A 72089-nucleotide genomic window follows, 5' to 3' on the forward strand; every position below is an offset into this window, starting at 1 on the left:
TAAACATGGACAAGAATATGGTGACTGAAAGCTGTCTTGTCTGGTGCCATGATCCATGATATCACAAGTGCCCTAAAGGCCTTTAAAACATGCAAATGTAATGATAACCTAGAGGCTGCCTATGTGGGGGAAAATTACCTGAGGCACTGCACCTAGAGGGATATACAGTGAGTAATGATGGAACTTGTATGTGTTAGAAGCAGGAAAGACACTAGCCTTGAGTAGTAGCTTGCCTTCACCTAGACCAATGCCTAGATAATAAGACAAGAAACAACAGATTATACAATTGGCTAAGTAGTTGGAGTCATTCCAAAGGGATCCTGTATTTATTGGCCTGGAATGAGATGGTAGATAAGATTTCTTTTTTTTTTTTCTTTTTTTTTTTTTTTTGTTGCTACTGATGACTTATACCTCTCATACCAAGACCTAGATCATGGTCAAATGGGGTCCTAGGCAGAGGAATAGGGTCTATATCATATGTTCGAAGCTTTATAACTTAAAAACGAATTTAAATGTTGTAGGCAAGGGGGCAAGCACCCCTGCACCCCCCACCGTTCGCTCTTTAAATATACCAACTCTTAGACCACACTACAGTGCAGGAAGGGAAATCTTCCCTTTGCCGTGTTGCAAAGTGTGTCCTTCAAGAAAAAAAATGTAAATTATTTTTGTTGTTAATTGATTAATTAAAAACTACATGATGTGGCAGCCCCCCGTGCCCCCCCCCCCACCAAGCTAGCAGTCCCTAGACAACTGCCTTGGCCACCTTGTGTTGGATCCCACTCTACTCATGCAAGGTCTTTCTCCTATTGGCTAAAGCCTTTGCTGGCTCCACAGTGCTTTGGGCATTCCTACTTAGTAAACTTAGATTACAGTATGGACAATAGCATGGTGGCACTACTCAGTACTAGGATTCTAAATAGGAAGATGCCTAAACTTGAGGCTCTCTTGCAGCTTGAACACATTCATAATTGTGTAGTTACTGAGGCATGGCTTCATTGCAGTGACAGCAGTCCCTCTACAGCAGGGTTTAGTACCTATTACTCCTTTAGACCCTTCAGCATCTGTGAGAAATTATGTGTAGTTGTCAGAAATACCATCACCTCAAATCAAATTGCCATTAACAAATCCAGCTATTAGTTACTGATCCCTATCAATATCCCCCAAAGATCATGGCAATTACCTTAACACCATTGAGGAGATAAATATCAAACTAAAAACCTTTTTACTAGGATATTTTAATTCCTGAACAATTCATTGGTATATCTACACCTTTAAAAGTGAATATGATCAGCATTTTCTAGACTTCATTAATACTAATTAACTGGAGAGAATTTTTAAACTGTCCTCTAGTAGCATAACAAATCCTTGACCTGGTCCTTAGCAACCTAGCCCCTGGCTGCACTCTACTCCACATCTCCCGATCTCTAGTTAAATCTGACCATAAGTAAGGCTTCTTCTCTGTCAGGCTTCATAGTACCACCCTATCTCCAAATAAGACTGTCTTTAGGCACTTCACCAGGGCAAACTTACTTCAGCTTACAGAAAACCTAAGCAAAATTCCAAACAATCCCCTGCAAATGGAACTAGCTGAAAGCTCTGCCACATTCACCTCTGACTTTTATCATAAGCTCATATGTTCATAGGTGTTTATTAGGCTAATGACCACAAGGGCTTTTTAAGCCTAGCCATGCATCCCAAATCTCTGACAAGTTCTGATACCCTTGATAAGTGTAAGCATGGGCCTGGAAGATGAACCATTTACAGGTTACCTGTGTCCATTAGAGACACAGGTGCCAAACAAGGGATGCATTTCTGGTTTCTCATCCAATTGTCCAAGCTGCACTTGAATTGGGTTAGGGAGGAACTTTGGTTCACATGGATGGGGAGCCTGTTCCATAAAAGCAGTAGTCTCTGGGATACATACCTTTCTCTCCAGCAGGTCCTATTTATATCACAGGCAAGGTTTAAGTCTTTAGAATGGGTAATTTTGGTGCTGTTTGTTTTGTGGATATGCAGGAGGACCATCAGAGTGGGGTCTGACAACGCCCTATATGCCAGGCATAGATCTCCCCTCAAAAGCCTGTAGGAGACAAAATACAGTGATAGGGCCTTGATGTGGTTTGCATAGGACATTTTACTTATGCCCTGTATTCTCTTAGTGTGAAATCTCCGTGGATGTTCCAATTGATGGATATGTCTGGTTGGGTACATACCAAAGGGGGCATTGTACTCAATGATAGGTTTGATGAATCCGAATACAGTGGAACAAAGACTTCCTTGGACTTAAATGCCATACCTTTGTTTATAAGTTGTGCAACCTAGAATGATTTCCTCGCCACTTAGATGCATGATGGTCAAAGGTTAGATTACTATTTATGTGTGTCCCTATGTCCCTGACTACTGGGTCAACTCTAAGGGGTATGTTGTCAATATGATAATTACTAGGGATGAATGACTTCCCAAAGGATACTATTTTGCATTTCTTGGTATTTAGTATTAGTCCATAGCTCTGACACCAGTCATTTGTGTCAGTGTGAGATTCAATGACACCTCCTAATTTGCAATCATCTGCAAATTTAGTCAACCAGAGACCACTGACATTGGCCTTGACTTCTGAGAAGTAAATGTCAAAAGGAGCGGTCCAAGGATTGATCCCTGAGGGACTCCACTTGTGACTGGCCTCTTTGTAGAGGTGGACACCCCAATTCTAACTTCCTGGATCCTGTCTGTGAGCGCCAATTGGCTATCCACTGGGTGACATATGGGTTTGTACCTAACCTCTTGAGTTTGTCAGCAATGCCCGAGTGGGGTATTGTGTCAAATGCCTTGGCCAGGTCAAGGTAGGCAGTGTGAACGATTTTGCCCTCATAAATCGCTTTGGTGACTTTCTGAATATCTAAACAGCTGCATAATGAAGCCAGTACCTCTCTGCCTTAAATTTAATGATAAATTCAGGAATAAACCTGTCTAGTAGGACTCCTGTATTAATAAACTGCATAACAAAAGATGGAAAATTATTAAAAGTTGTATAAATTCCCCATCTCCTTCATAACTGCATTGAAACATGCCAGCAAGGAACTAAAGAGTACTATTAGAAAATATAAAGCAGCGCACAAGTTTAAGGCCACTACAGATAAAAGGAAACTATTAATCTTTCTTCAGTTATGTCAGAAAATTAGGGAGTAAGGTCCAATAATACATTGAGCTCTTCTATAATGGTATCACATATTCCAATCCCAGGATATAGCTAATATATTAGCAAATAAATTTAGTACTAACTTTACCCCCAACCCATATTTGTCTCCCCAGTTTCCTTAAAACTTTATATGTTCAAAATGAGTCACTGTTGCAGTAGCCTAAGCTATGTGGGTTTACTCCGCCTGCACTGACCAGCTTCCAAAATCTTTGAGCAGCTTCCCAGCACTCCATGTGCCAGGAGTGTAAGAAGTACTTCTATAAAAGGCAGGAGGAGCATCAAAAACATTAGAAGTTTTTGCTGTCAATGCGAGTGCTTCCTTGGCAATCCACCTGTGATTCAGCTACCATCTTCAAGATAAGGGCAGGTAAGCCCCCATTGGGCAAAACCTTCCATATAATTGTATTAATTTTGTGTAAATCTTGAGCTAAATTAACAAAATAGTGTGTGTATGTGTGTGTGTGTTCTTTTGGAAACAAAGTGAAACATCAAACTTGTTTATTTGAATGGAAATGTTCTCAGTGCTTGGGTTAACTTTTTTGAGTAAAAGTTTTATTTTATCACTAAAACCCTTTTTTAAATGACTATTTATAGTGTTAGGGGAAGGGTATTCTGCTTATGGGAAACTGCTAATGTAGTACTTAACTTTGAACTGTTTGTTACCTTCACTTGCATACTTACGGTAACCTCTAGGCTACACTATCTGATGTCACTTCCTCCTTCTTGGCTTACCAGTGGAGCAGAAAATGGTATCTATATTATTTTCCCCAGTGCACAGAAAAATAACTTTCTAAGGAGTCTTGCAGGGTAATTATGACTTTGTTGCATCAGCCATTGGTGGGTGTCACTGCTGTGGCCAGTCATTGTTCCTCAGATCACCCATTTTTCCACTGTCCTCTTAGTGTAGCAAGTATAGCCACCAAAGACCAGGTGGCAGCCACATCCTCTGCAATTATAGCAAAGCCCAGTGTAGAACCACATGTGATGCTGACTAGGAAAGGGACAGGTGAAGGGTATTTGTTTGGCTGAGGGAAAATGTGGAAACTGTGACCCGTGTACCTAAGTGGTCTGCTGGGCTGGTAAACACTGTGCTAAGTGAGGAAAAAAAACTGTCAACCTGTTTTGGTCTGCTGGACTGGGGAACAGTGTGCTTTATAAGAAAAAAAAATGTCACCCTGTTTCTATCACTATAGGCAGAGCAGGTTTATTGTTTTTTTTGCTAAGGAACTTCTCTCAGCTAGTCAGTCCTCAAGCAGGAAAAGAAAAATATGTCCTTCTCAAACTGACAGGATTTTCCAGTCAGAAAGTGAAGCCATACAGAGGTAAAGTATGCTTCTGTGGATTGCACTCTTTCTGAACTTTTAGATTGTAAAGAAAGTAATACCTCAGAAATCCCTAATGAAGAAATCTTTTTAGAAATGTTATCCGAGTGTGATTTTTCAATAGGAACAGAATGAAATCTCTTAGATTCAGAAAATGTATTATGATTTAATGTAATTACAGATGCCTAAAGCTACTCCCATCCGTTCTGTGTTGTTTGCTTTAGAGGATGTTTTTCTTACTGACGCCAGTTTGCCAGACAGTCAAATTTAGGTTACCAAAAAGTGTGGCAGATTATATAGGTACCGAGTCTCCTAAGTGCCTGTTTTCTAATTCCAAGGCAGACCCAGCGGTCATATCTCTTTTTAAATTTGCTGCTATCAAACAAGTTACTATGTCCACCCCCACCCCTGATGTGGATAATAAAGCAACGGATAAGTTAGGGGAATTATACATGCTTCTAGTACTTTATCTTTTAGGACTTAAATTGTTAAGCCCATAAGCTAAAGTTTTTGCAGGTGTCTTTTGAAAATATACAGAAGTGATTAGCTAACCTTCCTTCTTCTGAAGTTTAAAATTCAATAAATGCTTCCATGACAGCTGTTTCTCAGGTGACTGAGTATATTCTGAAGTGCATTTGTGATACATCTGACTATTCTTTCAGAGTGTCTGCCATCTGTTTCACTTCTAAAAAGACTTGCTTGACTTTTGTCTCAAACCCTTCCTGTGTAAGTAAAATCTGAGATACTGAGCTCTCCTTTGAATAAAGATTTTCTTTTTGGCCTGTCTACATCAAGAAGTGTAATAAAAGGGGAAAGTGACACAAGGAGTAACACAATTTTTTCAACCCTTCTTTTTAAAACCGAGTAACATTTTAACCCAGACTAAGCCCTTCAGGAAATCAAAGCTAGCTCTCCAGTCAGCATGAATATCCACCGGTTCTTGTCCCCTCTCCCAACAAACTCTCTGTTTCCCTCAGATATCAGCTGCACCTTTGGCTTCAGATAATTCCAGACAGATGGTTCTGGGGATGATTCATTGAGGTTACTTCTAGCAATGACAATACTCCACTTCTATATGGAAGAATTTCCCCTTGCCCAAGGAATAAGATTTCTCTTTTTTTCTCATTTTGCCTAACATGTTGTCCCAGGGAGGAATACAACCAGTGCCAGTCAGTCATTAAGGTATATGCTATTATTCAAGGATTTTCCCAGTTCCCATTTCAAAAGGATTCTGGAGGCCAGCACTGGATCTTTCCTCTTTAAGACTCCCTGTCAAGATCCACAAGTACAAGATTTTATCACTCCAGAATCTTGTACCTTTGATTCCAATTCTAGCTTCTTTCATAGTAAAACTAGACCTAAAGGATGCTTATAACCATATTTGGATCCAGCACTAGGTGACATAGGCAGTTGTCTAGGGCCCACTGGCTGGCTGTTGGCTTGGAGGGCACACTAGCTGGGGATACCACAACATTTGATTTTAATTAAAACAATTACATTTACATTTTTTCTTTAACTCATTAATCCTATGTGGTGTGGAATGTCACTTGTAGAAGCCTAAATACATCCTTGCATTCCAGAACATTTTCCAAAAAAGCAACTTAAAATGCATAAGATAAACACATATAAATAGTTTCTGAACCAAAAAGCTATTAAAACTATAAAAATAGCAATGTTATCAGCAAGAAGTATTATTTAGTGATAATAATCAGAATATTCTTTGTCTTCCATGAATACAATAATATATTAATAATTCCCACAGACCCAGAATTATATTTTTTGCTAAACATTCAACAATAAATTGTCATATCTTGGAAACTGTACAACCTAGACATATATTAGGTTCATACTAGGCTAATTGCCCTAAAGGGACATTTTAGGTCTAGCCAAGAACCTGAGGTCAGAATCATACCTTTCACCCCTTATCTATGAGGTGACAACCTTAACCATTAACATGGGATAGCTGTTTGCTTGCAATCCAGGTATTCCATTCTCCCCTCCATTCCCACACCAGTCAGTCACTACAGACACTTCGGACCACACCAGCCAGTCAGCACCGACACTTCAGATCTGGTGTGGGGAGCAGTTTCTGTGGGACCCTGTAGACAGACAAAAGCACATAAATGTCAGCGAGATGTTACCCATTGTCAATGCTTTGAAGACCTTAAATCATCTCAGGTCCCCAGGACCTCTGCAAATTTACACAGACAACACAACAGTAATGTGGTACATAAACAGTCAAGAAGGTACCGGATCATACCCTCTGTGTACGCTGGCTATGATGGCTTCGGAGAGAGCAATTCAGCTCAGTCTGACTCTTGAGGTTTCTTACGTTCCATCAGAGAAAAACCTTACTGCAGACAAGCTCAGCAGAACAGGCCAAACCCCTACAAATGAAAATGTCATCCTGGGGTCTTCCAATAATTGATCCACCAGAACAGTCAACATAGGAAATTCTGTTCCAGAACTCCTTGCAGACATATGCCTTTTCATTCTCAAGGACAGGAATGCTCATGTATGCTTTTCTATCATTTCCACTGATTACTAAAATTATTCTAAAAATCCAGAAGGACTTCTCATAAATTTCCAAAGAGCTCAGCAAAGCTTGGCATCCTAGCCTGAAATCCAGAAGTGTTTTACTTGCATCCAGCAGCATCCAGGCGAAGCTAAGTACTTTTGTTTGTTATACTGTGCTTGGTTCACTTAAATTAAGCAATCATTGCTATATTCTAGCCTTATCTGTGCTTCTTGTTGAATTTTAAACAAAAAGTGTTGTTCCTCTTCTTTTCTGTTGCTGTTAGACTAGTTGGACTAGAAACTGCCTGCTGTGAGGGACGTCTAGCCAGCTGTTTATGTTATTTGTGATAACACCGCACCTGTGGATTCTATTAGCTGTATTTTTATATTAATAGGGCTGGGACTGCTCATCTTGTGGCAGGAGGTTTTGTCCTGGTCTGTCTGAGCTGGGAAACACTCTAAAGGGCTCATAGTGTAGTTGATTTATTGGCCAGAGGGTTATGTAGTCAGTTTGCTCCTTTTTCATTGCTGGTATAAATTTGGCATATTTGTGTGTCTCTGTGCTCATTTTCACAAAGTTCAGCAAAGCTTGGCATCCTAGCCTGTGTTCCAGAAGTGTTTTAATTGCATGCAGTGTCATCCAGGCAAAGATAAGTACTTTTGTTTGATAAATCATACTTGTTTATCTACCTCCATTGTGCTTTTTTTAGACAATGTCAAACTGACAAACCTACAGGCAAAGCAAAATCAACACAAATGAACCTCAAGGTATTACTGTTCAATGTCAGGAGCCTCAAAAAACATCACACTCCCCCAAGCCCTGCTAATCCTCAAGAACATAGATATATGTGTGGTTACTGAGATATCATTTAAAACTGCAGAGAGTGCCCTGCATTGCAATCTTTAAGTGTCTTTCACAGTTCTAGACCAATAGCTGCACAGACATGGGCTAAAGGTGGAGATGTCTCAATATACATCATTAACAAGCTTACCTCTAGGTTGGTTAAAAAGGATGACATGCTGGAATTTCTCCACATGCAGATAACCACAAACAAAATCCCGTACCACATCCTTACTACCTGTAGTTCACCTTACATGTCCCAAGAAACTCACCACACATACTTGGACCTGCTGGAAACCCTTACCATCCAAACAAATTAGCCTTCTGTAGACTAGTAATTTTACACAGCCTTAAATTTGCAAGCATAGAGATTCCTGGACTTCATAAATATAAACACCCTTAACCAATTAGTGTATATGCTCACCAGAGGCTCCAACATACTGGACCTTGTACTCACAAATATGGGGGAACACTGACAGAACACTGACCTCCCCCAATGTCATATCCTGTCTGGTAAGGTCTGACCATAAAGCTGTCTCCTTTGAAATCAAAATCAACTTAGTAGCCTTAGTAAACCCAGTAACAGTTAGGAGCTATTGCAAGGCAAACTGCCTTTTATTGAGTGATAGCTTGTCAAAATTCAATGCTCCCCGAACCCAGAGAATATAGCAGCCTACGCAGAATTGTTCACAGAAACTCTGTATAGCCATGTCAATGATTGCATAGAGACTGTTGTACCTACTATATGGAAGCCCATAATTAACTCCAAAAACAAATTGCCTGGGTGGCATTCCAAATTAAACAGGATACACAACAGAATTAAAAATATCATGGCAAAATTCAGAAAGTGTAACTTTCATAAAGATAAGAACTCGCTCATCAAATGAACCAGGCAACTAACAGAGCTAATTAGGTCAAATAAAGCCAGATTCAAGGTTAAGACCATAAGGCCTTCTTCGGCTATGTCAGAAACCTCAAGGGCAGTGCACAGCAGTGTGCTAAATTAATGGTTAATGGTGTCACATTAACTGTGCTTGGTGATATAGCAAACTTTTTGACTGATAAATTCAGTTCCAACTTTACCTCCCACTCACCCCCAGTCATCCTACAAGAAATACCCTTAAACATAACCCCTCCAGCTATATCAAGTGAGCATGTCCTAGCTGCATGTGCTAAAGCCATGAACACAGCCTCAATGGACCCAGATTACATCTTGCAATGCCTCATGAATAGTCTAAAATACAAGTTATTCAGGCCACTGGAGTAATTTTTAACTATAGCTTCAAAACTTTCCTTGCGCAATGAGAATAGAGTACTGCAACAGACTTTTACCTTCATAAGGGAGGACCATCAACAGACACATGAAACTACACACCATTAGTCTGACTAGTCTTATTTGCAAAGCCATGGGAATAATTATCATGGAATTGTTCCACAGACATACATATGAGACTTCTAGACACTGGACCAATTCCAGTTGGGCTTTGTCAAAGGAAGGTCATGCCTACTTAACCTGGTGGACTTGTTTGAAAAGCTCACCAAGGCAATGGATGAGGGCAAAGTAGTGCATACTGCCTACCTTGATCTGGCAATACTCTATGAAGGCATTGTTAACAATCTTATTGAAATAGGCATAAATGTCTCTATAATGTGCTGGATAGCTCACTCATCATGGATAGGACCAAGAAAGTTAAGACAGGTGAAGTCCCCGCCACAAAGAGGTTGGCTACCTGTGGAGTCCCTTAGGGTTCTGTGCTGGGCCCATTCCTCTTTGGCATCTGCTTCTTAGAGGTCAAAGACAATGTCAATGGCCTGTGACAGACCAAGTTCACAGAAGATTGCAAGCTGGAAGCAGTCATAGAATCCCACCAAAATGAAACACCCTAGAAAAGGGCCTGACACAGGCAGATGACTGATGCCAAAGTCACAGCTTAAAACTCAAGGACAAGACATGTGTTGTAGTACCTTTTGGGAAGACTGCTACCATGGGAAACTATGCCATCAATAAAACATCCCTAAGAGTTGACTCACTAGTTAGGGACCTAGGAACTCATGTAAATAGTAACCTAGCCTTCAATCAACATGTGTCCTAGGAAGGAAGAAAATTCTTCTATGTTGCTCAAGTTATAAGTAAGGGCATGGCATTCTAGGTCCAGGGAAGTCATCATACTTTGCCCTCATCAGGCCCATCATAGAGTATAATACCCTCTACAGCATGTACCTTACCAGACACATGCAGCAACCTGAACGTTAGCAAAGGTTTCTTACAAAAAAGAATACAGGGAGTAAACACAATGTCCTGTGCAGATCACCTCAAAGCCCTAGCTTTATACTCAGTCTCATACAAACTACTGACAGGTGACCTTTGCCAGGCATACAAGGCACCTTTGGACCCAGCTCTGATGACCCTTTTGCACATCCATAAAACAAACTACATCAGAACTACTAGATTCAAAGATATACTCTGGGATTCATTCAACTTCATGCAGGAATAGTGCTATTCCTGCAAGGAGCGGATCATGGCAGTGCAGCACAGCAGCGCTCCTTGCATATTCATGAAGGCGCGCTGCTGTATAACCTGCATGGGCACGACCGGTGACTGAGTGCAGGGGGTGTGTCCGAGCATTGCTCGCACAGTACACATGGCCCCTGCACTCTAGAATTGTAGTACAGCAATTCTAAAGCAACTAACAGAGTCCTCGGCACTGTTATCACAACATAACAGTGTCCGCAGACAAAATACATTAGAATACATACAGAAGCACATCCCCCACAATGGTCCAGCACAGATAATGTCCACAATGGTATGTCAGTGTACATGCTGGCATACTAAATATGTAAGCATGTTCCTGAGAGGAACATGTAAAATAATACCCCCTGTATGATGTAGTTGTCCAGATGTCCTGCTGTAAGAGGCAGAAAGCAATGTGCATACCCCTAAAGTAAATAAAAATAAAACACGTATATATTTTTTCCATTCCCCAATAAAGTTTAAGCATAGGTGAGCAGGTGTGTGCATTGCACAGCTGTATATAGCATAACTTAAACATACGAAGGAGCTAAATAGAAATATACAGTCAAAATATTCAAAGTGAAATAGCACTGTATAGTCAATCCAAAGTGTCGCCACAGTAGTCACCAGGCTACTAAGTACCAGTTCCAATATAAAGCAACAGTCAAGGTATAGCAATGCTGCAACAGTAAAATGAAATCCTCTAGTACAAACCACGAATAAATAGTCCAGAAAAGTATTTTATTCGTTAGCGCTTTCACCTTTCGGCTTCTTCAGACGATACAAACACCACAAGTCATTCTTATTTAAATAATACCTATTCAAAGCTAACTGGTTAAGAACATGACGCTTTCATTTCATCATTTCCTTCTGTCAATCATGTTTAAAAACTAATGCACCTTCTAATCTACACCTATCTTTTCTTAGAAAAATAACTGAGTAAAGGGAAAGCTATTCAACATTGTCAAATGTATAACACACAACAATAAAAGACTTAAAAAACATATAAAACACTTAAACATTATTAAAAACTGTACTGTCATCGTGGTGCTTAGAATGCAGTCATTCACAGTTTGAACCCCAATGCAGTCCATTCATTTGTATATGTGAAAACAGCACTAAAGGTATCTTTTTTATAAATAGGTAGTGAATAATATATATTTGTTAACCAGAGTAGTGTAGCAGGTCCAAATGTGAGGTGTCAGTGTAGTACAGATTTGAAACCCCCATATAAACACAAGTGTCCCATACAGTATAGCCAAAAAAGAATATAATGCAATGAAAGCACATATGGGGATGTTATGGAAGGGAAACATACATATCATAAGATGTCATTAAGAAGGCTCAACCCCACAATCCTGATAGTCCATAAAATGAAAGCTGAACAATGCTAAATTGGGCTCAGCTATGCTTAGCCGGAGTAAGCATTGCTTAAATTTGTATGCTTAGCAATAATCAGTGTAGCTAAGCAGATTTGCACACTGGTAAGCAGTGCTTAGCATCTACCCCTTTAAGCAATGCTTATCTGTGCTAAGCGGGTTTACCCGGTGATTGGCTTAGCTCAGCACATTCAAAACCATCCAATCATGGCAAAGGGCAGGAAATCAGCCCTATTTAAACCTTGCAGGCAGGAATACAGCCCATAACCAGTTGTAGCTCATCCCTGCAAGCACTATGGCTGGCGTTGGTGAGGGGGATGCACTTTTGGGGACAGCGCTGGGGCATTTAGGAGTCCAGGGTTATGGTTGGACTCCTAGTAAAAAACCATGAAGGAATACTGCTGCATGATCAGTACCAAGGCTCCCAATATAAAGCGGAGGCCTGGGACCATCTTGCACATGATCTCACCAGTGCCACTGGCATTGCTCGGACTGGTGAGCAGGTCTGGCAACACTTTGCTGACTTGAAACATAAGAAGATGGCACTTTTGGACCAGTGGGTCCAAGATGCATGGGCAAGGAATGTCCCAGATGTGTGTAAGTATCAGTATCAATAAGTGTTTTCCAAAGTCCAGCCTGTGTATGTGATGGATATGTATGCATAAATGTTTTTCTATCTCCTGTATAGTTGCAGATGAGAAGGCTGCAAACTTGGAAACCCACACAAGCAGGCTGCTAAGGCTGTGTCACGAGGCTGGTGAGTACAAATCATGCTTGTGGTATTCAGGGCAAATAAAGAGAAAGGAGTAGAATATCACCAGTCAGTATTTAAAAATGGGTATGGTTTGTACTGAATAAATGAAAGATTGGCAGATTAATAGTGACGTACAGGGTATATATCAATAAAAGTGTCAGCACCTGTCAATAAAAGTCAAAACCCTGGACTGGTTGTGCTTACTTTGGTATGTGGTGGTATGAATCAAAATGTGTACAGTTTCTGCACAGCAACTATAGCTCTGAAAGCATTAAATAATCAAGGCTCATCTGACAAAGATTGTGGAGTTGTAAAACAGGAGATTTACTGTATGAAATGTTTCATACACCAAAATCTGATGCCTGAATAGTAATGTATTAACCAGTGTTTTCCAGACTGTGCTATGTCAAAGTATGAATACACAGTATAAGAACTATCTGCCATGCATGGATGTCAGAATTCCAAGGTCAGATTGTACAACCAATAGAGTATTAGGCAGAAAACAGTCAAACAAGACACAACAGTTTCTCAATAGCTCATTCTTATGAAACACAAACTTGTTTTAATTTTTGCACAAACAGGCAGGGTTTGAATCCTGGGAGCGGTAGTAAGCTGTATGCATAATATCACCCAGAAATAAGAGAATATGTGTAGAAACAGTCAGGTAGTGTTAACAGAAATTTCCTCCACAGGTCTGCCAGGTAAGAAAAGGTAAATCTTAGCTGTAAGAAGGCTGTACTTATACACTGTGTAGAACACCCCCTGTCCAACCCCAAGGCTGCAAATGACAGCAAGATAAGTATATACAAGTAGTCTCCTCCAAGAAATGTCCCTCAAGTGTCACGCTGTCACAGCTAGTGGTCACCGTCACTGCTGCCAACACCCAGGGTGACTGATAGAAATCAAGGCAGAATATGGCAGTAGCACACACACACACACACACACACACACACACACACACACACACACACACACACACACACACACACACACACACACACACACACACACACACACAGTATGAGTGCACATATGTGAATATGGGTAGAAACAGTCAGGTAGTGTTAACAGAAACTTCTTCCATAGGTCTACCAAGTAAGAAAAGGTATAAATTAGCTGTAAGAAGGCTGTAATTATACACTATGTACAAACATACCACTGTCCAACCCAAGGCCATAGGTCAATGTAAAGTGAGGTAACACCTGGAGAGTTATGAGTAGAGCAATGATCATTAAAGTTGTGAGCAATTGAAGCCTATACAGTTGTTAATTGACATCCCTCTCTCTCTCTCCCCCACCCTGTCTGCACCAATAATCTAAACACATAAATCAATGGGTATGTTTTTCACCAAACCTACTGTTGGGAAATGTGTCCTATTGTTCTACAAATATTTAAACATTTGACTATTAATGTTCCCTGTTCAAATACCGTCATTGGTGGCCTGTTGCTATCAATGTAAACTGCATGCTGTTATAATGCCCACTGTCACTCTATATATACATGTGTTCTGTTTGCTATGCAACCGTTCCAAATCTGTTGTTTTAGGTTAATGGGAATACCCATGCATGCTGTTATAACTAATCCTGGAATGTGTTTTTTATGACTAACCAACATATGTTATAAAACTGCAGCACCTTAGCATGTCTGGGAAAGCCGATCCCAGCAGATCTGCCTGTCCCGCCTCAACTGGCCATGGCACCAGGCCCCAGTACATCTGCGACCCAACCCAGGACCTCCTCATCTGCTGGTCCTGCACCACCTTCGGGTGGAGCCGCCTCAGGGGATCCCCCCCTGGGAGCAGGCGCAGACAGGACACCGTCACCCGAAGTCAGGTCTGGGGATTGGTGTGTAGCGAGCTTTGAAAAGAGTTCAGAGATCTGCTACACCAGCTTGAGGGCCATGTGGCACTTCTTGAGGGTCAGCCTGCCCCTCCTGCTCAGCCCCCAGTGCAGCCACCTTTGGGGCTGTGAAGGTGCAGTGGTGACTGCTCATGGGTGGGGACCTCAGTCTACTACTTTCCATTCTGCACTGTATGCGGATCTCCATTCAGTCTGTTCGAACTTTTAAACGTTCGATGTTATAATCTTGGCCATATCAGCTTTGAACACTTAAAAGTTTGAGCTACTGAAGGGATCCATACATATATATATATATATATATATATATATATATATATATATATATATTCCTTTTTTGATATCTATACATATGTTTATATAGCAATATATATGTATATATTCAATATGTATTTGTTTTATATGTATAGCTCCATATATCTGATGTATATACTTTTTAATATTTATCTATCACCATACACATCTATATGTGTATATTTATATACACTAAACATGACTGATTCCACAGTGTTTGTTCCCTACTAATCTATACCTGTACTGAATGATGTATTTGAAAAAACAGTATTAATTATTACATATCAGATGGTGTAGTAATAAATTGCTCTGACTATGGTGTTCAGGGTCCTGGGTTCAAGACTTGGCAGCAGTGATTATTTTGTTGCTGGGCAGAACAGTGGTTGATGAAGACAGGGGTGATTAAGGCAGTTTTAAGCAGTTGTAAGTGGGGTTGCATGGGTTTGCAATGGTAAATGATGCCAACACACAGTTAAATGGGAAACTGCTTAATCTGTGTAGGCATTGCTTAGCTTCACACAAACTTGCTTACTGCCACTTACTGCTGCTTACTGCAGCATACTCCCACTTATCCCTGCGCTAATTTCTTTAAAAGAAAAGAAAAAAGAGGTGATAGGAAAGTGGTGAAAAAGTGGGCACACAGTCGTAAAAACAATATGAAAGATAGCTAGGTATATGCAGGATGGGTTTAGGGAAGGTCCATAGCTATCCAGTTCTGATACAGCAACAGCTGTGCATTTGTACAGAATTTGGAGGTGGATTTGGACACTTAAACCCCTTAGAGAGAGGGGTGAGGACAATAGTAATATGTTGTTAAGATAATTAGACCAGATTACATGTGTCCAGTGGACGCGTGCGAAATGGACAGCTATGTATGGGGTGACGTAGATAAGGTGACAAAGTTGATGCAGTAACACCCTCTTGTCTGTTGTACCATATATTGACTGGAATAGCCTAAGTCCAAAACCAAATTACTCCCCCTACTCACTGACATAAATATTCACATCATCCCACTGATGAGTCAGACATACACAACACATATGAGGGCCAGGCAACAGTACATCTGATAAATATCAGGACATAACTTCACAGTAGGGAAACTACACTGAGCTGCTAGGCATGTCACTAAGTACTGTCTAAACTACAGGCAGACTGACACAACACAAACTCAATTTTGCTATGGGGGAATACACATGTAATTGCAAATATAACAGGCAATACAGGGGTGTAACAGCACTGACCAACAGACACTAGCATGGAAGTGCGTACCCAGAACCAATCTCACCACATTCAAAGTGACATACTGGTAAGGCACAGGAACAGTAGAGTATATGGACTTTGTGAACAAAATCATCAGCATGTTTGCCACTCACACACTACACCTATATATACACTGGCCCAATTCACAGTGTAGTCTGATGCCTGAATGTATTATGGGACATGTCTCAGTCTGCCCCTACAAACATACAGCTGATAGAGCACCAGAAGCTGGAGCAGCATGCAAAGTCAGATAGAAAAGGACTCTCAACACTTACATCTACCCCCTCCTTACATAGGCCAAATAACACATTCACAATACATTGCTACATAATCCTGATAGTATGTCAACAATTGCCAGAAATACACAGTCCTCTCAACTGTATAGAGTCCCACAGAATGTCCAGGCTTTGTCCTCATATATAAGCCCTTCTACACTTAACATGTCTGGCAGTCTGATACATCACTAGGATGATATCGGGAATGAAGTCACTATATAATGATATACTATACATATACACCTCTTACAGCATGACATCTGGACAAAGCCTAACATATTTGGGGGCAGTGGCCCAAACACAGGGGCATTATTGACATACTGCTGTTATAAACTCAGAATGTTGCTGGTGTAACAGGGTTGTTGTAACATATCTGTTCTGTGGGATATGATGTCAGAAACACACATGGATGTTACCATTTACTGACTGCAATCCTCAGAGTATGCTATTGAATTTCCAAGGCCAGAAAATGTGTGAGTAACACACCAAATAAAAGAGTCCAAATTCTGGCCAATCTGTGGATAGCCCTACAGTTGGAAGTTATGTCAACCACATAACACTATCAGACTTAAATTCATGCAGAGCAGCCATATCCACACAAACCCTGTCAAACTAGCATTAGTTCAACTGTATAACAGCAATACTTACATTCTGTCCCTATGTCTGGAACATTCTCTCCCAGTTTGTTGGGCTGTCTCCACAGTGTTTGTTGTAAGAGATTTTCCTAACTACACTCTGTGATGCTGTTCATCACACACCTCCATGAAGTACTCCTCCCAGGCAAGGAAAAGGGGCAATGCCCACATGAAGTACTCAGTTACACAAGTGTGTTTCCATGCTATTGGGCATGGGAATTATATCATAGCTGTTCCACATGCAATTAGCAAGTGAGGGACTCCAACTGGTGCACAGGCCATAAGCTGCTCATGAGCATTACCTATTAAAGGCAAGATGCTGCCTATACAAAACAGATGGATATCCTAAATCTGTCTCAGAGAGAGAGACACACACGCACACACAAACACACACAAATAAACAGATAGACAGACACACACACACACACACACACATACACACACACACACACACACACACACGCACACACACACACACACACACACACACACACACACACACACACACACACACACACACACACACACACACACACACACACACACACAATGAGACTGATGGAGTATACCAACTGAACTGAAAACAATAAAACACAGCTATGTCAAACAATTAAGCCTGTAATGGAATGTAGTAGGGGGCATGTAAATGTGGAAAATAGGAAATCCAAACAACATTATTTCTCAACAACACATGCTGTACTGATATATTGCTGAGCAGAACCTATGGCCATAGAAACTGTGTCTGTCTGCAGTGACATAGAACACAGCCCAGGGCCCTGAGTCACCCCAGGAAAAGATGGCTTACATATGACCACTACTGGAGTGTGTGTTGCACAATACTGACTGTGACACTGCTAGGCCATACCCAGTGCAAATCATATCATCAGTAACTCTGGTACATCTAGCTCTGACTTGTGCCTCTTTTTTTAATGCCAGTGTCTTCAACCCATATAACAAGGCTGGTCTCACTTCCCTCTTGTAGACCTTCCCTAGCATTCTTAATGATACTTGTCAGTCACAAATCACACATGACACTCTTCCCCACCACTCTCATCCTGCCCACACTCACGTCTTCACTTCTCCCCCACACTCGCCATTACTCTGAACTGTTGTTCCCAAGTATTTACAGCTATCCATCTTTGAAAACTGTACTTCCTGCATCCTCACTATTCCTTCATCCTCCTTCCCATTCACACACATATAGTCAATCTTAGTCCTGCTGACGATCATTCCTCCCCTCTCTAGGCCATACCTCCATCTCTCCGGGGTCTCCTCAACCTGTTCCCTACGCTCACTACAGACCACAATGTCAACTGCAAACAGCACAGTCTAGCGGGACTCCTGATTGATCATGTCTGTCAACCTGTGCATCACCACTGCAAATAAGAAAGTGCTCATAGCTGACCCCTGATGTACTCCCACCTCCACCTTAAACATACCTGTCACTGCCAATGCAGAACTCACTGGTATCACACTAGCCTTGTACATATCTTGTAGCATACTTACGGATTCCTCCACCACTCCTCACCACCTCATACAATACCTTATATTATTATATAATTAAGCATATATTTTCGTATTTCTGTAAATATCTAAAAAAACTGGACATGGAGGGGAATTTCTTACTGTCATGTGAAAGCATATGTCTGATTAACAGGGGTGCATGGCAATGAGAGTGGTGGCAAAAGCTGAGGATGGGGCATCTGAAGGGTTGTATGTAAGGTTGGACACCAAGGATGGAGAATAGAACCTGTACAAACTGGCTTGACAGAGGCATGTAGCTAGGAAGGATGTGCAGCAGACAAGGCTGAGAAAGGATAATGGTGGAAGTGAACTCACTGGATTGTTTACTGTAATCTAGGAAAGTGAGAGGATGCATGAAGAGTGGATAAAATGTGTTTGGGTACAGTTCCCCTTCAGAAGACTGAAACATCATAAGCTCGAAATTCATAAGCCTGAAATCAAAAGCCTGAAAATTCAAAGATTCTGAGATTGCACTTCACTACACTAAGTGCAATCTTGGAGTTGATATATTTAAGTAGCAGGGGGTGTGGTGACAACTGCTATGCTTTGCTTTGTATGTGTTTCTGTGTGTCTTTGCACTGACATATTAGCATATTGCCACCACTCTCATTGCCATGCACCCCTGTTAATCAGACATATGTTTTCACATGACAGTAAGAAATTCCCCTCCAAGTCCAGTTTTTTTAGATATTTACAGAAATATGAAAATATATGCTTAATTATATAATAATATTAAATATCAGTGAATATCTCTCAAGATGTCCTACTTACAATATAAATGTCAAAGACAGTTTTCTTCAACTGCATCTAAGGTTTTACCTGATGCCATGCAATAGTTTATAACTCACTTGATTTTTTGAAGTATTAAGTACATATGGAAATAATGCTTATTATCATAATTACTAACAAACAACTGTCAATATCTCCAGTAGAGGGAGATATAAATGGACATTAACAATTAATTTTCCTATCTTCCACCATGGTATTTCACACCCTACCCCATTAGCATTTAGACCTTTCACTTATAAAAGTATGAACATAAATAAGAAATTATGAAAAATAAGTAGCAAATGGTGATTAATCTCTCCACTGCAGGACATCCTGGAAATGGTCTTAGTGTCAATTTGTTAATAAACCCTTGCCCTTTCTAATACTGCCCATCATTAGTTGGTAAGTCATTTAGGTAAAGAAGCCAGTCCTTCAAAATAGATTTGGATGGCCTGATGAGCTATGGATGTTAACTGGAAGCATATAAAAAGGTACTGTAGGTTAAGTTAAGGACACAATCTGTATACATGTTTAATATCGCACACAACTGTGGCCACACTTTGCATTTTTTTTCCTCAAATTTTTTTTTATTTTTCAAATACATTTGAATTAATTCCATAGTATTTATATATAACATCTTAAATAACTATGCACACTATTTACATTAGCCTGTCACTATCACTGATCTTAATGTATATAGTTACTTTAGATGTCCAATCCATTATCAGAGTGTCTGATCAATTATTGTATAGTGTCAATCAATGATAAGACTTTTCCCCAAGGGTTATTAATAAATGGCTTTGGATAAATTCTTAGTTCTTTAATTTTAATTTCCAATAATGCTGTGGTCTTCATTAGGCTGTAGAAGTCTTCCAAAGTTGGTATTGTGTCCATCTTCTTGCTATACACTTCCTTGAAATTGCAAGTATAGTCCATACTAGAATTATGTTTGACCTATTCAAATGAGGACCTTCATTCACATTTAATAATACAAGAGCTTTAGTTAATTAAAATGATTCATTAAATAAAGCTTGTAGAAAGTTATTAATACCATTCCAAAATGGCTTAATTTTAACACAATCAAAGAAAATGTGGTCCCAATCTGCATTGTGTACTTGCTCACATCTCCAACATATTCCTTTCATGGAAGAACTAATTTTACTGATTTTGACTGGGGTTAAGAATGCTCTTTGCAAGCATTTCCAATTAAACTTTCCAGTATTGTGTAAAGGATGTATATTTTATTGATAATAAGATACTTGTTTTAATATCCTCAGTTAACTGTATTGAGTGTCCTTTTATTATATATTTCCAGTATGAGGTTTTGAGTGTTGTTTTATAGTTTATCAATATTTTGTAAACTTTTAAAATACTGTTTCCCCACTCAAAGTCATTATATATGATTTCATATATGCATTTCGTAAATTTAGGTATTTAAATGAAGAATTGTTAATTATTCTACTTAAATCTTATGAATATGACAGAATACTCTGTAAAGTTAGCCAGTCATGTTGTGGAATTTTGTATGTTGTTTCTATTTCTTGCATATCTAAAATGTTTAGTTCTTTGATACACTGGACCCAACAAACAAATCCTTTTTGTTCCCAGGAATTAATAATTTCTCTATATATTTTATGTGGAAAGTTTTTTGTGATTATAAATGGTGTTAAAAGATCAAACCAGATTTTTAAATCTATATTTACATTAATAATTTTCCTAAATGAGTCAATGTAATAATCATATGAGTTTTAGTGGGTTTAGTTATGTTATATTGCATACTAATACATATGTGCCATGGCAAATTGTTTTTATCTGTTATTTGAAATTTGTTTTGTAAATCAAATTAATTTATTGATATTACAGTTAGTAATTCGTGGTGCTGCGGTAGTGTTGTCGCCTCACAGTAAGACGCTGACCGGTTCGACTCTCAGCTAGAGAGTCTTCTGCGTGGAGACATGCGTGAATGGGGGTACCTTCGTTGAAGGTTGTGCATTAGGGTTGGCAACTCAGCACTTAAAAATCAACTGCCAATCATTAGCGGATCAGAGTTCCGCTGTGGCGACCCCTATACGGGAAAAGCCGAAAGGCACAACAACAGTTAGTAATTCTTTCCAATTTTCAGAGTAATTTGGACTTATCCAATCTGAGATTCTTTTAGATATTGATGATTTTATATATGTTTCTATATAAAAAAAGTTTAATCCCCCCTGTTTCCATGGTCTGATATGATATATTACAGCTATTCTGTTTCTTTTGCGGAACCATAAAAATGTTATTAGGCATGAATTTATTTCTTTAAGTATATTCCTTTCTGGTAACAGTTGTATTGCCAAGGCTATATATAGGATCTTGGGCAGTAAAAGCATTTTTATTAACTGTAGTCTATCTTCAAATGTTAATATTATTTTGTTCCATTTTTCCACAGAGATTTTAATTGCATTGATGATATTATTGCAGTTTTTTAGACTAATTCATTATTATCCTTGCATAAATCAGTTCCTAGATATTTTAAAGTACATTCTTGTTTCCCTATGATGTGATCCCCCTTAGTCTACAGTTCTTTTTTTATTTAAAAATAAAAATTTTGATTTTGATTTTGATTTATTGAAATGGAGTCCTGAAGTGATGTGAAATTTGTCAATTAATATATGTAATTCTTCTAATGTCTCTTTTGTATTAGATAATGTTAGTAATATGTTATCCGCAAATTGCATTACTTTAGAATTGTATTGTTCATAAACATCTATTCCTTTGATTTTTATATTGTTATGAACTGAATCTGCCAGTAACTGAATTTATATATCATAGACAATTGGTGTAATTAAGTAATATCTCCAAGAGGGTGGTATTAAAGCTTGTGACTGAAGTTTTATGGAAGAGGGATAGTATCTTTGAAGGAAAAAGTTTATATATTTCCATAATTATGCCATCTATACTTGGAGCTTTATTATTTTTACCCTCTTTTATTGTATCTGTAATAGCCAGAGCAAACAGAATTGGTGACATGGGACATCCTTGTTAAGTGCCTTTTGTTATATGTATAGATTCAGAAGTAAAAAAGGTTCTAACTTGACATACGTTAAATTATTTGTACATATATATATATATATATATATATATATATATATATATATATATATATATTTTTTTTTTTTTTATATATATATTCTTTAGGAGATTAACAAAGGATGCAGGAAATTCAAATAGCATTAGGATTTTGAATAAATAGTCCCAATTTAGGGAATCAAAGGCTTTATCTATATCTAAGCCAATTATGAGTCTTTATTTTCTTTATTAACATAATCAATAAGATAAATTATCCTTTTAATATTGTTTGTGTGTCTATGATATATAAATTCAGTTTGATCATTATTTATTGTTTTGGATAGTGGTATTTTCATTCTGTTAGTTAATATTGTCATAAATATCTTATAGTCATTATTTAATAATGATATAGGTCTATATGAGCTACAGAGGTTTGGGGATTTGTTTTCCTTTACGATTGGTGTAATTAAGTAATATCTCCAAGAGGGTGGTATTAAAACTTGTGACTGAAGTTTTATGGAAGAGGGATAGTATCTTTGAAGGAAAAAGTTTATATATTTCCATAATTATGCCATCTATACTTGGAGCTTTATTATTTTTACCCTCTTTTATTGTATCTGTAATTTCTTTGTAGGATATGGGTGCTTGCAGATCTAGTTTTAATTTTTCTGTTTTTTTTTTATTAGAACATTTTTCATCTAGATTTAATTGATTGATATGTATATTTTCTTTTTGGAAATGTTCCAGATAGTGATTTCTATAGGCACCAAGAATGTCACCTATATCCAAGACATTTTCTCCTTTCTTTTCATGGAAGATACTTTTAATGTTATTAGCTTTTGATTGTATTTTGATTCTTGTGGATAAATTATGTAGATATTTGGGAGAAGTGGCCAAGGTATTCATTTTTAGTTTGTCTAAAGCTAAACTAGTTTTATCTGTTAGAATTTCATTATTGTTTAATACTTCTACTTTCTTTTTCATCTCCAAATGATTTTGATTTTTTCAGCTTTTACTGACAAAAGTTTGGATTGTAGCTCTAATAATTCAGAATCCCATTCTCTAATTTTTTTATACCAAGTTAGGGTTTTACTATATATGTAAGCTTTTAATGAGTCCCATATCATTATTTTATTTATCTCTTTGGTGTAATTAATATCTAAGAAGAACTGTAATTCAGATAATAACCAGGGTTTGAACTCTTTAATTTTAGCTATATATGCTGGAATTCTGGAGTTAAAGATTAATGGTTTGTACCCATTTTGAAGTTTTAGTATCAATGAATTGTGGTCTGAAAAGGGGCAGGGAGTGATTGAGAAATGAATGATTTTAGAGTATAAGGCAGCAAATATTTTATCTATTCTAGTCTCAGTACCAAATCTGGGATCTTGATGGGAAAACAAAGATGTATCTTCTTTAAATTTGAAAGTATCTACAAGATGAAATGATTCTACCCACTTGTTTAAAGCTTTTGATACAACAGACGTACACAGCGGTCTTTTATTTGTAGTTTCAGATATATCAAATATACAGTTAAAACCTTCTCCTAATATTAAGTTGCCTTTATAATTATTGGAAATGAAATCCAAGTGTTTTTTAACAGTTCCTGTTCCAATACCTGGGAACCAGTATAGATTAGCTAGGGTCCATATTCTGTTATTATATTTAACTATTACTAATGCCATAAGGCCTTCTTTATCTTCATACTTATAAATTATTTCTGGGTTAATCACATTTGTTTCCCATAAAATTGTTACCCCCTTTTGTCTTTGTCTTATAAGTGGATTGTGCCAATATCATATATTCCTTAGGGTTCCATTTGTAATTGTCATTTGTTTTGAAATGAGTTTCTTAAAGGAAGACAATTTCTGCTTTGTTCAGTTTTAAATATTTCAGTAGATTTGATCTCTTGCTAGGATTGTTTAAGCCTCAGTATTTAAAGATAATAAAGTTAAATCCATCTTAGGTTATTTAGGCTATGTATTTTTTGTTTTATTGTGACTATTAAATATTTCCTCTGATAACTATAAAGTATATGTTTGAGCTTTTAAAGGAAATTATCAGTTTTATACTTTGAGTGTTTACCAATAAAGTAATGTTTTAGTCAGGTATACTAAACATGTTTTTGTGAAATAAATTTAAATTAATAAATGTTAACAAAACTAAGATCTGCACTAGTGATGGAATGAAAATCATTCCTAATCTGATGGATAAACCTAAGTCCAGCAGATTATCACTCATACCTTGACAATCCAGAACATCTGAGCTCCATAAATTGAATTATCATATGGAGAATATTTGTAATAGGAATAAGCAATATTTATATTATTTTGAACAGATATAGTACTATTGCAGTTTAGACAGTATTCTAATACAATATAAATGTCTACTTATTGTATAAGCAATTAATAGTTACATAAAAGATAGATGACAAGCAATTCAATCATAGTAAAGTAGGATGTATCATATATAAAACCTCAATAAAAGATTATAGCACACAGTTATTTAACATATTGACCCTTATTGATGAAGTCTTTCAAAACGTATTACTTAATGTAAATAGATGGTAATAATATTTATACCTAATGTTTATAATACAATGTATTTTACTGGATATATCAGAAGTTTTATTTCGTTGTTTACCAGCATTTAAGTAATCACTTTGTTGCTAACTTTCTTAAAGCATCAAGTTTGTTTTTTGTGAAAAATGATGAGTGTTAGTGCATTTTAATTATCTGTGCATCCCCCCATTTCCTACACATAAGGATTTTCATACCTGCCATTTCTTATTATAAAATTAGTGAAATTATAGGTTAAAAACAACAAATTCACTTATTTTAATTAATGATTACAAGTTCTCTTTCCATATTCATAAAATGCCATTTTATGGCACATACTGAACATTTTTAGATTTAAATGGCAACATTCTATTTTGTATAATCAGCAATGGTTAAACTGAGTGATTATTGTCAATTTAATACTATTTGTTCAGAATGTGATTGTTACATTCTGTGACATTCCTAGTTCAGACTTCTATTGTTTCCCTTGAACAACTTTATCAGTTTGATGTCATGCATAAAACATTAGTTACCTTGGTAACAGCTTAAGTATTATGTATGGTCAAGATGGGTTACAAAACCACAATTTGAGTTAAAGCAATTATATGACTTGTTATGCACATTTACTTATATGAGAAAAATCATCATGCTTCCCCTTGATGTTCAATACAGTGTATGTCATTTATGACAAGTTAAAACAATAGTGTTATTATACACAAGCACATGCTATTAAACTGAGTGTCTAATGTGAATTTAATACTATTTGTTCAGAATATGATTGTTTCACTCTGTGACATTTCAAGTTCAGGCTTCTATTGTTTCTCTTGAACAACTTTGTCAAGTTGATGTCATGTATAAAACATTAGTTACCTTGCTAACCACTTAAGTATTTTATATGGTCAAGATGGGTTGCAAAAATTACAATTCAAGTTAAAGCAATTACAAACTTGTTATGCATATTTACTTATATAAGAAAATCATCATGCTTCCCCTTGATGTTCAATGTAGTGTATGTCATTATGACAAGTTAAGACAGTAGTGTTATTATACACAAGCCCATGTTATTAAATCCTGTCTTTAATATCTAAATTCAGCAGACTGCTTCATCTTTTATGACAATTATATATTTTATGTCTAGATTTACTAAAATCATACATTACATAAGTATAGTGTGCTCTTTTTTTTTTTTTGCTGTTGCTTAGTTATTTGAGAGACCACAAGCTGTAATGCTTATTCGTATTATTAGCTCCTTCCAAGCATGTTTATACAGTCCATAGACTTTATATTATGAAACCCTTCTAGTTTCTTATTTGTTATAAGTATATTTCCTTCCTTACATACACACGTATCAGTACTTAAAGCATGGGCAACAATGCCCATTGAGTTTTGCCAGAATACCATTCACTAGTTCATGTGGTGTGTTTCCAGGCTGTCCTTAAAATATCCAAACCAATATTTGTCCTGTTCCATTTTACCAGTTTGTTCCATCCAGTGGCCAATCTGCCAGTGAACCACTCAACACACCTTCTATTCCCTCAGATATTTCCATGAAGGAAATCTGATGACTCTCTAGCACTTCCTGGCAACCCTAAACACCCCTAGATTCAGCTATCCCCATATGCCCAACATGTCTAAGCAAGCTCACCTCCCAGACAACTGCAAAGGGTACTCCACAAGACCAAGTGCTCTTAGTCTTTCACAATAACTCAGACTTCCACTCTTATGTAAGTCTTTAAAGTGTTTGGACCAAAATACATTTTAAATATAATATTGCTCTTATTATATATATGTATATATATATATATATATATATATATATATATATATATATATTATTTTTTTATTAAGAATCAGCTTAATGAGCTAAACAAAGTGTTGGGAGACCATCAATATATGTACATGTGGTTTAAAACAGCCCCTTTATTATATATGTGTATATATATATATATATATATATATATATATATATATATATATATATATTTTTTTTTTTAAACCAAAAACTTCATTGCCGAGAATCATCTTGGAGGCTCCTCAGAGCCATTAAGCATTATCGTCACTCTGTCTCCATTGCCATAGCAACCTTGGAGCATATGTTTCTGTTAGTGTGTCTGTGTACTGCATACCAGAGGCTCGCGGTGCATCTGAAGCAAAGCTTCACTTCACTGCAACTTCAAGCCTATATTCCCTCCCTTTCAGTGAGGCAGCAGCCAGTAAAAGAACAGAGAGCAAACAGATAAAAAAAAAAACCTCCCAACAAGCTGCCACAACAAGAGATAACACATTCTTCTAGCCTTCCCACCTCTCACTCAGCAGATGAATAAACAAAATATTCTCTGCCAAAATATCCCAAATCACAGTTTTATCCACCCCTTCCCCTGGACCCAGGCTAAAACACCAAATGTCTCTTCCTAATACACAAGCATTAGTAAACCTCGATCACAAGCCACAACCCACAGCTTCCCAGAGATGAAAATGGCAACATACAACAGCTGCCAGACACAGCTGCATCCACACACACCATGTCAGGCTTAATCAAACAGCACTCGAAGCTATGATACCAGACATAATTGATATTAACTATGATTAGACAGAATAATAATGACATTTGTACTAGCTGCCAGACATGGATGCATCCACGCACACCATATCAGGATTGATCAAACAGCACTCGAAGCTATGATACCTGCCATAATTGATATTAACTATGTTCAGACAGAATAATAATGACATTTGTACTAGCTGCCAGACACAGCGGCATCCATGCACACCATATCAGGATTGATCAAACAGCACTTGTAGCTATAATACCTGCCATAATTGATATTAGCTATATTTAGACAGAATAATGATGACATTTGTACTAACAGCTTGCTATTATATTTAACGAGGATATACATGACATTTCTAAATCATACTTTTACTGAAGAAGGCATTAGTCTTCATGACAACATTTTTTTCAAAACACTGCACTGTTACTGCTATTATATATGATGTTAATTTGTTACATTTGAGTCTGAACTCTGATGAATGGTACCTTGTTGAATTAGTTAATTACGTAAATTATTATAAGTAAAATCAATGAAAAATGAAAAAGATAAGTATTCATTGAGTTCAAGCCGGGGAATAGAAAATTTTATGTTTGTATTATATGTTGTTTTGTTTGACTTACATATAATGTAAATAGTAACCCATCTTGACCTACCTTTGTTTCTGAAGAATTATTGGACTCTTTGAACATTCTGAATAAATCATTACTTTTTCTCAGTTGTTTAAGAAACCCTCATTTTTTTTTAAATAAAAACAGATGACAAGTGATGTATTATATCAGCTGATACTTTGAGAGATGTAGTTGTAAGAGTTATTTTTGGGGGACATCTATCTTGGAATCAGGTTTTTGTTTCTTCTTTCTAGCATCAGTCCAAGGATTTATTTATTTTATTATTTTAAGAGTAGGGGCCATCCATTCCATTTCTTCTGGGATAGACACTATATTGTTGTTTTTGATGAATATAGTAGCCTCTTCTATGTCATTAAAGGTTCTCATCTCATTAGCAAAAAATATTTTTATCTTGGCTGAAAGGCCAGCTGTGCTTTAATGTTGTTTTGTTTCAACAGTTTTATTATTAGCCAGACTTTTTTCCTTTGTTCTAGTATTCTGGAAGAATAATCATTGTCAAACCTTATCAGGCTTTGATTGTATTTTAATGGTGATTTTCTCCAAGCAGATTTTAATATTAGTTCCTTGTCCAGAAATGAAAGAAATTTTATAACTAAGGATCTAGGTGGAGTATTTGTTAAGTTAGAAGCAGGTTTCCTCAGTGCTCTATGCGCCCTTTCAATGACAAATGAAAGTTCCTCTTTCAAGTCTAAAAAATTCAGGAATTCAGGCTAAGAATGAAATAATGTCTTCTCCTTCAGTATTTTCAGGCAGACCAAAGATCCTTATGTTGTTTCTCCTTTCCCTGTTTTCTAAATCATCTATTTTGTTAAGCAGTCATGTATTCTCTTTGAACAGAAATTCTTTTTGGAATTCTTCTTCTTTGAGTCTCCCTTCAATGTCATTTAGAGAAGTCTCTATAGTTGTTATTTTTGTATGGTGTTGCTGTAATAGTTCCTTAAGAGTATCAGTCTGTTTTTGAGAATGTAATTTGAGGTTTCTAAGTCATTTTTAAAGCCATCCATCTTCAATGATAGTTTCTGTAAGGTAGATGTCATCAATTGCAATTCTTTTTTCAAAGCAGCATCTGGATGAGAATTCCTTGAGTTGTTCATATTCAGTGACTCAATATATCTCCCAAGTTATTTGACAGGAACATTTTTGTATATCACCACCAAAATTGATATTTATGTAGTTTAGTAGTTTATCTATAGATTTCTGACATTTTAAACTTGAAAATAATAAAATGTTCCTATATTATTATACTAGTTTATGGAGTTCTCAAAATTCACTACTCTCAGTTGGCCATCTAGGCTCTGCCCCCATACTTTGCATTCTTGATGCATGCCCAGCTAACATTCCCTTCCCTTCTGGTGCTTTTTGATGGAATTTAAATGTGGACAACTACAACAACTCCGCAAGAGAGATAAGAGCTATTCCTTCGGTAAGTATGTAGAAGGTGTGTGTGTGTGTGTGTGTGTGTGTGTGTGTGTGTGTGTGTGTGTGTGTATGTGTGTGTGTGTGTGTGTGTGTGTGTGTGTGTGTGCGTGTGTGTGTGTATATGTGTGTGTCTAATGCTCTTGTTAGAATGACATTTCAGTTTAATTGTGTTTTCAAGGAATAGATTTTCAGTGCATTTTCTTTTGCGCTTCAGTGCATTTTCAAGCAATTGATTTTTATTGCATTTTCAAGGAATTGTGAGTTTCAAGGGAAGAGAAGTTTAATATTGCTCATGCTAAGTTTGTCTTCAATAGGCAACAGTTTTGTTTAGCAAATGGCTGTCTATTCCCACACCATATAGATGGATTGCTGATACGGTGATGCTCTTTTAGGGAGGATTGGGGTGCTGCACTCCTGAGTGTGTCCTCCTTTAGATGAGATGCCTAGTAACTATGAAACTGTTCTTGGTTTGCCAGCCATTCCCTATTGCAGTATTACCAGCTTACCATTTTTTAATGTAACATAGGTAATTTATTCTTCAGGGGCAATAGGCACTGAATTTGTAGATGAAACAATGAAATATAAAGTTGTTTGCTAGCTGCAATCTCTTCATTAGTTACAGATCTCCTTTTTGTGAAATTATTCAGCTGACTTTTACTTCTGCAGAAAATGTTCATATTCACTGATATTTGTGGATTGTAATGACAGAAGCTTGAAGGGCCTTTTGGGTTGAAATGCTCTAAAACAGGTAGTTTTTCATTATTAACTCACACATTCTGTTTCATTGTTTCCTTGAAAAATGTTCAAACTACAAATTTAAAACATACTCTAACAAGTGGTGCTGTATTATACAAAGAATATATTTTAATACAATCAAGAAGATGAATCAAAGAAGGCATGCATGCATGCATGGACCTAAAACTGTGTACAAGGGGTCTAATGGTTTGAAAACAGCCCAAAGATAAACTTAATCCACCACTGGCTAGATGCATTTTCTTTAAATGTGGGTTTGAATGCCATTTCAATGAATGAGAGTTTCAAGGGCAGAGAAGTCTACTCTTCCATGCTAAGTCTGTTTTCATTGTGAGGTTGTATTGTTTTGTTTAGCAAATGGCTACCAGTGCTTGTGCCATAAAATGTGAAATAAACATTTTAAATTAAATCTAAATATCTGTAATCATTGTAGAAGTAAAGAAGGAAATAATATGCACACAGATAGACATGAACAATATTCATGGTAACTGGGAAGAAATAGTCAAATAACTGAACACTAGAATGGCTGCCGGGGGGGTTGCATCTGTGGAAGGGGTCCAACCCATTACCTTGACTAGGGTCCCATTTGACCATAATCTGGCTGTACCTATAGCCACATTCCTATTGTCAAGCATTTTATGCATTTTTAAGATTTGGTGTATATGTCTTACATTATCAGTTGTCTCTCTTTTACCCTTTGGAATATCCACTGTACCAAGGCTGTTTACAAAATGCCTGGGTCCAGTCATGGCTCATTGCAGACTTCACAACATGCATATGTTCCCATATTTAGATGATTGTCTCATCTTCACAGATTGTTTTTCCAGCTGTCAAGAGGGTCTAAAAGCTGTCCAGGGATTTGTACTCAATCTAAGATTCCAAGTCAACTGGAAAAAATTATTTTCTCACCCCTTCACACAAGATGGTATTACTGAGACTGGACTCAATGCAGAAAAAGGATTTTACTCCTCCAGACAAAGTAGTAATGTTTCAACAGTTTTTCTTGAGTTTCTTCATTTTAAACCAAGCATATGCAAGGGAGTTTCTCAAAATTATGGGGTACATTGTATCAATGATCATGCTACCCCTGGCCAAACTACACATGAAGAAAATACAATGGTACCTCATATCATACTGAACTCAGCATCTACAGTGACTGATTTTTAATATTACAGTTTTGGGATTCCTTGCAATCCAGGTATTCCATTCTCCTCTCCATCCCCACACCAGTCAATCACTACAGACACTTCAGACCACACCAGCTAATCAGCACCGACACTTCAGATCTGGTGTGGGGAGCAGTTTCTGTGGGACCCTGTAGACAGACAAAAGCACATAAATGTCAGGGAGATGTTACCCATTGTCAATGCTTTGAAGACCTTAAATCATCTCAGGTCCCCAGGACCTCTGCAAATTTACACAGACAACACAACAGTAATGTGGTACATAAACAATCAAGGGGGTACCGGATCATACCCTCTGTGTACGTTGGCTATGATGGCTTCAGAGAGAGCAATTCAGCATAGTCTGACTCGAGGTTTCTTATGTTCCATCAGAGAAAAATCTTACTGCAGACAAGCTCATCAGAACAGGCCAAACTCCTACAAATGAAAATTTCATCCTGGGGTCTTCCAATAATTGATCCACCAGAATAGTCAACATAAGAAATTCTGTTCCACAACTCCTTGCAGACAGATGCCTTTTCATTCCCAAGGACAGGAATGCTCCTGTATGTTTTTCTATCATTTCCACTGATTACCAGAATTGTTCTAAAAATCCAGAAGGACTTCTCAAAAATTTTCAAAGAGCTCAGCAAAGCTTGGCATCCTAGCCTGTGTTCCAGAAGTGTTTTAATTGCATGCAGTGTCATCCAGGCAAAGTTAAGTACTTTTGTTTGATAAATCATACTTGTTTATCTACCTCCATTGTGCCTTTTTTAGACAATGTCAAACTGACAAACCTACAGGCATAGCAAAATCAACACAAATGAACCTCAAGGTGTTACTGCTCAATGTCAGGAGCCTCAAAAAAACACCACACTCCCCCAAGCCCTGCTAATCCTCAAGAACATAGATATATGTGCGGTTACTGAGACATCATTTAAAACTGCAGAGAGTGCTCCTGCAGTACAATATTTAAGTGTCTTTCACAGTTCTAGACTAATAGCTGCACAGACATGGGCTAAAGGTGGAGGTGTCTCAATATACATCATTAACAAGCTTACCTCTAGGTTGGTTAAAAAGGATGACATGCTGGAGTTTCTCCACATGCAGATAACCACAAACAAAATCCCGTACCACATCCTTACTACCTATAGTTCACCTTACATGTCCCAAGAAACTCACCATACATACTTGGACCTACTGGAAACCCTAACCATACAAACAAATTAGCCTTCTGTAGACTAGTAATTTTACACATCCTTAAATTTGTAGGCATAGAGATTCCTTGACTTCATAAATATAAACACCCTTGACCAATTAGTGCATATGCTCACCAGAGGCTCCAACATACTGGACCTCGTACTCATAAATATGGGGGAACACTGACCCCAATGTAATATCTTCCCTGGTAAGGTCTGACCATAAAGATGTCTCCTTTGAAATCAAAATCAACTTAGTAACCCCAGTAAATCCAGTAACAGTTAGGAGCTATTGCAAGGCAAACTGCCTTTTATTAAGTGATAGCTTGTCAAAATTCAATGCCCCCCTGAACCCAGAGAATATAACAGCCTATGCAGAACTGTTCACAGAAACTCTGTACAGCCGTGTCAATGACTGCATAGAGACTGCTGTATCTACCATATGGAAGCCCATAACTAACTCCAAAAACAAACTGCCTCGGTGGCATCCCAAATTAAACAGGACACACAACAGAATAAAAAAAATCATGGCAAAATTCAGAAAGTGTAACTTCCATAAAGATAAGAACTCGCTCATCAAACTAACCAGGCAAATAACAGAGCAAATTAGGTCAAATAAAGCCAAACTCGAGGTTAAGACCATTAAGCCTTCTTCAGCTATGTCAGAAACCTCAAGGGCAGTGCACAGCAGTGTGCTAAATTGATGGTTAATGGTGCCACATTCACTGCACTTAGTGATATAGCAAACTTTTTGACTGATAAATTCAGTTCCAACTTTACCTCCCACTCACCCTCAGCCATCTTACAAGAAATACCCTTAAACATAACCCCACCAGCTATATCAAAAGAGCATGTCCTAGCTGTATGCGTTAAAGCCAAGAACACAGTCTCAATGGGCCCAGATGAAATCTTGCAATGCCTCACGAATAGTCTAAAATACAACTTATTCAGGCCACTGGAGTAATTTTTAACTATAGCTTCAAAACTTTCTTTGCGCTATGAGAATAGAGTACTGCGACAGACTTTTCCCTTCATAACGGAGGACCACCAACAGACACAGGGCACTGCACACCATTAGTCTGACTAGTCTTATTTGCAAAGCCATGGAAAGAATTATCATGGAATTGTTCCACAAAGACATACATATGAGACTTCTAGACACTGGACCAATTCCAGCTGGGCTTTGTCAAAGGAAGGTCATGCCTACTTAACCTGGTGGACTTGTTTGAAAAGCTAACCAAGGCAATGGATGAGGGCAAAGTAGTGCATACTGCCTACCTTGATCTGGCAATACTATATGAAGGCATTGTTAACCAACTTATAGAAATAGACATAAATGTCTCTATAATGTGCTGGATAGCTCACTCATCATGGATATGACCAAGAAAGTTAAGGCAGGTGAAGCCCCCTCCACAAAGAGGTTGGTTACCTGTGGAGTCCCACAGGGTTCTGTGCTGGGCTCATTCCTCTTTGGCATCTGCTTATTAGAGGTCAAAGACAATGTCAATGGCCTGTGGCTGACCAAGTTTGCAGAAGATTGCAAGCTGGAAGCAGTCATAGAATCCCACCAAGATGAAACACCCTACAAAAAGGTCTGACACAGGCAGATGACTGATGCCAAAGTCACAGCTTAAAACTCAATGACAAGAAATGCATTATAGTACCTTTTGGGAAGACTGCCGCCATGGGAAACTATGCCATCAATAAAATATCCCTAAGAATTGACTCACTAGTTAGGGACCTGGGAACTCATGTAGATACTAACCTAGCCTTCAATCAACATGTGTCCGAGGAAGGAAGAAAATCCTTCTATGTTGCTCAACTTATAAGTAAGGGCATGGCATTCTAGGTCCAGGGAAGTCATCATACCACTGTACTTTTCCCTCATCAGGCCCATCATAGAGTATAATACCCCCTTCAGCATGTACCTTACCAGACACATGCAGCAACCTGAACGTCAGCAAAAGTTTCTTACAAAAAAGAATACAGGGAGTAAACACAATGTCCTGTGCAGATCACCTGAAACCCTTATCTTTATACTCAGTCTCATACAGACTACTGACAGGTGACCTTTGCCTGGCATACAAGGCACCTTTGGACCCCAACTCTGATGACCCTTTTGCACATCCACAAAAAAAACTACATCAGAACTACTAGATTCAAAGACATACCCTGAGATTCATTAGTGATATTCCTGCATGGAGTGGATTATGCCAGTGCAGCACAGCAGCGTGCCTTGCATATTCATGAAGGCACGCTGCTGTATAACTTGCATGGGCACGATCCATGAAAGAGTGCAGGGAATGTCCCAGATGTGTGTAAGTATCAGTATCAATAAGTGTTTTCCAAAGTCCAGCCTGTGTATATGATGGATAGGTATACATATATGTGTCTCTATCTCCTGTACAGTTGCAGATGAGAGGGCTGCAAACTTGGACACCCATGCCAGCAGGCTGCTAAGGCTGCATCATGAGGCTGGTGAGTACAAATCTAGCTTGTAGTATTCAGGGCAAATAAATAGAAAGGAGTAGAATGTCACCTGTCAGTATTTAAAAATGGGTATGGTTTGCACTGAATAAATGAGGCATTAGCAGAGTAATAGTGACGTACAGGGTATATATATCAATAAAAGTGTCAGTACCTGTCAATAAAAGTCAAAACCCCGGACAGGTTGTGTTTACTTTGATATGTGCTGGTATGAATCGAAATGTGTACAGCTTCTGCACAGCAACTATAGCTCTTAAAGCATTAATTAATCAAGGCTCATCTGACAAAGATTGTGGAGTTGTAAAACAGGAGATTAACTATATGAAATGTTCCATGCACCAAGATCTGATACCTGAATAGTAATGTTGTGTTAACCAGTGTTTTCCAGACTGTGCTATGTCAAAGTATGAATACGCAGTATAAGAACTATCTGCTATGCATGAAAGTCAGAATTACAAGGTCAGAGTGTACAACCAAGAGAGTATTAGGCAGAAAATAGTCAAACAAGAGACAGCAGTTTCTCAATAGCTCATTCTGATGAAACATAAACTTGCATTTTTTGCACAAACAGGCACGGTTCGAATCCTGGGGTGGTAGTAAACTGAATGCATAATATCACCCAGGAATAAGTGAATGTGTGTAGAAACAGTCAGGTAGTGTTAACAGAAATTTCCTCCATAGGTCTGCCAGGTAAGAAAAGGTATATCTTAGCTGTAAGAAGGCTGTACTTATACACTGTGTAGAACACCCACTGTCCAACCCCAAGGCTGCAAATGACAGCAAGATAAGTATATACATCAAGTAGTCTCCTCCAAGAAATGTACCTCAAGTGTCACGCTGTCACAGCTAGTGGTCACTGCTGCCAATACCCAGGGAGACCAATAGAAATCAAGGCAGAGTATGGCAGTAGCACACACACACACACACACACACACACACACACACACACACACACACACACACACACACTCACACACAATCACCCTGATGCACACACACACACACACACACACACACACACACACACACACACACACACACACACACACACACACACACGCACACAGTATGAGTGCACATATGTAACCCTGACTATGTGAATATGGGTAGAAACAGTCAGGTAATGTTAACAGAAACTTCTTCCACAGGTCTGCCAGGTAAGAAAAGGTATAAATTAGCTGTAGGAAGGCTGTAATTATACACTGTGTACAAACATACCACTGCCCAACCCAAGGCCATAGGTCAATGTAAAGTGAGGTAATACCTAAACAGTAATGATTAGAGCAATCATCATTAAAGTTGTGAGCAATTGAAGCCTATACAGTTGTTAATTGACATCTATCTCTCTCCCCCACCCTATATGCACCAATAATCTAAACACATAAATCAATGGGTATGTTTTTCACCAAACCTGCTGTTGGGACATGTGTCCTCCTGTTCTACAAATATTTACACATTTGACTATTAATGTTCCCTGTTCAAATACTATCATTGGTGGCCTGTTGCAATCAATGTAACCTGCATCCCGTTATAATGCCCACTGTGGTTCCACATGATATATGCACGTGTTCTGTTTGCTATGCAACTGTTCCAAATCTATTGTTCTGGGTTAATGGAAATACCCATCCATGCTGTTATAACTAATCCTGGAATGTGTTTTTCATGACTAGCCAATGTATGGTATAAAACTGCAACACAATAACACATCTGGGAAGGCCAATCTCAGCGGATCTGCCTGTCCCGCCTCAACTAGCCATGGCACCAGGCCCCAGCAAATCTGGGACCAACCTGAGACCTCCTCATCTGCTGGTCTGCACCACCTTCAGGTGGAACCACCTCAGGGGATGGGCCCCCCCCCCAGGAGTGGACACAGATGGGATACCATCACCCGAAGTCAGGTCTGGGGATTAGTGTGTAGCAAGCTTCAAAAGGAGTTCAGAGATCTGCTACACCAGCTTGAAAGCCGCATGGGGCATCTTGAGGGTCAGCCTGCCCCTCCTACTCAGCCCTCCGCATAGCCACCTTTGGGGCCGTGAAGGTGCAGTGGTCACTGCCCATGGGTTGGGACCTCAGTCCCACTGTATCCATTTGGGGGCTCGTGGGCATCCGATTCACAACCAACCTCCCCGTCCAAGGTGTTTACCCCCCACGTGTGCCATATACCACCCTTGTCTGCTGTCTTGTTTATCTTGTCTGTCTTCCTACCCAACCTACCTCCCCAAATATACCTACTATCCTTCCCCAACATCCCACTCTCATCTTACAAAAAAAAAAAAAGGCAATCAGTTCCCACAAAAAAATGTTGCCCCATACATAGCTGTCCATTTCGTACACGTGTCCACTGGACACATGTAATCTGGTCTAACCGGCTTAACAACACATTACTATTGTCCTCACCCCTCTTTCTAAGGAGATTGAGTGTCCAAATTCACCTCCAAATTCTGTACAAATGCACAGTTGTTGCTGTATCAGAAGTGGACAGCTATGAACCTTCCCTACACCCGTCCTGCACATCCCTAGCTATCTTTAATATTGTTTTTCCCTCTGCATGCCACCTTTTTCACCACTTTCCTATCACCTCTTTTTTCTTTTCTTTTAAAGAAATTAGCATGGGGTAAGCAGGAGTAAGCTACAGTAAGCAGCAGTAAGTGACAGTAAGCGAGTTTGCTTGATGCTAAGTGATGCCTACACAGATTAAGCAGTTTCCCATTTACCTGTGTGTTGCCATTGCTTACCATCGCAAACCCACTTACAACTGCTTAAAACTGCCTTAATCACCCTGTCTGCATCAGCCACTGTTCTGCCCAACAACAAAATAATCAATCCTGCCAAGTTTTGAACCCAGGACCCTGTACACCATAGTCAGAGCAATTTACCACTACACCATCTAAAATGTAACAATGAATGCTTTTTCAAATATATCATTCAGTACAGGTATAGAATAGTAGGGAAAATACACTGTGGAATCAGTCATATTTAGTACATATAAATATATACATATAGATGTGTATGGTGATAGATAAATATTAAAAAAGTATATACATCAGATATATGGAGCTATACATATAAAATAAATACATATAGAATATATGCATATATATTGTTATATAAACATATGTATAGATATTAAAAAAGAATATATATATATATATATATATATATATACATATATATATACATATATATATCTAAAAGATATAAATATATATATATATATATATATATATATATATATATATATATATATATATACACACCCATAACATGTAGTGGAGTCATAACCAGCACCATACCTCTACACCTTTTATTGCAATAATTCTTGATAAAGGCTGAAATGGGGGGACAATGGTCCAAGAACAGGGATATAATGTACGTACTGCAGTTATAAATACAGAATGTTCCTATAGTAACAGGGTTTGTGTCAACATACATGTTCAGAAGGATGTGAGTTCTGAAACTGAAATGTATGTCATTTACTGTCAGAAATCCTCACATCATCACAATGATTTACCACAAAAATGAAAATAATGATTCTGTGGAACAGAACATACATATCAGTAATAATCCTGGGCAGTGTGAAACAATCTGTCCAGTTGAGAGGTATACTCAGAACCCCTTAGTGCAACAAATCTGGACCAAGCCTGACCGGGGGGGGGGGGTGTAAAGCCATGAAACTGGGAACATATCCCAAATACGGGAGTAGATAAGGTGACACAGTTGATGCAGTAACACCCTCTTGTCTGTTGTACCATATATTGACTGGAATAGCCCAAGTCCAACACCAACTTACTCCCCACTACTCACTGACATAAATTTTCACATCATCCCACTGATGTGTTAGACATACGCAACACATATGAGGGGCAGGGAACAGTACATCTGATAAATATCAGGACAGAACATCACAGTAGGAAAACTTCACTGATCTGCTAGGCATGTCACTAAGTACTGTCTAAACTATAGGCAGACTGACACAAGACAAACCCAATTTTGCTATGGGGGAATACACATGTAATTGCAAATATATCAGGCACTACAGGGATGTAACAGCACTGACCAACAGACACCAACATGAAAGTGCATACCCAGAACCAATCTCACCACATTCAAAGTGACATACTGGTAAGCCACAGGAACAGTACAGTATATGGACTGTGTGAACAAAATCATCAGCATGTTTGCCTTTCACACACTACCCCTGTATATATACTGGCCCAATTCACAGTGTAGTCTGATGCCTGACTGTGGTATGGGACATTTCTCTGTCTGCCCCTACAAACATATACAGCTGATAGAGCACCAGAAGCTGGAGCAGCATGCAAAGTCAGATAGAAAAGGGCAAAGGCACATAATGAACGTAATACCAGACATATACGCAGGGTCATGGATGAGCACGTCCCTGTTGTCCATGGCAATATGGACTCACTTCAGCCATCTGTGAGCTTACTGAGATCATGGATAGATGGTGGGGGGAGACCTTGGCACTCCTCAACCATAGAATATCTGTACTTGAGTGTTTGGTGGATGTGGGCCAGCAGCCATATGGCTGTAGGGCAGCACCACAATAAGCTGAGGGTCTACGTGGCCATGCACCATTAAATCCCCATGCTGCCAGTACCACCAACACTACTGAAGGGGGTGTGCTGTCCATGCCACGATGCAGCATGCCATAGGAACGTGATCCTGGCCGGTCCAAACAGGGATATGGATCCAGCAGGCAGCAGTCACTGGCGGGGAGTAGTACTTCTGGACTCGGCCCTGGTGGTGCCAGTGATACCCTCGACAGGCCCAGTTCCTATGTCCATGGCCAGAGACTGTGAACTGTACACCCTGCCATGTACAACCCACAGCTGTCCAAAATACCCCTGTGTAGGGCACCCACATGGCATGATTGTGTGTATACAAGCATACACACATCACCATCAGAAAAATCACCTCCACACACACCAACCCTGCACTGCCCATTTAATGAACACTCCTCAAACACACACCTGATGTCAACCGTGTGGCCCAGACTTGGCTTCTGGCAAACCCACACAACACCCTGTGCATATGATGATACCTATGCCACATCCATGCCATCCATACCATTTATGCAGGGATATGCTTATATGGGTCTGATGCACAAGGTGACTTTAGTAGAGTATAGCTATTTAATGCTGTGTAAAGTGCTGTCATCTGGCATTTGTAAAGGGTACACATAGGTTCATAGGTTCATAGGTTAGTACTAAGCAAACTGCCCTTGCGAGCCATTGTAAACCTAACCAATTATCCCTTGTGAGACTCAAACCCTGCACCTTGTGTTTGTAAGGCAAACACCTTAACCATTAGGCAACCCTCTGATCCCATCAGAGTGTGTGTGTATCCTTTCAGCCATGATGCATTATTGGTGGTAGTAATGTGTTCTCACATGCTGTATTCTGTTTGTGTTCCAGGTGTCTGTGTGTTAGCAGGATGTGGCCCTGCAGACATCACCAACAAGGGGTATGGCAGTATTGCAACACATTGACCATGTCATTGTCTGGGTACAGCTGCATCTAAACACATTTCTCAGGTCTGTGTAACAGTTCTTGCATGTGCCTGACAGCTTATAGGGTTGAGGGGTTGTATCTCAGTCTATGGTGGTTGACATCAGCTCTAGTATAGTGGACAATGGTAAGTGTTGTGGGTGGAACACACCTCAGATTCTTAACACCCTCAACCCCAGAGGATATTGTGTCAACCAAACACACAAAGAATACTGTTCACACACACACACACACACACACACACACACACACACACACACACACACACACACACACACACACACACACACACACACACACACACACACACGTAGCATCAGGATCACAGTTGCCAGTGTTGTGTTTGGAACCCCTACCCATCAAGTTGTGGTATCACACTATTATGTGGTTATTGCAAGTGGCACAGGACTACTAGTGTGATGAGTGTTACAAGGTACCTGTCAGGTGAATAACATCATGTGGCCTTGTGGGGTATGGCAATGGTGGCTGTACTGGCTGTGAGGGTACTCATAATAGTGTCGCATACAAGTCTACACACTCACAACCACTAATATACACACCAATGCACACACAAACACACACACACACACACACACACACACACACACACACACACACACTTGCCAGTACTGATATTAGCAGACCAACCTATCTTGTTATTCATACCATACTATTCCATACTGTTGCACAGGGCTTATTGGGCTGAAGAGTGGCTACAGATATCACTACAGTTGATGTGAACAGTGGACCTCATACAGTAGACTTAGGAATGTGTACTGTGTGTATCATGGCATAAAATATGAATCCATGCCCATCCAATGGATGTCATTTGCGCACAAATACATACGATACTCTTCTCTTACACACAATTGCCCAGACTGAGATTAGAACCCCTACCTATATATATATATATATATATATATATATATATATATATATATATATATATATTATTATTATTACATTGTTGCACATTTATCGCATGTGCCTCAGAGGTTATGGGGTGATAATTCTCCAAAGGTACTTCTAAGGCATGGGACCTCACCAGACCTTGCAAATTATGACAATGGGTGATGTACTGAGAGCTTATAGGTTGTGGAGTGCCCCAATGTACCTATTTAGTGAATAATATCTACAGCACTTGTAAGGTATGACAATGGTAGTTGTACTGGGTGAGATGGGCCACCAACTACTTTCACTCACATGTTTGCACACTCACAAACACTTTTAGACACACTAATGTACACACACACACTTGACAGTACTGAGATCCATAGGTTCAAAGAGTCATAGTTGTGTACGTGGCAAATGACCATGGAGGCTTTACAAGGCTAGCCCATGGGAATGCACTGGCATCATGCCACCTGACGATACTCCCCAGTGTGTCTACTGAGTATAGTCACTGGAGTGATCCCCAGGGTGGGTATTCTATTCCCCATCCACTCCTCCTGATTTCTCTTGAAGAGGGCCAGTGATGTGCTTGGCCTGATATGTATGTGGCATCTATTCCATAATGTGGCCAGTCTCTGGGTTGTGAACCTGTCCCTCCAGCATGTCCAGTTGATTGAGAGGATGGGTTGAGGTATCTAGGGCATGTTGTGTGGACAGATTGGCTTCCTCAGATGTAGCATTCCTGACAGGGTTGGGTCAGATATGGCTGTGTATGTCAGGCAGAGATCACACCAAAGTAGCCAATATGAGACAGAGATTCATTGCAATTGTTTGAGTCTGTCCATATGGAGCAAGTGTGTAGTACCTAAGATCCTCTTTGTGAGGTACATTTGCAGCCTCTCCTGTTATTGCGGGTGTCCAGTGGGGTACATGGCAAATGGGCCATAGTACACATTGATTGGCCTACTGAGGGGCATGTACAGTGAAACACTGTCCTTTTACTTCCAATATTCAACACCCTGAGTCAGGATAAATGACACATGGAAGGACTTTTGGAAGACAGTGGCACTGTGGTTGTCACCACAGAGCTCACTATCAACCTGTGTTCCTAGTCCCATTATACCAACATCAGTGTACAGTGGACTACCATCAATGTATTACTTTATGGGAACCATGTCATACCCAAACGGGATGATGGCACATCATCTGGCATTGAGCTTATGTCCAGGGTTCTGACAACAATCATAGGTATCAGAGAGGCCTTTGTGAAGGATGTCAACCAAACAGTGGGGGGTAATAATAGTACCTACATTGTAGTCATCTGCAAACATTGTCAGCCAGGGTGCCTTTGTACTGGGCTGGTCCTCAGAGGTGTGGATCCAAAACATGACGGAACCCAGGTCCACAACCTGTTCAGCAGTCTGACATAGAGTCTGCTGCTCTCATACTGTGGGTTCTATCTTTGAGCCAGTTTGCAGGCTACCTACTGATGTAGGTGTGGCTGCCTACCTGACTGTGTTTGTGTATGACTCCTGGGTCTGGAGTGATATCCAAGGATTAGATGGGCAGCCTGTCTTGTTATCTATTCCATACTGTCACATAGTTATTACACATGGCACAATACTTATAGGGCTGCATAGTGTCTACAGGTCCCTCTACAGTGGATGACAGCTGTGGGTTTTGTAATGTGGACACTGGGACATATACTGTGTGGGCAACAGCAAAAAGTAGCAAAACCCACCCCGATGGATATGGTTCTCGCACAACCCTCCCCACAGATAGGATACTGTTCACACACACACACACACACACACACACACACACACACACACACACACACACACACACACACACACACACCAGCCTGGACTGAGATTAAAACCCCTACATATATATTTATTACTACTACAGTGTTACGCATTTATCGCACACACCATGGTACTTATAGGGTGTAGGTTGTTCAAAGATACTTCTAAGATGAAGAACATCACCAGCCCTTGTAAAGTGTGGCAATGGGTGATGTATTGCATGAGAGAGGCCACAAAATACTCTCAACTATACGTATACACACATGCATTTGCCAGAACTGGAATTAGAACTCCTACCCAACTAGTTATTTGTACTATAGTGTTACACAGTTATCGCACGCATCACAGAGCTTAGGTTTGACAAAAGGGACTTCTAAGGTGATTGATATCTGCAGGACTGCAGAAGTAGGGAAAGGAGAAGTGTGCTGGGTTTGAATGGACCCAAAAGCTTTAACTTCTAAACACACACACACACTTTGACATTTGCCAGGACTAAGATTAGAACTCTTACCTAACTAGTTATTTGTACTACAGTGTTACACAGTTATCACACATGCCACAGAGCTTATGTGATTGAGGTCTGATGAAAGGGACTTCTAAGGTGACTGATATCTGCAGGACTGCAAAAGTTGGAAAAGGGGAAGTGTACTGGGTTTGAATTGACCCAAAAGCTTTAACTTCTAAACACATACACACTTTGACATTTGCCAGGACTGAGATTAGAACTCCTACCTAACTAGTTATTTGTACTACAGTGTTACACAGTTATCACACACCCCACAGAGCTTATGTGATTGAGGTCTGATGAAAGGGACTTCTAAGGTGACTGATATCTGCAGGACTGCTAAAGTAGGGAAAGGGGAAGTGTACTGGGTTTGAATGGACCCAAAAGCTTTAACCTGTAAAACCACAAACACACTTTGACATTTGCCAGGACTGAGATTAGAACTCCTGCCTAACTAGTTATTTTTACTATAGTTTTACACAGTTATCGCACATGCCACAGAGATTATGGGTCTGACGTCTGATGAAAGGGACTTCTATGGTGACAGACATCCTCAGCACTACTAATGTAGGGCAATGGGAAGTGCACTGGGTGGAGAAGGCCTGTTTATTCCTAGATCCTACTGTCATTTCTCCAAGTACATGAGCATGCCCAGTGTGACCTTCTATAGTACATGTGGGACTCAATTCCAGGGATTGTTGTACTCCAGTCTGGTTTGTTTTGTGTTACAGCCATACCTCTCCACCTGTTGATGCAGGATATTTGGAGATAGCCTATCAAAATGGGGAGAAAATGGCCCATACTTTGATTGCGACTATTTCACTCAGTAATGTATGGGTTTCTAGGGTTACAGGGCTTATTTTAACAGGCATCTGACATATATACCATTTGACACTATCATGTATTGTTTCAGTACCTTGTGACATACCTCCTCAGATCATTAGAGTGATTTATCAGAGGAATACAGGATGGATGATGCACACACCAAAATTATGGGCCAAATGTTATGCATTCTTGCACAATCCAGCCTGCTGAGAGGTGTGTCTACAAGCAATTGACTGCTGGTGCTGTGGAAACGGTCCAGCACCTTGGTGATATATATAACAATGGTGGAATCTCTGTGCATTTCTGTTCTGGCCTGTTCTGATTTCTGGTTGGGTAATATAAGCCAGACAGGATCAGGGTGTCAGGAAGACTCTGGATAGATTTGTAGGGGATAAGATATGGGGGGTGTCCTGGGTCAGATATGTTTGCCTATAGCTACCAGTACTTTACATAGGGGTCTTCTCAAAGGTTGACTGCACTTGGAGGGTCTTGTGTGTGTTAGACTGTTTGACCAGCCTGGAGGTGTGTGTTTGTCTCACATATATGTATGGCCCACCTCATTTTGCTTGGATGGCCACATTTTGGGGTCAGGATGTTGTATAGGATGAGTGATCAGGGAAGAGTGTGTTACTGCCCATGAATGTGGGCCAGAGTTCTGTGGGTGCAGACATGTCACCATCTTCCAGTGTTACAACTGCCTGCAATGAGTACATTCCCATGTTTAGACTCCTAGCCCTGCCTGTCGACTGTACAGAATATCACAAAATGTCCACATTCATGATTCATATATCTTGTTGGTTACTCAAATTAGTGTGGTTTTCAAGGAAAAGTGTTTTGCAAGTCACTCAGGGTTGAAGTCAGATATTACTGATAGCTGACATTGCAGTTTCAGACTTCGTACCCATCAGACATTCCATGCTACTATAATCATTCCATAAACTTTATAACATTATTAGAGCAGTATTTCAAAGGTGTCTCTCTCTTTGAACCTTTTCACATCATTATTCATGGCTTTGTCCAGATTTCTGGCTTTGTGACATTGACAGGTTTTCTCCTAGCAGTTACCAACATGGCCTTTCTCTGCATTTTGTAGACTGTGTTATGTTGGTGTTATGGACCCTATGATACTCCCTAACAGGGCACTGTGGGTGAGGCATGGGCATTTGCCACAGGCCTGTAAGCCAGGTGTGACAGATGCAGGCCATCTGTAGCAAGGCAGTGCATTCTGATAATCATATGTTCCCAGACTACCAGCAGTGGATAGCCCTGAAATGGCACCAGTAAGTTGACTGTGGGTGTTACTGACAATTGCTTTCAGTTTGTGTTGAGCCATCACTCTAGTTGATGTCTGGATGCTGCTTAAGGCTAAGGAAATGTTACTGCATTTCAATGGGACTATGGGGAGGTGACACATCTGTACACAATACACATTTGCAGAGACTGTGCTGATATTTGCTTAACATTTTAGTCCCATTTAGCATAGTGGTGTGCCCTATCTTTGAGACTACAGGCATAACAGTTTTGACCACAAGTCAAACTGTTCTGGCATAAACATTTGTAGTTTCAGACTTCTTACCTTTCAAAGCCATACTGCCACTGCCAGACCTGCTGTGAGATCACTGTTTAAAGGTCTGTAGGTGGGGATTTCATGAACGTCACCATGTGGGGGCCTTCGCCAGACATTTCTGCATGGTTTTATACAGCTGATCTGTTTGGTGAGGCTGGAGGTGAGTATGGGACCCCCACTTTGAATTCATGCACGTGACCTATGACCCCCCCCCAGTTATTTGGCTCACCACATATACTGCAGTGGTATTTGTCATCTAGGGTAGTACTGCATAGTGTGGGTAGGCCAGTACTGGGAATACACTTCCTGCTGTCCCACAGAGCTGTCAGTTGTCTGCTGTTATCCCAGTAAGCCACCCCATTCCCTTGCATGCTTGAATCAATGCCATAGATATGCTATCTGAACATTCCACTCCATTCATTTATTTTGTTAAGTAGACTGACTTACCTTGTGCCTGAGGCTGTTGTGAGGATGGTGCTTGTGGGCTGACTATGTTGGATGCATGCAGTACACTGCCTATACATGGTAAGGTAAAGGTAGTGTGATGTTTGGCATCCATTTTACTGTGTGTGCGAGTCAGAGAGAGAGAGAGAGAGAGAGATCAGTCCCTGGTGCCCTACAGTGTCAGTGTATGTGCTATGCATTACCTCTTTGTCAAGGACAGGGCATACTGGGCATGTCACCATCTGCCTACAGGGGAAGGCTCAGGATGTTCCTCCTCCAAGTCCCTCTATGCCTGTGGAGACCTTGGCAATGGTGGGGGGCTGTGTGGCCCTTCCCCGTTTTGTTCCTGCTGCAGCTGTTTCCACAGGATCATATTGTGTAGCATGGCACATACTATGAACATGTGTGCACATGTGACTGGAGAGTATTGCAAGGCTCCACCAGATATGTCAAGGCATAGGAACCATGACTTAAGCATTCCAAACACACACTCTATAATGATCCTGGTTTGTGCATGTGCCTCATTATTTATTTAGTACTGCGGTGGTGGTGCTGCAGTAGCGTTGTTGCCTCACAGTTAGACGTTGCCCATTTGATTCTCAGTTAGAATGTCTTCTGTGTGGCGACATGCGTGAATGGGCATTCCTTCGTTGGAGGTTGTGCGTTAGGCCTGGCAAGCCAGCACGTCAAAATCTACTGCCAATCATTAGCGGACCGGAGTTCCACTGTGGCGACCCCTAACCGGGAAAAGCCGAAAGAAACAAACAAATTTTATTTTACATTTGTTGACCGTAATAGTCTAACTGGATTTATGTCCATTTTCAGTAGAGTCCCAGGGAGAAAAAGCTCCAAAAGTTTACTAGACTACTAACATGCAGGTAACTAGTTGTTATACAATTAAATACTACAAATTTTAAACAGTTCAGGAATCTTCACAGTTTATACAAAAAACATGTTACAAGCATTAGATAAGATATTTTAGACTTTATGTACAAGACTTCATTAGTAACTAGAAAGTAATTGTTAAACAAATGCATACTTCAAGTTTCAACAGTTCAGCAATGCTCACAGTTTAAACAATACTTGTTGCCTGTCTCAGTTAGGATGCTTTAGAATTACATGCAGAAGAATTTAATTAGACATAATTTAAAATACCTATTAGGATAAGTTATGTTTTTGCCAAGGATAGGCCTTGATCTAAAAATACACAGATAGAGCAGGAATTAGGTCTTAAGAGAGGGTATTTGGGATATAATATGAGATTAGTCTGGATTTGTACAGGGACATAACCAATGGGTTTTAAGATAGAGTTTCAGAAGTGTAAATGAAGACAGTGATGTAAGTTCATGGTGGAGTTGGTTCCAATACTTTCCAACTGCATTTGAGAACATGGGGAGAGAAAGGGTTTTATCCTATAGAGGGAGCCTAGTTTCCTGTTGACTTTTTTTATGGTATTGTTGATATGGGTTTCAAAGTTCAAGTTGTTATCAATTGTTACCCCTAGAAGTTTAGTTGTTGGATCGGGAGATATGAGTGTACCATTATTGGATAAGACTGAAAAGTTCATTGGGAGGGATTTACGGGTAGGAGTGAAGAGGAGGAGTTTGTTTTTTTGGGGGTTCAAGAGGAGGCAGCGTTGTAGAAACCAATTTTCTGTTTCATTGAACATTGTCTAAGTTAGAGTCTGTAGTTGGGATTGAGATTTAGCTGAGCAGATTATTGTCAAATCATCTGTGTACTGTACACAGTTAGTTAAAGGAATAGCTAGGTTGAGGTCATTGATAAATATTGAGAAAAGGAGGGGGCCCAATATAGAGACCTGAGGAACACCTAGGGTAACTGGGAGATGGGATGAGAAGTTGTTGTCCCATAGCACTGCCTGCTGTATATTATCAAGGTAGGACTGGAACCATTTTATAGTCTTTGTGTCCAGAGAGAAGAATTTTAGAATATTGTGAATTAAGTGGTGGTTGACCATGTCGAATGCTTTTGAAAGGTTGATGAAAAGTGCTGAAGAGAGAAGATTGTTATTACGGTTTTTATTGATGATGTCAGTGAAGAATGGGAGTGCAGTTGTTGTACTGTGGAAAGGCCTGAAGCTATGTTGAGATTTGGCCAGTAAATTGTTCTGGAGTTGGTGGTCTAGTAACTGTCTGTGGATGCACTTTTCCATTATTTTAGCTATGGGGGAAGTAGAGCTATGGGACGATAGTTAGAATAATCTCTAGAGTTTCCTCCCTTGTGTAGGGGGATAATGTAGGAGATTTTCCAGATGGTGGGAATAGTGTTTTCTTGTATGGTTCTATTTATCAGCAATGATACAGGATAAGCTATGGCTTTGGCTGCCTTTTGCAGGTATTCAGCAGGTAGCTGATCAGCTGAGGGGGTAGTAGGTTTTAGTTTACTTAAGAGGTTGCAGATGAAGGAAGTTGGGACAGGTTGCAGGTTTAGAGTTGGGAGATAGTTAGTAGTATTGGTTGGAAGGGCAGAGCTATTGGTTGATTAGCAAGTGTTTGGATGGTTTCACTGGAGAAGGTATTAAAAGCATTAGCAGTTTGCTTTGGATTGTTGGAATTTGATCCTATAGGGGGTGGTGTTGCGGATTGGCCTAGATGAAGTAGTCTGTTTATGCTAGCCCAGAACTTTTGTGGATTATTTTAGTTGATCTGTTGGAGGTGGAAGTAAAAGTTTTTTTTTTATCTTTGAGTATAGCTTTCTTAGTCTCATTTCTTTTTTGCCTGAATTGTTGTTGTTCTATGCGGTTTTTAGTTGTTCTCCATAGTGCCCAAACTTTATTTCTCTGTTGAATTTTCTGCCTGGTTTTCTTTGTAAGCCATGGGGCGGGGAACACTTTGGTGCATGGTGGTTAAGGATTGTTAAGAATTTTGAGTTAAAGTAGTTTGTTGCTTCGTCAAGTGGGAGGTATTTTATAGGTGACCAATCACATTCTTTTAGTTCAGCTTGGAAGTTATTGGGGTTAAAGTTTCTTTTGCTTCTTATTGTTTTATATATGGTTGGGTTGTGTGAGCTCGACCTTTGCCAGATTATGTAAGTGAGAGAATGGTCACTTACATCATCAGCGAGGGTCCCTACATTATAGAGTTGTTGGTGATTATTTATTAGAATCTGGTCTAGGATGGATTCTTTGTTATTGGGTTTATTAATTCTGGTTGGGGAGTTAATTGTTTGTGAGAAGCCATTAAGGTTAATATGGGAGGTTGGTGATTCAGTAGAGCAGTCCTACCAGTCTATATTAAAGTCTCCAAGAATTATTGTCTCTTGGGGAATTTTTGTGGAGAGTTCAGCAAGGATACCTTCCAGAGTGGTGATGTTGTTACCAGGGGGCAAGTAGATACATATTATATTTAGAGATTTGCTGGGATTAAGTTGAAGTTTGGTGCTAATGATTTCTGCATTTTTTTCAGAAGAGGAACCAAGATCTAGTATAGATATTTGTAGCCCTTCTTTATAGAGGATAGCAACACCCCCTCCTTTTTTTACTTTGCAGTCTTGTCTCAAGATGTTTTACCCTGATGGAATAATTTAAACATCTTGTGTAGTGGGTTTTAGCCATGTTTCTGTTAAACAAAGTATATCAAAGGAATGAACATCCAGGAGAGCATGGAGGTGGGCAATTTTATTATTTATGCTGCGAATATTGAGGTGAGCTATATAGAGTGAGTTGGGAGATTTAGATGGGATATTTGGGGTAGCGGGAACATGAATTTGTGGTTCTATGCTTGTTTTTTTGCCCTGGTCCTGGGTTAGGATGAATGTCCCCATCTAGTAAGGAGAGGTGTAATAGTTTGTTTAAGGGATTGTGGAGGTTAAAGTAATGGTGAAGAGGTTTATTAGGTTTTAGATAGTTGTATTTGATATGGGTCAAGTCTGTGATACTTAGCAGGTAAATAGCTAGGTAAAGATGTTATACTTATGTGTTCTGGGAAGTTAATTAGAAGTATAGTACTAGTTTATGTATTAGGGAAGTTCAGCTGTAAATATTTTGGTTGTTCATATGAGGTTAGCAGGTAGGTTGCTGTTAGAGAAAGTAGGAGAAAGACAATGATTAGGAGCCTTAGTTGGATTTGGAAAGGTCGTGTTTGCATAGTGACTAATAAGCTTACTGGTGTTCTTTAAAGGGGAGGAGTTATACTAAGGGTGGTTAGAGAGAGGTGTTTGTAGAATGTTAACAAGATGACTATTGTAATTGGATTGGAGAGGAAGAGGGTGTGGTGAGGATGTATAAACTTAGGAGCAGTAGGGTGGGAATTGGAGGTATGGTAGGGGAGTGGAGTGAGCCCACAGGGTGAACGGAGCGGATAGAGACAAGAGAGGTAAGGAGCTGAAAAGAACAATCAGTTGAAGCAGGGATTACAGTAGGTAGGTAACCCTAAATACTGGAATAAAGTTAAAAGAACAGATAATAGAGCTATTTGGAGGGTGTGTGAGAGCTAACCATAAAAATAAATAGATGTTATGGGCTACAGATTAATAGCAAGTCTGTGGATAAACAGTATATAGCAAAGGTGTAGTACAGGTCAGGAGAAGGCTTCAAGGCCTGGAAGGGTGGCCTAATGGTTAAGGTGTTTGCCTTGAAAACACAAGGTGCAGGGTTTGAGTCTCACAAGGGATAATTGGCTAGGCTTAAAATGGCTCGCAAGGGCAATTAGCTTAGTACTAACCCATGAACCATGAACCCATGTCTACCACCTGGTGGCCCAGATTAATTTATTGTAAGTGGGGTAAAAAAGGAGGGAGTTTAGGTTCCTAATGCAAGAAAAGGAGCAGTGGTTCCGAGTGTCTTTAAATGATGGAAAAAGTAGATTAGACTGATTACAGAGTGGGGAGGGAGTAAAGCTGCTGGTTTTCCTGGCATTCTTGTGTGGGTGTTTGTGCATTTCTGATGGGCATCATCAGCCAAGGCTCCAGTGCATAGCCAGCATCCCCCACCAGATGGCCATATGGAATGTCCCCACTGGCAAACACATGGTACAGCTGTGATGAATGCCAGATGTGGGAGTCGTGATAGCTTCCAGGGCTGCCAGCACACACATTTATGATAATGCCCTGGGCATCGCACACAACCTGGCAGTTGATGGAGTGGAACCCCTTGCAGTTTAAGTAGACCCTACCCTGGTCATCTGGTGGTGCTCTGATGTGGATGTGCATGCAGTCTATGGCACCCAGTACCACTGGGTATTCTGCTATGGGTCTATTTTAAATAAATAAAAGTTTATCTTACCAAATGCTGGCATGATCGAAAATCAAGGAACTCGAAACTGCAATTGGGGGAGGCTATGCCCCCCCACTAAATATATATTCCAACTCCGAGATTGCACTACAGTGAGGAAAGGGCAAGTATTCCCATCTTCACTGTATCGTGATCTCACAATTGTGGTTTCGAGTTCCGGGATTTTCGCTCATGTCAGCGCTCGGTAAGACAAACTTTCATTTATCTAATATAGACCCATCTGCTACATGGTGGAAGAGATGCATATTGATGGTCCTCTCCCCATGGGTGCTGGGGAAGTAAATGTGCTCAGCGGCATGTGGTCACATGGCATCCAGGAACTGGTGGAGTATCCTGGATGCATATGCCTGTGAGACCCCCATGATATCCCCAGTTGGTCTTTGGAAAGTACCTGTAACTAGTATTCTTAAGGCTACACATACCTTGGTATCCACTGGAATGGATTCCCCAGTGTTGGTTCTGGGTCTGAGGCGAGGTTGGCACAGCTCAATAAGTTGCTGAAGTATGTCCCTGTCCACCATGTAACGCTCTACTATCTCCAGATCATGTAGCCCCTGGTAGGTTACCCTAGGTCTGAACAGTCTTCTCCTCCTCCTCAGTCTGAGTTGGTTGTCAGCATTATCCTCCTCACCACCCTTAGTCTCTAGGACATACTGATAGATCAAAGCAACAGCAGCCCCTAACATGTTTTGTTAGTTTTGTAAGTTTAAAAATTCCCCGAATGTGTACACCAGTGGTGTAGTTTTTCTGGGAAAAACCAGACTGAAAGATGTTTGCATAGTTTATAGTAGTGTGCTGGGCTGCTGCATGTGTAATTGGGTGATTCTGATACATTCCACCTGCCAGCTATGCTAGTTCTCCTTGATTGCCTTCCTTTTGCTGTTTACCCTTCCCATTTCCTCCCTGTTTAAGCCCCGAGGCATGCCACGCATACCCAGTGCTCAAATGTAAACAGTTCTGCTAATTCCTCTTTTTTTTTTTTTTTTTGGTTTAAAACCCAGAGCGCACCATGCATACCTGTTTAGGCAATGTAAACAGTGGTAAGCAACTTCGGGCATGCCCCCTTCCTTAGCTGTGCATAGCTAAGGGCAAATACGGGCCACAGAGCTCTAATGTGCTTACAGCAAGCATGACACACCCCCTTTTGATGTCATCTAGCTGTCCTGCTTACACGATCATGTTGGTGCACCTACACTGTTAGGTGCAGTCTGACACTTAGACGAAACTTATGATTCAGTATAAATCCCCTCACTTGCATACACCACTGCCATACTCCATAATTACTACACTTACACTGAGCCTTTTCCCTTAGGAACCACTATTCCAAAGGTTTGTTTCATTCTGCATGCCACTGACTCTAATGGCAAAATGCAGATTTCTGTTAAAATTGCTTTTCCCCCTTTTTTTATTTTCGGCAAGATCCCATTTGTGTGCCACTGCCCTATGCTTAAACTGCTGAGATCGGCCAAAAAAAAAGCTTAATTTCATAAAATTTAAACTGTTTATCATGTCAATGGTCATATATTTGGCCATTGGCATGCCTAACAGTTGTAATACATGCTTTATTTCGAGGTGTCATTCCTCGGGTTTTTATTTTATTTATTTATTTATTTTATTTTACATTTGTTGATCAGGCTAGTCTAACTGGATATATGTCCATTTTCAGTAGAGGCCCGGGGAGATAAGCTCCAACATTAAGGTAATGTATCAGGACTACAAAATACAAATAAAAAATAAATTGTAAATAGTACATTATTACAAAGAATTAATTAATGCAAGCTCCAATATAAGGTAATATAACAGGATTGCAAATAAAAGTAAAATTGTGAACAGTAAATTATTACAGAGAATAAATGCAGTTCATAGCTAAAGGGTGTCTATTAATGAACTAAGGTAGCTTCAATAGTAAGCAGATAAAAAATACAACAATAATGATACAAGGGAAACAAAAAAATTAAGATTAAAGAAGGACTGGGTTAGCAAAGAAGTAACAAACAAGATAGAGAAGGAAAATTTAGGGTGTCGAGTCAGTGGTATTAAGTGCAGTATATACGAGAGGAATAAGGATTAGCAATATTTGGACAAGAAAAAAAGAGGGGAAGGGGTGAAAGGTACCATCTAGTTGCTATGTTAGACAAGGTTTGCTTGAAATGTTGTAGGTAGCCTAAGTATTAACAAAGACATAGAAGAATATCAGGAAGTGTGAAGTGTCAATGGTAGCATCGGAGTTAACACAGATGTAGAACAATATCAGTAGGTGGAGAGTGATTATAGAAAAAGGAAGAGTAAGTTTAATGAAGTTAGAAGGAAATATAAGAACTACATTATTGACTATGAATGAATAAGATGTGATTGTGCTCTAGTGGGTAGTAGAGGGGGAAAGGAAATATGATAGCTGGCAGGTGTTATTTTGCAGAACTCTATTCAGCTAGTAGCTGAGTGCATTTCTGCTTCTTACACTATTCCTGTGTGGACACCTGCCTGCTTGCTGGATCACTAATTCACCTCATTTGCATGTTTTTCACCAGCAAATGAGGTAATTAGCATAAGGCAGTGGTGTCCATGCAGGAATAGTGTAGGAATGCTCATGCACATCTGGGGAGCTCTATACTGGATCTCTCGGTGGCCATATTCCATGCAGCAGCTGCTGCATTATTCCTGCACATTGTACAGGGCTTACTGAATTCCAGGGACAAATTTTGCTTGTGAAATAAATAAGACATACTGGAGAGAGATAGGTATCTCAGAGAATTTCCATTCTCTGGAGTAGGCTCTCCATCTATGCAAAGCAAAGTCTCTCCCTTACCATATTTAAGCATAACTTGGAACAGTAGATGGGAAATTGTAAATTCACCCCTGATCTTGTACCCATGTCCCTGATGGTAGTCAGTAATTCATGTCAAAGCCCAAAATCATTTCCTATAAAAATATCTAAAACATAATAACACTTGTGGGTCACATTATGATTGCACCACTAAACTTATAAAGGTCCTAGTGGTCATTAGCCTTGTACACACTTATGAAACTATGTAATGGTGAGTCCCTTTTGGCAAGGAACAATGGTTTACATTTCTTTTCAATTTGACCAAAAGGAAATTACCACAAGCTTCTTCAAAGACTGGATGTGCTGACTCACACAAGACTGAGGGGAGTTTGATACACCCTGATCTGAAAATGTTTCAACTAACTACATGGATGATAACATTTTGACATATTTTAGGCACCTGTTTTCTGAGGAGCAGGTACTTAAGGAGGCAAGAAAGCCTGCTACAAGAAAATCATATATGTATAAGTGGAAAAGATTTTCTGGGTGGTGCCACTCCATGAGGCAAGATACCTGGTTTGCCCTGATGTTTCTGGTCCTTGATTGTTTTTGCGAGTTACTGTCCAATGGTTTGTCATACTCTTCTACAAAGGTAAAATTGTCAGCCATTTTCACTTGCCTTTCCATAGATTCCTCCTTTCCAATAATGCTCAAGTAAAACAATTTTTGAAAGGGGTCTTCCATATCTGCCCACCTAGGTGGAATAGTTGAATCCTCTTGGGATCTTGGCACAAGGGGGAGGGGTTGGCATAATGGTTAAGGTCTTTACCTGACAGATACAATGTATAAAGTTTGAGTCTAACCTATGGTTATTGGCTAATCTTGTAATAGTCTGCAGATTGATAATCTAGTATTTACCTATGAAAAGCTTATTCAGTCTCCATTTGAACCAGCTCATCAGGCTGATTTGAGGTTCTTAATATGGATGACTGCTTTACTCATTGTTCTGACATCTGATAAAAGGGCATCTGGGTTACAAGGACTTATGGTTAGTCAACCCTACCTTAACTTTCATAAGGATAGGGTTTCATTGAGACCAAATGATATGTTTATGCCTAAAGTAGTTTTAGAGTTTACTTTAAGCCAGACCATTAACCTCCCAGTTTCTTTCCTGAATCTAGGTACAAGGAGGAAAGGATTCTTCACTCTTTGGATGTACATAGGCAGCTCAGATACTACCTTGACAAAACTCAGTCTTTCAGGAAAGCTGATCAACTCTATGTCTCCTGTGAAAGTAAGAAGAAAAGACGACCAGTGTCAGAGTTGACTATTTCTTCACAGTTATCCAGAGCAATTATTTTTGTTTAACTCACTATAACAAGCCAGAACTGTGTGATGTGATTCATGGCTCATTTAACAAGGGCTTTGCCTTCTTTGGTGGCCTTCTGGAAAGGAGTGGACTCTAGAAGCATTCTAGAGGCCGCAACTTTGTCTTCAGTACATACTTTTGCAAAGCATTGCAAATTGGATTCCTTTTCCAGGTCCAGAATGGGCTTTGTCTGGACTTTTCTCCAAGGGCTCCTGAAGTGTTAGGTATAAGACCCATATAGCCTTGGCTACTGCAGCAGTGGTTCCTTTTGAAAGTAGTACAGTTGTGTAAGTAATATTACTATAACAGTTGATATCCTAATGATTGTTCTATAGTAGGTTTCCCTCCCTCCAGCCCCCCTTTGTCTCCCTATTGTTCTTCATGCTTTCTTGCCAGGGTGTGGTTCCTTTTCACCCTGTTTGCATATAGTTAGCCTCCTTACTCCCTAGCACACATATTCAGGGCTCTTGCCTTTTTCCTATGCAAAAAAAGTACTTTGAAGCTTTTCTCCCTTGTTCCTAGGTTCAGGAAAGAAAAATGCTCCTGCCTTTTATATCTCGCACTCCCAGCAGGAGGAGCACTGGAAAGGCATGCAAACCTTTTGGAACCTGGATAGTACAGGTGGGGTAAACCTACATAGCTTAGGCTACTGCAATGGTGATGCATCAGAACATCTATAGTTGTGGTAAGTTTACTGGTGCTACTGTAATTTTCTCCTGAAATCACCTTGGAACATGTCTTAAAATCATTGTCACAGACTGAAAGTAATACTTCCATGGGACCAGACAACATACCAGCTTGCATTCTAATCAGTTCCAAGTATGCAGTATCTGAGAATCTATGCAGACTTTTCATCCTCAGCTTATTCACAAGATTTATATCTGATGCATGGAAAACAACTGCTGTGACTCCCCATACACAAGTATGGCCTCTCTATAGATCCAGGCAATTACAGGCCCATCAGCCTTGCCAGCCTTATATGCAAAGCCATGGCATGTATCGTAGCAGAACTCACTTATGTAGATACAAGCAACTTAATGGATATATATCCCACTCAGTTTTCCTTTGTGAAGGGTAGGTCCTCTCTCCTGAACCTCGTAAGCTTCTTTGAAAAGGTTGTGGGCAGAGGTCAGTCAGTGCACTCTTCTTATCTTGAGCTGATTAAGACTTCTGATGTTATCTTCAGTGCTGGTATTGTTAAAAAAATTAGAAAAACTTAATGTTACCGCCTATGTTGTCCATTCAATTGCAAATTGGCTATTCAACATATCCCAGGTTGTGAAAGTTGCTGGTACCATCTCTGCATGAAAAAATTGAAACTATTGGAGCACAGCAGGGATCACAGATCAGACTTTTCCTGATTGCCTTTTATTTTATAGGCATCCAGTCCAATATCAGAAAAGTGTATTTGACCAAGTTTGCTGATGACTGCAATCTAGACACTGTAATACATGCATCCACTGATTCTAAACAGCTCTAGCAAGGGCTGGAATATCCACACATCTGGTGTACTGAAAATGGTCTCAAGTTAAATGCAAAAAAAGGCAGTGTGGTAGCATTTGGTAAAAAAGGCTATTCCCATCTCATATGTTTTAAATGGCTGTCCCCTTCAGATAGCCATGGTCTCAGGAGACCTGGGTACTTACGTGGACAATTCTCTCTCTCATTCAGTCATCATGTTTCCTCCACAGATAGGAAATCCTTCTATAGGTTCATAGGTTAGTACTAAGCTAACTGCCCCTGTGAGCCATTGTAAGTCTAACCAATTATCCATTCTGAGACTCAAACCCTGCACCTTGTGTTTGTAAGGCAAACACCTTAACCATTAGGCCACCCTCCCATGACTCTGTTAATTTCCAAAGGAATGTCTTCAAGATCCAGAGAAGTCATTCTGCTGCTGTACTCTTCTTTTATCCCACCCAAAAATGTAGCAAGCTATTTTTGCACTCAGTGCTGTCCCCCAGTCTGGCACCCTTGGCAAAAAGAAACTCTTCTCTGAACTTGAAGGTAAAAAAAAGCTATTTTATTAATTTAAAATGTAGAAAACTGCTTACTATGTTTGCAGAAAGCAGTTGCTACAGATTATATCATGCATGCAGTGCTAGAGCATGCAGTTGTGTCCACAAATGCAATATCAGCATTTATTTCTAATGCTGGTATGCACTGAAGAGTGACTGTGATTGGCAAGTCATGACCCCTAACATTTTGTGCCTAGGGCAATTGCTACCTTCACCCCCTCAAGCTATGCTACTGATCAGATGCATCATTGAATGCAATGCTTCCATTGTTATGCATAAATCAAAGCATATTGCTCAACTGAAAAGACCCTAATGATACCTTACCAAGAAAATCAAAGGCCATAAATCTTTCAGTTATCCTGACAAATTAGCACAGCTTTCAATATACTCAGTAACTTACAGACTGCTCTAAGATGACCTGTGCCTTGATTTGTGAGACATGAAAGATCCAAGCCTATTGCATTATCATCATCATCAACCCACTTTTTCCCCATTTTCTACATGTTGGGGTACCATGTCAACTGTAACTAATCTTATTTCACCTTCTCTTTTTTGCAAAAATAGCGGATCTACACACACATGCACTAGAGATCTAAACCTACACCAACAAATAAACATAACTCACTGAACAGGTAGGTTCCTAACTCAAAGTATTTCCAGTCTGTGGAATAAGTTACCATTACAGGTTAGACAATGTGCTACTTTGACTACCTTTAAGGCTACTCTTGATGGTTGGATCAGTAACCACAAATTTACATTAGGGATTCCATGCATGGACCTGCTAGATTTGGATGGTAAGCAGTATAACATGCTTGAAAACGGCATGAACATTTAAGTATCTACGTAAAGATTATACGTCTAGTATTGTACCTGTGTTCCTTTGTTCCCATGGTGTTTTTCTTATAAAGAGATTCTAATTTTGAAGTATGGTACTGTTTATGGATTTGGGGTTTTAACACTAAGAGCATCTGAAAATACTTGCTTATGTAATTTGTTTCGTTGCTGCCAATTATCCAGTTGCTGGCTTTACTACTTTTATAAATAGTTATTATTTGCATGTTTTATGAACCCCCTGGAAAACTACACTGAAGAGGTGGGAATTACATTTTAATTTAGATTGTCCCTGAGATGACCTGTCATTTTAATTTGTGTATTATTTATTATTTTGTGAAGTATTGGTAGTAAGATGAATTTACCATAGGTTATAGGTTAGGTTAGTATTAGGTTAGTAGCCTCAAAAAGCTTCTGGTCAGCAAACAACTTTGATGATTAATATTCTACATATGCTTTGTGTGTGACATCATAGTTTTAATTTGAGGATGATCCAGAGAAGACCAGAAGTTCAGATTCTATAGTTCCACACTGCAACCATTGTGTGTATGATCTTTAGGGAGAGAGAGATATCTTTAAAGTATTGCATTGCGTCATCAAGTTACAGTAACTTTAGCAGTATAGCATCAAATAACTAATATTAGTAGATAGGAAATTAATTGCCTGTAGCAGAACTGCATGTATAGATGGACATGTTCTTGTGGTAAGTGCACTTCATTGTAACCTATTTGCAGAAAATAAAAGATGCATTTGCAACAGTTGTAGCTGCAGTGTTTTGTTTAATGACTGCAGTACTGGCATGTTGTGTTCACATACACAGCTGTAGGTTCATTGGTTCTCACTAAGCTTACAGTCAGTGGGACAATCCAGAAGTTCAACCAAATTACCCAGTACTGGTGATAGAATAATAATGCCCTCCATTAAGTAAATTTCTTCAACATACCCCAGGTGAAAAATTGTGATCATCAAACTAGTTGGACTTATTGATTTCAAAGGCTGATAGGAAAGTAGTTGGATATATATTGATACTAAATTAATCAACTGATATGAATTTAATTAACAATTTAATATTAGATTAAAATGAAATAAGGCTCTATATTATTTGTGGTATTAAATTCATAGTTTATTCATGCTCCACAGTAATCCCATTTATGTTGATAGATCCGTAATGAAACATAAGCAGAATTATGGAATGCACCACAAGTAAAAGAACTGTTTTGAATAGAAATAATTAAAAAAAATCAGTGGCTTTACATTATGAAATGAATTAATTGCCAATTGGTTTGCTTGTGTTTCAGTGCAACATAGTTTACTTTGGAAGATGGAATGTTTTATTTCTGAGCCAGTCTAAATCAAAATGTATGCTTCCGGTATAATGCAATAATTTTCAAAGGTCAGTAACAAAACTAAACTGCCAGAGCAGTAATCATCCCACTAAACGTGAGAGAAGAGTATAACAATGAAAGATACAGTGGTTGCTTTATTTTTCTTGGCAGAATGCGTTTGCATTTAAATTGCAGTAATTCTGAAGTTCATATACAAAATACTACTTGTCTGTTGGCAGTTTAAATCACACCCACACAGGACAAGCCATACAATGGGCATACCAGAGTGGCTGACTTTATCACCTAGCTGCTCACAATATCTCAGTACTGCCCAGTAATACAGCCCTTTTCTTGCAATTAATTAAGCTGATCGGAATAGTTGACAGCATTCTTCCTCCACGCCTTTTAGCTAGAGCTCGGTTATTAAATTGCCATTCAAGATGCAAATGTTACATTAAAAAAAAAACAGTGAGAGTGAGAGTGAGACTGACCTCTAATCTCCCAGAGTGATTAAGATACTTGATTGGAGGAGTTCCATTTAAGATTGCTGCTGAGTAACAGCTCCTAATGTTACTTCAGAGTTTGTTGTTAATTCTGACAGGAATGTTTTCAATGTATTTATTTATTTTTTGCCAAAAAACATCTTTATTGAATTATCACTTATGAAATAGGCAATCATAATTTTATATAAATGAAAACAAACCACAGTGACATATTTTCACTAGCAAACATTATAAATTATATACAATCTTCTATCCATTGTCAGTCAAACATTACACAGCTCATTCAATTCCTGCTTTTTCCTTAAACCTCATTCCTGCTCCAAAACATTATTCTGCATGTATTGCTCCCACAAGTCCCATTTTTTCCTAGGTAATTTGCCCCTGTTGTCTCCTAAACATCCCACTTGCAGTTCTTTTATCTCTGTTACTATATTCACTACTTCTAATATGGTTGGTTAAGACTTTAATTTCCATTTTTTAATAATTGCTTTTTCGGCAGCCATCAGAGTTAAATTCAGCAAGCCCTTATTATATCTAGACAATTCAAATCTTGTATCACAGCTAAAAAAAATTATTTCCTTAATTACATCAATTTGCTGGCACAGTATTTCTGAGGGAATAGTCTGCAGAGAATTTTAGGAATGTTTTCAATTTATAATTGGATTTCAGCTTAGAATTGTTTCCAAAATCATTGAATTTCAGCTTAAAACTTGAAATGTAGAGAATATTCAGTTGTTTTTGGTTATACATAACTTTTCACATTCATACAAGATCAGACTTGATGAATCAAACAAGATTGTTTAATTCTTTCTAGTTGGAAGACTCCTTAAAAAAGGGCTTGTAACAAGTAGTTGCTTCAGTTTAAAATATATATGTTATGACATACCAGCTTCAGTCAGAAATTAACTTTACACAGGAAAACCATGCTAAATAAATGAATTAAAATTTCTGATCTAGCAACAAGAGAATCAAATAAGTGATATTGAATCTTCCCCTCCATGTTTCCAAGATATAAACGGCAACAAATACTGGCAGTATAGGCTTCCTTTTAAAAGACAGCCCCAGAAATCATCATCATTAACTACCTTTTTCCCCATTTTCAACATGGGGTCAGTGTGTAGTGTAAACTGTCTTGACTCCCCAACCCCATGTAGAAAATGGGGAGAAAGGGGTATCATGTCAATTGCCACCATCTCTCGCTATTCAGTGCCAGTCTCCTACCTTCTTCAACACTCATATTTGAGTGTCTCAGGCCTTTTCTCACACAATCTATCCACCTCTTTGCTGGTTGTCCCACTGTAGTGCGATCCTGGAGTTAGTATATATAGTAAGGGGATGTGGGGAAGCACATCCTCCATACTGGGGGTGTGGGGGGTGAAGCCCCCCACATAGTTTGGTTATATGTTGTCTTCTGGAAAGAGTTATTCATTGCACTTGTAAGTATTCATCTGTATGCTTTAAAACGTTTACAATATGTGGGCCCCCCACACCCCCCTTTACTTTATATACTAACTCCAGGATCGCACTACATTGGGGAAAAGGCCATATATAACTTTCAATTAAATGCGTTTCAGTGAAATGAGTTTTCAGTGAAATGAGCTTTCAGTGAATTGGTCGCAGGAAACTGACTTTCAGTTAAATGAGTTTTCAATGAAATGAAGTAGACCCATAGATATATATATATATATATATATATATATATATATATATATATATATATGGATCTAGGACGTTTGATCAAGTGATCAAATGTCCGAATCCATAACCATTGAACACACTTTAACGAAAGCGCTTTAACCGAAAAAGCGCTTTCGTTAAAGCGTGTCAATAAAAAAAAAAAAACTACATTTACGTGCCCCCCACACACCCCCACTTTAATATTCTCCCTCCGAGACCACACTACAGTGGGGAAATGGGAATTTTGCCTTATCTGCACCATAGTACGGCCTCGGCAACAGGCATACTTAAGGGAAAGTGCTTCTTGGGTGAAGAGCACTTTCCCGCAAGTATGCTCACGCTTAATGGATTCAGACATTTGATCTTTCCAGCAACCGTCCTAGATCCATATATATATATATATATATATATATATATACACACTTATATACTAATTGATTAGTGTTTATGTACTCTGACTTAGTTTCATTTTACTTCCTTTATTTAATTCAAAGATGTGCATTAATCACTTCTAATGTTATTACACATCAAAGAATAACATTCTTAAATGCCTTCTGCCATGAGCTATTTGCATGATTAGCAACTAACTGCTTTCAGTAGCTGATGGATGACTGAACAGAAATACCAGGATGGCAGACTTCTGGGAGATTTGAAACTTACATTTTTTTGTGGATTATATCTTTAGCTGAATAACAAATTAATGAAACAAGAAGGGCATTTGAAGCCATAGTAATTGTACTAAAAAATAAAAGTTTTTTTTATTGGAAATATTTAATTATTATTTGTGAAAACATGTTTTGGCACAAAAGATGACCTTGAGTGGCTTTGTTAAGATTTAGAAGTGTTGTTTGATTCTAAGAGAAATCATTAATTAGTTGAGATGTACATAAGTATAAGCACTACAAATGACAAATTAACCATTATAAAAGAGTTCCTTTTGTGAAAATACATAACGCACTGTGGAATAGTGTTCATTTTTTGAAAGACATTGTTTGCAGTGCTTCTCACAGTTTAATTAGTGATATAATTTAAAGTATTATATAAGTTCTATTTTGTTATAAAGCAAAATGCAATAAATTAAATGTTGGCTATGACTCTCCTACAAGGAAGCACACTACCAGAATGTACGTTACATAAAAATATGCAGTAGTATTGATTATTGAAAATTGTGCCATTTTTTAATAACAGGTAACACTGTGAGGCAGTGTTAAACTCTGTTTTAGCAACAATAATATTACAGATGTGTGACTTTAGTACAGACATAACCGTACAGACATTAAAGTACACAGGCAACTGATACCCATAATTAAAAGAAGAACCAACTCTACACCCAATATGATTATCATTATACTTTTACAATTTGATTAATTTTGTTTCGTAAATGCTACATTATTTGATTTTAATGTCATTCAGAACTAACAAATAGGTGTCTATTTGTTCAAAAGGAACACATGAATTTCAAAAGGCATGTTTAAGATATTTTGAATTTATTTATAATGGTTAAAATATTTAAAAGTGGAAACCTGTCTGTACCATATAAATGTTATAATTACTTAGAAGTTTAATGTAAACAACAGGAAAGATTAATGAAACATATAAGATAATATATAAAAGAACAGGACAACACTAAAAGATTAAATTAACAGATTTGCAGATAAATGTTCAAAGCAATTCATTTATGTTTATGAGTCTAGATATTAAACTTGGAAGTATTTAATGATATTATAAGGTTTTGCTTTTTCAAAAATATATCTAAAAGTACTAAATATGCTATATAATCTCTGAACTTATATATTTAGGACTAGATTTATCAGGAGCAGTAAACGTCAGAAAATGTACTAGGCAGGGTTGCATGCTTTCTCATTCTCTTTCTGCTATAGCAATAGAGCCATTAGAAATTTAGTAAGACAAATTCATATAAAGATGGATTCAAAATAAGCAACTATTTTATTAAAAAATAATGTTATATCTTCATCATATTAATTACTGATGCAGTAGCCTTAGCTAGGTTTTCTATCAAAATGTGGAAAATCAAAATAATTTTACACATTTTGATCAAATTCTTTTTCCGAATTTGTTAATTCAGAATTACCAAAATGTCGGAAATGATAACCACAGAATTGACACTAGAACACCGGAAGTTCCAATGTCGAAAGTTCGTGTTATCAGTAAGGTATTTGCAGGTGGGCAAGCCCCATGCACCCCCACACCCCCTGCATATGATATATTCTAACATTGACATCGCACTACAGTGAGGAAAAGGGTAAATTTCCCGATCCCCACTGTAGTGTGATCTGTTATCAGAACATCAATCCCATCTTATTGAATGTACGTTACCATTTGCTAATGATGATTCAAACATTTCCAGACCAGCATTACAGAAACGGAAAAACATGCATTCGACCATCCCAGTTTTGCATAAGTGCTGTTCCACATTTTGATAGTAAACCCCTTAGCTATATGGGTTATATCCTGCCAAGGATATAAAAGCCAGCAAACTTCCAAACCTTTAGGGACATTCCATGCACCCAAACTATCAGTTAACTCAAGCTGATATGACTAAAAAGGCAGGTTTGGGTGACAAGCCCTTAGAGTACTCTCCTTTGCAGGCCTTTGAGGATCATTGGTAGGCTTGTGTTGTTCCTTTGCTGGGCAAATAAGTTCCATTTGGGAAAAACACTTTGGTTTTATAGAAATTGTTAGTTTATTATATTTTCCTGATTAGAAATAAAAAACACAGTGGCAAGGAAGGACTAAGCTGAACAAAATATTTAATGGATTAAACGCTTTCGTCAGTCCTTTCGCAATTACTTCTTCAGAAACCTGATTAGGAAAGTTATTTTTAAGCTAGGATTGTATGTTTTAATGGATTGTCATGAGACTTAACTGTACTTTTAAATGGGCTCAATCTTTTTTCCTATCAGCTTAAAAGTTGTTTAAAGTAATTGAAGACCATTTTTTTTCTGCGGAGAAACTGTTTATTTTACTTTTTTAGGGCTGTTAAAGTATTTTAAAGTGTTTTACTCTGTTTTTCTGTGAAAAATTGACTTTTAAAGACTTTAAATTTTACCTGCTTTAGCTCTTTGTTTTCTTCAGGAAAAAAGGCACCATTTTAGCCTTGACCATGGAGCAAACTAATGGTCCCACGGTTGATCCTTTTTCTAGCCACAAAAAGAAAAAGTTAAGCAAACAGCCTTTGACGGGTCCATATTAGAACATCGAAGTTTCAAAACTTCGAATGTTCTAATATCAAACCCTATTCAGCAAAAGCTGAAAATATCGAAGCAACAGAAAACCAAATTTTTTCTAGGGAAAGAATTTGGTTGTCCGTTGCTGTTGCTTTGGTATTTTCAGCACTGTGGTGGAAAGTTATGGGTCGGGTTCAGGTAAGTGTGCGATTGAGTGCGGGTTAGGTTAGTTAGGGTTAGGGCGCGGGTTTGGTATGTGTGCGATTGTGAAGACATGAGGGTTAGGGTGGGTTAGGTGAGTTAGGGTTAGGGCACAGGTCAGGTAAGTGCGCGATTGTGTGGATGTGAGGGTTAGGGCAGGGTAGGTAAGTTAGGGTTAGGGCGCGGGTGAAGTGAGTGTGCGATAGTGACGGACATTAGGGTTAGGGTTTGAGTTAAGGTAAGTGGATAGTTAGTGGTGTGTGTGTATAGTTTAATGTAGGGTTAAGTGTAAAATTTTAGATGTATGTGTGTGTGGATTGCTGTTTGTTTGGTGTGCTTGTGTTGTGTGTATGTGTTTTGGAACAGCAAATTCTTTCCCTAGGAAAAAATTCACTGTTCTGTATGTTCGATGTTTTCAGCTTTCACTGAATAGGGTTCGATATTAGAACATTTGAAGTTTTGAAACTTCAATGTTCTAATATAGACCCGCCTTTGACACCACAGCAGGCTAGCGATTTGCCACAGCTGCAGGTAGGTGACTCTGCTGTGAACATATCCTGTTCTTCAGACCACTCATCTTTTACCCCAGACATCTCTGGTGTAGCACCTACAGCCACAATGGACTGACAATTAGCCACATCCTCTGAGGTTGTTGGGGTCCCATCAGTAGGCAAGGGGGAGCCACTCTTGTTGATCTTGGGGAAAGGGAACCGAGAAGGCTTCCCTTTTTAGCCAGAATGCTGTATGCATTCATGGGGAAGCTGCTGTTCCATTAATAAAGCTGCTGGTCCCATTTTTAATGTCAAAAAGAAACAGAAAACTAAACATGTATCTACTCCTCCTCAAATTTTCATAGATAGGAGTAGTTTACTAGATCTGGCTTGGGGTTTCATTCAGGCTATTGAGCTTTCTTATAAGGAGGTTTCTAGTGAATGAAAGAAAGATAACTCTTGTCCTGAAGAGATTTGAAATTCTGAATCTGGACAGGAAGAAAAAGGAATAGACACCAGAATTTCTCTTCAGTTTTCTGATTTAGATTCAGAGGACAGCTCAGTTTCTCTTTCTCTGAGACTGTTTCTAGAAAGTGTCAGTATTTTCAGTGGGAGAACACTGAAGTTTCTGAATCCCTCAGAAAATACTATGAACTGCTACAGAAGGTCTTTCTGGAACATTCCCCCATTCACCCAGTTCTGTCAGCTCTGGAGGGTGTGTGTGTCACTACATGCTATTTTGTCGACAGGCAGCCAGCTGCCCCTATAAAGGCAGACAGAATGTATAAAGTTCCAATGTTTTTACGTTTTTACACACTCTTCCCAAACCTGACACAGCTGATATAGTTTTACTTAATCTTACTGCTGATAAACATGTGGTTAATTCCAGTCCTACTCCTTCTGACAAGGATGGTAAGATTATTGATAAGTATGAGACAAAAGTTTATGCTTGTGCTACTTTAATTTTCAGAATTTTGAATTGTAAGGTTCATATTTTCAAGTTTATTCTGACTAGTTGTGAAACTATGAGGACTGTTTTGTCTATTGTTTCTTCTTGTGAGGAAAAATCTGTTTTAAGATACTTAGTTTTTTCCATTGTTTGGGGTGGCCACAGTGGTGCAGTGGTTAGCATTGTCACCTCACAGCAAGAGGTTCTCCAGTTCGATCCTTGGCTGGAGTGCCTTCTGTGCAGAGTCTGCATGTCCTCCCTGTGGTCACGTGGGTTTCCTCTGGGTGCTCCAGTTTCCTCCCACATCCCAAAGACATGCAGTAGGTGGATTGAACACTCTAAATTGGCCCTAGATGTGTGTGTGTGTGTGTGTGTGTGTGTGTGTGTGTGTGTGTGTGTGTGTGTGTGTGTGTGTGTGTGTGTGTGTCTTCTGTAGAAGGTTGGGCACTGGGCTGGCAACTCAACACTGTAAAACTCCACTGCCAGTCATGAGTGGACAGGTGATCTGCTGTGGCAACCCTTAACCAGGAAAAGCCGAAAGAAGAAGTTTCTTCCATTGTTCAAGTCATTAATCATTGTTTACAGTGTGTGTATGACTCAGCTGATACTTTTTCCAGCACTGTGGTCACTGGTACTGTTTTGAGGGGATTTGCCTGTCTGTTTTCTCTAGACCTCCTAGGTGATGTAAAAAAACAAATTCATTTAAATGAGATTTAGTTTTTAGCTCCTTTGCTGCAGAGGTTATCAGAAAGTGTGAAGAAAGGGATAAGTTGATACAGGGAATCTCTAAGAAATTTCAGCCGTCCTTATCCACATTTTATAAGGGATTCTCTAACCTTCATCCAGTTTTGGCAAAAACAAATACACAGTCTCAATAAAATACCAGTAAACAGATGTTTAAGAAGAAATGACAGGAGGGTTGCAAAAAGAATTTGGGAACACACAAAACCAAGGATAGTCCAACAAGTCAGAATGACTATTTAAGTGACTTTGCACCCCTCCCTGGCAGGCCCCTTTCCCTTCCATAAAAATCTGAATCTCCATTTTTCCCTTTGTAACCAAATAGTTTTCAGGCAAATGGGTTCTGAAGATCATTCATCAAAGTTACCGATGGCAGTGGGAGGAAATCCTTCCTTTTCTGGGGGGCAATTCTTCCTTCACCAGACCAGACCCTTTTATTTCCCCTGTATTTCAACACATGTTGTCCCAGGGAGTGATAGAACCAGTTTCTCCTTCCCAGGTTGGGAAATGTTTTTATTCAAGGATGTTTTCAGAAAGAAAAAAAATGCTTGGAGACCACTTGTGGGTCTTTCTTTCCTAAACCTGTTTGTGACAGTGGACAGATTCAAAATAATGTCACTTCATAACCTGTTACTTCTTCTTCATTCACATTTTCTGGTAACATTAGATGTAAAAGATGCTTATTATCACATCCCTATTCATCCAGACATCAGGTGTTCCTTAAGGTTTTGTGTGTCTGGATTGCATTATCACTTATCTACCTTACTCTTTGGACTATCCATTGCACCAAGAGTGCTTACAGAGTATTCCATTTAGAGCACATTGCATGCTCCAGGGTACATTTTTCCATATTAAGATGGCTTGCTTATCTTTCCAGAGTCTTTTTCAAAGTGTCAGGAATTTCTCACTTGAGTGAGAGATCTGTTACACAAGCTTGCATTCCAAGAGAATATTCAAAAGCCTTTTTTGACTTCTTCTCACAGGATATATTTTTTCTGAGGTGACAGCTAGACATCTCAGTTCAAAGAGCTTTCTTCCACAGGAAAAACTAGACCTATATCTAAATGTATTTCTAAGGTTTTCCTCTCACACTTCAGTTACTCCGAGGGAATACTTCAGGATATTGAGTCTTGTAGCATCTATGATTCTTAGAATTCCCCTGGCAAGACTCCACCTAAGAAAGATACAATGGTATCTGAAGTCTCTTTAGTTCCAGCAACAACATTTTTTGTTCTTTCAAATCCCAGTGCTGGGGTTTGTCAGAAGAAAAGTCACTTGGTGGAGACAACAAATATCCCTAAATCTCTGTCTCTCCATCGACCTCCCTTTTCCAAAGCAGTCAGTCACCACAGATGCCTTAAACTTTGCATGGGGAGCAATTTCAGAAGAGATAAAAGTGCAGGGTGTGTGAGACATCAAGGACAGATGCAAATATATACATATAGAAAAAAGCTTTCCCTAATCAAGGCACTCAACTCTCTGAATTATCTTTGGTCCCCAGGACCTCTTCAAGTTGTTAAAGACAATACCTCATGTAATACGTCAACAAGCAAGGGGGAACCAGGTTGCACCCCCCTCCTTTGCAATCTATTCATGTTAGCTTGGGATATAACTTCACAGCACAGTCTCACTCTACAGCTATCCTACATTACATCATAGCAAAACTGTGTGTTAGTCAAGCGGAGCAGGACAAGAGCAGTCTTCCAAGATTTGATCCATCTGTGGGGAGTTCCTGAAGTAGACCTATTTGCCTCTTCCCTGAACAATTAGCTGGCAACATTCTGCTCCAGAACTCCATGCAAGAAGGCATGGAGGACATATGCCTTTTCTTTTCCTTGGACAGGAATGCGCCTGTATGCTTTTCCACCCTTTCCACTGATAGCCATGGTGCTTCTGAAGATTCAGAAGGAATCGCCCAAGATCACTGGAAATGGCCAGGAGCAGTCACTACAAGCTTCCTCACAGAATGTATCTACTCACACAAGATTAGGGGTGTTTGGTACACCCTAACCCTAATCAGCTTCAACTGACTGCCTGGATGATAAGGTCCTATTATCCTTTAGGCACATGTTTACTGAGGATGTGCAGTGGGTAGTATAGGAGGCAAGAAAACCTGCTACTAGAAAACCATATATTAACAAACCAAAAAGGTTTTCTAGTTGGCACCCACAGCATACCCAGCACCCATTCAGGGCTACTTGTTCTCTGGTTTTACAATATTTTTGTCAGTTACTCTCCTATGGCCTTTCTTACTTCTCCATCGAGGTTCACTTATCTGTCATTTCAGCTTCTCTGCTCATGTATCCTCCTCTTTCAATGCATCTCATGTCAAAATGGTTTTCAATGGGATATTGCACAAGAGCCCTCCAAGAAAAATGGTGGCCCCTCCTTGGGCTCTTAATTTTGTATTTGGGAAGCTAACACTTGCTCCACTTGTACCAGCTAACCTGGATAACTTGAGATCCTTAATATGAAAAACAGTTTTACTGATTGATGTGACTTCTGCAAGAAGGTATATTTGTTGCAAGCAATAGCAAAGTACAGGAAGCCATTTGATATACCGGAGGGTAGTACAGTGATGTTATATTCAATTATAGGATGATGTGGCATATTTTTCCAGAGAAGGTTTGAAAGTTATGCATTTCTGGCAATTTTGCTATATTAGAAACAGTACTAAATAATAATGTTTTTTTTCATATTTAAAATCCAGATATGATGCAGATAGATTAAAGAGGCAGTAGTTTGTGTGACTGTGCCCCCGATTCTGCTAACATTTATGTCTGTAAGAAAAGATGAAAGTGTTTATAATGAGAAGAATTGACACAGACAATGCATCTTGTTTTATGCACACTTTATAGACTGCACTTTTTTGGTGTACTCAACAGATGGGAAAGAAATTGTATTGTTTATGGTATGCCAGACTATGGTATTTAATTGTAATAAATTAGATTCTGAAATCACCTATGAGACAGTTCAGTGTTAAGACAGAGAGATACATATAAATGGTAAATTTAACATGAAAATGTTTTTTATGAAGCCCTGTGATTACATTTTTATCTTCAGAGCTTTAACTCCAGGCCTAAATGTACTGTTAATTCATAGGATCGTATGATCATAGGAGATTACTAGGTTATCGACCCTGAAGTAATTTCAAACTTAGCCATTTCATCCCAATGTAATACTGCAGAAATGTTAGTTAATACCTAAGATTGCATTTAGTAATGGCTGCCCATGTCCAGTGAAAGTCCAGTCAGCAGTAAAATCACAGGTGTTAAGGCTTTCATGTTTAGATATGAAAGATTAAGTCTTTTAAGATAAAATATGGAAAGTAAATTAGTTAGCAAGATGTATGATAAAGACATGTGAAGAATACTTAGAGCAAGTTTTTGAAGAGAGAAAAATACAGCCAAACACTTTTTTTTAAATGAACAAATTTATTAAGCAATAGCTGACAAAAAACATGGCAATTAACAATGTTTCCCACTTGCTCCACATTTACTTAGATGATGATTTTAACCTTAACAAGACTTCACAAGCCTGTAAACTTAGGGTTATTACATTCCTATGCACTCCAGGGTCCCACACAATATCATTCCTTCATCATATGGTATATCCATCACCATAAGCCTGTAGCCATGGAAGACATTTACTGCTGTACGTATCTCTCCAAACATCATCTAAACCCTAAGCTTTCATTTTCACAATATCTTGTAGATGCCAGTGAACATATTCTGTGGTTGGAAGATGAATGTTTCCACTTTCTTATTATTCCATTTTTGGCAGCCAAGATGACTAGTACATACAAAATGCATGCTCAGACTTTCTTCATCAACCCTCCATGTGGATATCTAAGAAAATGGGACCCTGGCCAAGCCTAACAAATCCAGGCAAGAGGTCTTCTAGCAAATTCTTAGTCTGGACTCTATACCAATCTAGTTTATTAAAGGTCCAAAATGTATATGTCCAGGACCATACCACTCATTCCTTACACCTATGATATACTGGATGTACCTAATAATATAATATATAATTACCTTGAGGTATAAAATACTTATGTAGACATTTACAGCCAAATATCTAAACTTTCCTTGAGCAGGTTGCTCTCCATATTGTAGTACAGACCACACACCATTATCTTAGTGAGATTTGTATATTCGTACCCAAAATGGTACTCTATTGCTGCTTTAACACCTTTACAGCTTTTAGTTACTATCCCCTTAACGATGCATAACTCTTGCTCAATATAAGTGCTCCATATTTTCGTATGTAAGAAGG

Source organism: Protopterus annectens, chromosome 3.part1 (assembly GCF_019279795.1).
Source record: "Protopterus annectens isolate FY-2018-M chromosome 3.part1, PAN1.0, whole genome shotgun sequence".
Classification (NCBI taxonomy): domain Eukaryota; kingdom Metazoa; phylum Chordata; order Ceratodontiformes; family Protopteridae; genus Protopterus; species Protopterus annectens.